Below are 58,701 nucleotides of genomic sequence, written 5' to 3' on the forward strand. Positions count from 1 at the left end.
TCAAACACGATCTTCCCATAACAAATCCATGCTGACTGTCCCTCATTAATCCTTGCCTTTCTAAATGTAGATTTATCCTGTCCTTCAGGATTTTTTCCAATAATTTTCCCACTGAGGTTAGGCTGCCAGGTCTGTAATTACTCGGTCTATCCCTTTCTCCCTTCTTAAATAAGGGTACCACATTAGCAGTCCCCTGGCATCATGCCTGAATCCAAAGAGGACTGGAAAATTATGGTCAAGGCCTCTGCTATTTTCTCTCTTACTTCGCTCAACAGCCTGGGATGCATTTCATCTGGGCCTGGGGACTTATCCACTTTCAAAGCTACTAAACCCCGTAATACCTGCTCTCTGTTTATTTCATCCAGAACATCACACTCCTCCTCGATAGCAGTATCTGCACTGCTCCTTTCCTTTGTTGAAACAGAAGCAAAGTATTCATTAAGAACCATACCCACATCTTCCGCCTCCACACAAAGATTACTCTCGTGGTCTCTAATTGGCCCTACCCTTTCTTTAGTTATCCTCTTGCTCTTAATATATTTTTAGAACATCTTTGGGTTTTCCTTAATTTTACTTGCCAAGAATGTTTCATGCTCTTAGCAGTCCTAGTATCCTTTTTAATTTTAACTTTGAACTTTCTATATTCCTCCAGAGATTCTACAGTATTTAGCTGTCGGTATATGACACAAGTTTCCCTTTTTTTCTTTATTCTCCCCTGTAAGTCCCTAGACATCCAGGGGGCTCTAGAATTGTTATTTCCGCCTTTTTTCTTTAGGGGCACATGTTTGGTCTGAGCCCTCCGAATCTCCTCCTTGAATGCCTCCCACTGTTCCGACACTGATTTACCTTCAAGTAGCTCATTCCAGCCCACTGTGGCCAAATCACTTCTCAACTTAGCAAAGTTAGCTTTTCACAAATTTGGGATGTTTATTCCTGGTCTATCCTTGTCCTTATCCATAACTACCTTGAATCTGACTGAATTATGGTCCCTAGCACCCAAGTGCTCTCCCACTAATACTCCTTCCACCTGCCCAGCTTCAGTCCCCAAAACTGAATCCAGAACCACCCCCTCTCATGGGCTTATTACTGACTCAAAAAGTTCTCTTGAATGCATTTTAGGAATTCCGCACCAATCCTGGAGAAGTCCACAGCCCTGTCACACATTGCCTGGTTTGGTCATGGGGAACTTTATGTAGTCATTCCTCCGGGCATATAGTGCAGGAGTTATCTGCCAAATGCAGGTGTTGCATGTTGAGAAATGGCGCACATCCCCAGTTGTAGCTTGGAACGATCCAGATGCATAGAATGAAAGTGCTACTGTAACCTTCACTTCACCTGACAAAGCAGTCCTTCTAGGTTGCCGGTCTGTTTTTACTAACTCTCAGATCTCAGTTACAACTTTTGTGAAAACGCAGCCTTCTGACTCAGTCTGCATCACTCGGGTGCAGGTACGAACACCTGTCTCGATATACCCAACATGCACATCACCCTACGTGCTCTGAGGTTCCTCATGCGATGATGTCGAATCAATTGTCTCGTCCGCAACACCATCATGCAAAAAGTTTGCACAAAGTATGGCATTGTCAGTATTGCTCCCATGCTTAAATTTTACATTTGCAAGAAGCTCAAAAAGGCAGGCAGGGCAAGGTTCTTTGTTCTCTCTCCCCACAGGTCTGTATGGACCACACCCAGGTCTGAGCAGGCACAGTGATCGGGAATCACCACGCCCCAACCCCCTGGGCTACATTTTGATGTGCAGTCTTGTGATGCCTTCTGATCATCTTCCACAGCCCCCCACCCACCTGGGCTTGATTTGATGGGTAGTGCAGTCAAGAACAGTCAGCATGGATTTGTTAAGGGGAAGGCCGTGTCTGACTAACTTAATTGAATTTTTTGAGGAGGTAACCAGGAGGGTCGATGAAGGCAAAGCGTATGATGTAGTGTATATGAATTTTAGCAAAGTTTTTGATAAGGTCCCACATGGCAGACTGGTCACAAAAGTAAAAGCCCATGGGATCCAGGGCAAAGTGGCAAGTTGGATCTAAAATTAGCTGAGGCAGGAAGCAAAGGGTAATGGTTGCTGGGTATTTTTGTGACTGGAATGCTGTTTCCCAGTGAGTTTCCGCAGGGCTCAGTACTAGGTCCCTTGCTTTTTGTGATATACATCATTGATCTAGACTTGAATACAAGGGGGTATGATTTAAGAAGTTTGCAGATGATACTAAAATCGGCTGTGTGGTTGATAATGAAGAAATCTGCGGGCTGCAGGAAGATATCAATCAACTAGTCAGGTGGGCAGAACAGTGGCAAATGGAATTTAATCCGGGGAAGTGTGAGGTAATGCATTTGGGGAGGGCTAACAAGGAAAGGGAATACACATTAAATGGTAGGACACTGAAGTGTAGAGGAACAAAGGGACCTTGGAGTAAATGACCACAGTCCCTGAAAGTAGCAGCCAGTTTGATAAGGTGGTTAAGAAGGCATATGGAATGCTTGCCTTTATTAGCCGAGGCATAGAATACAAGAGCAGAGGGGACATGCTTGAACTGTATAAAAGACTGGTTAGGTCACAGCTGGAGTACTGTGCGGTTCTGCTCACCGCATTACAGGAAGAATATGATTGCACTGGAGAGGATACAGAGGAGATTCATGAGGATGTTGCCGGGAGTGGAGAATCTAAGCTATGATTACAGATTGGATAGGCTGGATTTGTTTTCATTGGAACAGAGGAGTCTGAGGTGAGACCTCATTGAGGTGTATGAAATTATGAGGGGCCTAGATAGAGTGGATAGAAAGGGCCTATTTCCCTTAGCAGAGGGGTCAACAACCAGGGGGGCATAAATTTAAAGTAATTGGTAGAAGGTTTAGAGGGGATTTGAGGGGAAATTTCTTCACCCAGAGGGTGGTGGGGGTCTGGAACTCTGCCTGAAAGGGTGGTAGAGGCAGAAACCCTCACCACATTTAAAAAGTACTTGGATATGCACCAGAAGTGCCATAATATGCAGGGCTACGGACGTAGAGCTGGAAAGTGGGATTAGGCTGGATAGCCTCTTGTTGGCCGGTATGGACTCAATGGTCTGAAATGGCCTCCTTCTGTGCTGTAAACTTCTATGATTCGATACCCTTCACACTATATTTGTCCCAATCAATATTAGGATAGTTGAAATGTCCTATGGTTTTTGGACTTCACAGAAATTTGCCTACATATTTGCTCTTCTATCTCCCTCCCACTGTTTGGGATCCTATAATATACACCCAGCAATGTGATCGCCCCATTTTTATTTTCAACCCATATGGGTTCATTTGATCCCTCCAACTTGGGACATTGAATAAATTTAAGACCGAAATAGACAGTTTCTTAAACAATAAGGAAATAAGGGGTTAATGGGGAGCGGGCAGGAAAGTGGACCTGCGTCCATGATCGGATCAGATTAAATGGCGGACCAGGCTCGAGGGGCCGTATGGCCTATTCCTCTTATGTTCTATATCATCCCTCCTCACAACTGTAATATTTCTTTAATCAATACCGCGAATACCACCAACAACCCCGCCCCCCCCACCCACTCCTCCTGGTCTCTGTCCTATATCAAAATCCTGTAATCAGAAAAGAAATATTGAGCTGTCAAACCTGCCCCTCTTTCAGCCATGTCTCTGTAATGGCTATAATGTCATACTCCCAAGTGTCTACCTGTGCTCTTAGCTCATCCGCCTGATTTGTTATACTCCTTGCATTGAAGTATATACCATTTAGCACAGGAAGACCTCCTTGATTATTACTTACTAACCCTTGTTTCCTCTGTCTTGCAGATTCACTTTCTACATTCTTGCTTTCCAATTTCAGCTTTGCTTCCCTTTTGAATTTGTTTTCAGGTTCCCATCCCTCTGCAAAGCTAGTTTAAATTCTCCCCAACATCACTAGCAAAACTCCCCACGAGGATATTGGTCCCGGCGTTGTTGAGGTGCAACCTGTCTGGTTTGTACAGGTCCCATCTCCCCAGAAGCGGTCCCAATGCCTCAGAAATTTAAAGCCCTACCTCCTACACCAATTCTCCAGCCACGCGTTCACCCTCTCTATCCTTGTACTCACTAGCACGTGGCACCGGTAGTAACCCGGCGGTTACTACCTTTTGAGGTCCTACCCTTTAAATATTTTTTCTAGCTCCCTAACTTCTGCCTGCAGGAACTCATCCATCTTTCTACCTATGTCACTGGTCCCGATATGGACCGCAACCTCTAGCTGTTCACCCTTTCCCCCCAGAATGCCCTGTGTCTGCTTTGTAACATCCTTGACCCACATCTATGACATCAGTGCATAAGACCAGGCTGAAGCATTGCAACCATCTTCAGCCAGAAGGGCCGAGTGGATGATCCATTTTGGCCTTCTCCTGAGGTCCCCATCACAGAAGCCAGTCTTCAGCCAATTCGATTCACTCCACGTGATATCAAGAAACAACTGAGTGCACTGGATACAGCAAAGGGTATGGGCCCTGACAACATCCCTGCTGTCGTGCTGAAGACTTGTGCTCCAGAACTAGCCGCACCTCTAGCCAAGCTGTTCCAGTACAGCTACAACACTGGCATCTACCTGACAATGTGGAAAACTGCCCAGGTATGTCCTGTCCACAAAAAGCAGGACAAATCCAATCCGGCCAATTACCGCCCCATCGGCTTACTCTCAATCATCAGCAATTGGTATAGGAAGGTCCTTCAACTTTAATTCCAGGGATCCGCCTGTGGTACTGGTAGAGGGAGGCACTTTGGGCTGGATTTTCGATTTGTTGCCACCTCTCTTTTTGCCCTGGACGGACAGAAATGGCGACAGGAAGCATTTTCGGATGGGCGGTCAGCTCCCAGCGCCCTGCCGGGACATTCAGTACCGGATTTGCGGGAGCGCGGAGCATTACCACCCGGGAAAGGTGAGCCAGGGTGTAACGCCCCCTGATTGCGACATCGGCTCGATATTTGGTTCGCGCCCGATTTGTAGAATCCCGTTGGGATGGCCTGTGAAAGCGGGCGGTTCCAGTTGTCACGGCCGCAGTGAGGGAAGGAACGTTTGCCTGAGGCAAGTGTGGATGTGACGTCAGCCAAGTATTTGGGAATGTTTTTGCAGTTTTTTTTCCCCAGTTTCTCGGAAGCTTCCCTTTGGGTCACTCCAAGGCTGGCTGTTTACCTGGGGATTTTCAGTTGCTCAGCCGGCCTTGCACCGTAAGGGAGGTGTGGAACGCTTTGCTCAGCGCTCTACTCCACACTCGGGGCCCAGCTGCTGAATTCGGCGCAAAATTTACCGCTCTGCCCGGGTTAACGGCGCGACAGAGGCGTGAGTGAATTTCCAGCCCTTAACTTTAATTCCAGGGATCTTGCCTATGTTACTGGTAGAGGGAGGTGGATTGGGCGGGATTTTAGACTCTCTTGCCCCTCTGTTAGTGCCCCGGAGGGGCGGTAAAGGGTGTTTCTAGGCGTTACGGCAGGCGTCCAGCTTTTACCGCCGGCCGGCAAATTCAGCTCGTGACACAAAAACTTACCGCCCCGCCCTCTAGTTTCACTAAGATCATGATGTCAATCATCGTGCAATGCTCCACTAGCGCCATGGATGCAAAATTCGGCCCTAACGCCTCATTCAACGCCCACTCCAGGAAACGTCTGAAAAAGCGGGCGTTCCTAGGGTGCACCAGGTAGTAGTGGCAGCGTATTTAAATGGTGGGAGGAGGTTCCTACATCGCCGGTCACATTGACTGCAACGGTTGCGCACAGCACGCAGCATGATGCTCCGACTTACAAAGGGCACTTTTATCTGCCATTACTGTGTCCTTACACCTTCAGTGAGAGAATGTAATGGGGGCATTACTAGTTCGCCAGCGTATCATGCTGCATGCTATTACCAGGCAACATCAAGCTAGAAGAAGGGCTCTTGGCCATGTCGGCCCACGGATGAGGAGAGTTTACCCCCCCACGGGTTTACAGGCACAAACGCTCAGACCTCCAGCTCTCTGTGGAACAGTGTGAGAGAAGGCTGCGCTTCCAAAAGGAAGTGCTGACAGAGATATGCCGTCTCCCACAGGCAGACCGATGCCTGGCCCGCTCTGAGGCAGCCTTCTATATTCCCCTCGACAGGTTTCCGAATTCATTGTGGTGTGCTGCATGTTACACAACTTGGCAATCATGAGGGACCAGGCATTGCCAGGAGGAGGAGGAGGAGGAAACTGAGGGATGGAGCTAATACTGGACACGCTGTGTGCTCCCATAAATGTACATCTCCGGTGAATGTTGGAATGATGCACAAAACACCAATGGCAAAGGATGAAAAATTTTACTGCGACAAAGTAACAAAAGCTCCCCCCCCCCCCCCACGGAACAACAATGAAGACCCTTAAATCAACAAAACTTTTTTAACACCGTGATTTTTGGCCAGGGTGCAAAAACTTCCTTCTGTAATGTCTGATTTTCCACCCCGCATCATGAACCTCATTTTTTTGCTGACTCTTGCAGACAAGGGCGGTATCAGGACTACCCCACCGCCATTACTGCCCCGAAATCTCAAAAGCCGAAAATCCAATAATTTTAATTGCAGGAATCTTGCCTGTGTTACTGAAGAACACAGCTGGGGTCCTGGAGAAATACCACCAACCATGCCTCTGCAAGATCCTACAAATCCCCTGGGAGGACAGACACACCAACGTTGGCGTCCTCGTCCAGGCCAGCATTGAAGCACTGACCATACTTGATCAGCTCCGCTAGGTAGGCTTCATTGTCTGCATGCCAGACACGAGACTCCCAAAGCAAGCGCTTTACTCGGAACTCCTTCATGGCAAACGAGCCAAAGCTGGATAGAGGAAATGTTACAGGGACACCCTCAAAGCCTCCCTGATAAAGTGCAACATCCCCACCGACACCTGGGAGTCCCTGGCCAAAGACTGCCCTAAGTGGAGGAAGTGCATCAAGGAGGGCGCTGAGCACCTTGAGTCTCATCGCCGAGAGCATGCAGAAATCAAGTGCAGGCAGCGGAAAGAACGTGCGGCAAACCAGTCCCACCCACCCTTACCCTCAACGACTCTGGCAGGGACTGTGGTTCTCATATTGGACTGTTCAGTCACCTAAGGACTCATTCTAAGAGTGGAAGCAAGTCTTCCTCGATTCCGAGGGACTGCCGATGATGATGATGGCTTAAGAACAGGATAAATCTTCACTTAGACACGGATTAATCAAGGACAGTCAGCACGGATTTGTTAAGGGAAGGTAGTGTCTGACTAACTATTGAATTTTTCGAGGTAACCAGGAAGATCGATGAAAGCAAAAGCGTTTGATGTAGTGTATATGGATTTCAGCAAAGCTTTCGAAAAGTCCCACATGGCAGACTGGTCACAAAAGTAAAAGCTCATGGGATCCAGGGATCCAGGGCAAAGTGTCAAGTTGGATTCAAAATTGGCTGAGGCAGGAAGCAAAGGGTAATGGTTGATGGATGTTTTTGGACTGGAAGGATGTTTCCAGTGGGGTTCTGCAGGGCTCAGTACTGAGTCCCTTGCTTTTTGTGATGTACATCAATGATCGACACATGAATATAGGGGGTTTGATTAAGAAATTTGCAGATGATACAAAAATCGGCTGTGTGGTTGATTAAAGAAGAAGAAAGCTGTGGACTGCAGGAAGATATCAATCAACTGGTCAGGTGGGCAGAACAGTGACAAATGGAATTCAATCTGGAGACGTGGGGTAACGCATTTGGGGAGGGCTTGCAAGACAAGGGAATACACATTAAATGGTAGGATACTGAGAAGTGTAGAGGAACAAAGGGACTATGGAGTGCATGTCCACAGATCCCACTAGTAAATGCTTAGAATGATGTATTTCCTGATGTTTTGCTGAAATTGCAGCTTCATCAGAGGGAAAAGAAACAACTTTCTGTGGGAGGTCTCTGAGCCAAAGGTTGCCCCCTCCCACAAGCAGGCCAGGCTGCTCTGGAGTTCACAACTGTGGTTTTGACAGGTTTCAGGTGTTTACATTTTTTAAGGGCAGCGTGTCTTTTGAATTGTGATCCTGCAGCACCGTCTACTGGTTACACGAGATACTGCAGGTTTGTACGGGACACTTTCCCAATCTGGAAGGTGGGGGCGTTTTATAATTCACTTGACTGAGTTATCTAACTATGCTGTTACTGTTAATATGTTTCGCTTAAAATTTTATTGATCATTTTTGAAATTTTAAAAAAAATTTTAGTAAATTTTTGAACATGGGAAATGGACAAATACTAGAGAATAAGGAACTTGTGTGGTTACACAAAGTATAGAAATAGACCTAAGCAGGGATGTGAGCATAAACATGACTGCTCCCCCAAGGAGTCAGCGCAGGCACCATGGGCTGAATGGCCTCTTTCTGTGCTGTAAGCTTTCACCCACAAAAGGTTTGTCACCATCCTCCGCCTGCTCCACGATGACATGCAGGCCGTGATCCGTACCAGTGGATCCATTACAGACCCAATCCACGTCCGGACCGGGGTCAAACAGGGCTGCGTCATCACCCCAACCCTCTTCTCAATCTTCCTCGCCGCCATGCTCCACCTCAGTCAATAAGCTCCCGGCTGGAGTGGAACTAAACTACAGAACCAGTGGGAACCTGTTCAACCTTCGTCGTCTCCAGGCCAAGTCCAAGACCACCCCAACCTCTGTCGTCGCGCTACAGAGGCTGAACTCCAAGTCATAGTCAACGTATTTACTGAGGCGTACGAAAGCATGGGTCTTGCGCTAAACATCTGTAAGACAAAGATCCTCCACCAGCCTGTCCTTGCCGCTCAGCACTGCCCCCCCAGTCATCAAGATCTGCGGCCCTCGACAACGTGGACCATTTTCCATACCTCGGGAGCCCCTTATCAACAAGAGCAGACATTGATGAGATTCAACACAGCCTCCAGTGTGCCAGTGCAGCCTTCGACCGCCTCAGGAAAAGTGTTTGAAGACCAGGCCCTTAAAACTGCCACCAAGCTCATGGTCTACAGGGCTGTAGTAATACCCACTCTCCTGTATGGTTCAGAGACATAGACCATGTACAGTAGACACCTCGAATCACTAGAGAAATACCACTGCAAGATCCTACAAATTCTCTGGGAGGACAGATGCACCAACGCTAGCGTCCTCGATCAGGCCAACATCCCCCAGCATTGAAGCACTGACCACACTTGATCAGCTCCGCTGGGCAGGCCACATTGTTCGCATTGCCAGACACTAGACTCCCAAAACAAGCGCTCTACTCTGAACTCCTTTACGGCAAGCAAGCCCCAGGTGGGCAGAGGAAACGTTACAATGACACCCTCAAAGCCTCCCTGATAAAGTGCAACATCCCCACCGACACCTGGGAGTCCTTGGCCAAAGACCGCCCAAAGTGGAGGAAATGCATTCGGGAGGGCGCTGAGCACCGAGAGTCTCATCGCCGAGAGCATGCAGAAATCAAGCGCAGGCAGCGGAAAGAGCGTGCGGCAAACCTGTCCCACCCACCCCTTCCCACCTGTGGTTCCCGTATTGGACTGTTAAGGACCCATTAAGAGTGGAAGCAAGTCTTCCTCGATTCCGAGGGACTGCCTATGATGATGATTGTTCTTTGTTTATCTAAGAACATAAGAAATAGAAGCTGGAGTCGGCCCCTCATGCCTGTTCCGCCCTTCAATCAGATCATAGCTGATCTTCTACCTCAACTCCACCTTCCCCCTTATCTCTCAATTCCCTTAGTTCCCAAAAATCTATTGATCTCTGTCTTGAATATACTCAATGACTGAGCATCCACAGCCCTCTGGGGAAGAGAATTCCAAAGATTCACCACCCTCTGAGTGAAGAAGTTTCTCCTCAGCTCAGTCCTAAATGGCCAACCCTTTATTCTGAGACTGTGACCCCAGGCTCTAGACTCCCCAGCCAGAGGAAACATCCTCCCTACATCTACCCTGTCAAGCGCCTCTCATTCTACTAAACTCTAGGGAATATAGGCCTAGTCTATTTATTTAATCTCTCCTGATAGGACAATCCCCCCATCCCAGGAACCAGTCTGGTGAACCTTTGTTGCACTCCCTCTGTCTTTCCTTGGGTGAAGAGATCAGAACTGTACACAGTACTCCAGGTGTGGCCTCACCAATACCCTGAATAGTTGTAGACTTCTCTACTCTTGTACTCTTAATCCTTTTGTAACAAAAGCTAACATCATTTGCCTTTCTCGTTGCTTGCTGTACCTGCATGTTAACTTTCTGTTATTCATGTACAAGGTCACTCGGGTCTCTGAATGCAAACATTTCTCAGTCGCTCACCATTCAACAAATATTCTGTTCTTTGGTGGGGAGCAATGTGGCTAACTTCACACTTCCCCACATTGTATTCCATTTGCCATGTTCTTGCCCACTCAAATAACCTGTCTCTATCTCTCTGCAGCCTCTTTGCGTCCTCCTCACAGGTTACAAAGTTAGGTGGGAAAGTAAGATCAGTGAACCTGGAATACGTTGTACTCAGTCCCTTCATCTAAGTCATTGATAAAGATTGTGAATCCCTGCGGCACCCCACTAGTTACAGCCTGCCAACCTGAAAAAGTCCTGTTATTCCTGCTCTCTGTTTTCTGTACTTTAACCAATCAATTCATGCCAATATATTACCCTCAATCCCATGAGTCTGAATTTTGTGTAATAACCTCGTGTGGCACCTTATTGAATGCTTTTTGAAAATCCAAATACATCACATCTACTCGTTTCCCCCTTATCCAGTCATCATAATCGAGGAAGACTTGCTTCCACTCTGAGTGAGTTCTCAGCTGACTGTACAGTCCAATAGAAAATAGGTGCAGAAGTAGGCCTTTTGAGCCTGCCTGCCATTCAATAGGATCATGGCTGATCATGCAACTTCAGTACCCCATTCCTGCTTTCTCTCCATACTCCTTGATCCCTTTAGCCATAAGGCTCATATCTAACTCCCCTTTGAATATATCTAACGAACTGGTCTCAACATTTTTCTGTGGTAGAGAATTACACAGGTTCATAATTCTCAGTGAAGAACTTTCTCCTCATCTCGGTCCTTATCCTTAGACTGTGACCCCTGGTTCTGGACTTCCCCCAACATCGGGAACATTCTTACAGCCTCTAACCTGTCCGATCCTGTTAAAATTTTGTGTGTTTGAGATTTCCCCCCCCCCCTCATTCTTCTAAATTCCAGTGAATATAAGCCAAGTTCATGCAGTTTTTCTTCATGTTAGTCCTGCCATCCCGGGAATCAGTCTGGTGAACCTTTGCTGCACTCCTTCAATAGCAAGAATATCCTTCCTCAGGATTAGGAGACCAAAACTGAACACAATATTCAAGGTGTGGCCTCAACAAGGCCCTGTACAACTGCAGTAAGACCTCCCTGCTCCTATACTCAAATCCTTTTACTATGAAGGCCAACATGCCATTTGCTGCCTTCACCACCTGCTATATCTCCATGCCAACTTTCAATGACTGATGTACCATAACACCCAGGTCTCGTTGCACCTTCCCTTTTCCTAATCCGTCACCATTCAGATAATATTCTGCCTTCCTGTTTTTGTCACCAAAGTGGATAACCTCACATTTATCCACATTATACTGCGTCGGCCATGCATTTGCCCACTCACCTAACATGAATTACAGTCTCTGTCCCACCTGTGACAGACAGTGGTGGGAGGAAAGGGTGGGTGGGGGAATCTGGTTTGCGGCATGCTTCTTCCGCTGCCTGCGTTTGTTTTCTGCATGCTCTCTGTGACGAGATGCAAGGTACTCAGCGTCCTCCCGGATGCTCTTCCTCCACTGAGGGCGGTCTTTGGCCAGGGACTCCCAGGCGTCGGTGGGGACGAGGTGTTGAGCCTCGTCTATGTCTGATAATTGTTGATAGTAGGCTCCCGAAGTATGGAAAGTGGTTCACATTGTCCAGGGCTGCGCCGTAGATCTTGATGGGGGGGGGGGGGCATGTGTGGTGGGGTCAGGTTGGTGGAGGACCTTTGTCTTACATATGTTTAATGTAAGGCCCCTGCTTTTGGCTGCCTCGGTGAAGATATTGACTGACTTGGAGTTCAGCCTTTGTACGTGCACAGACAAAGCGTCGTCCGTGTACTGTAGCTCGACGACAGAGAATGGGAAGATCTTGGATCTGGCCTGGAGACGACGAAAGTTGAACAGATTCCCACTGGTTCTGTAGTTTAGTTCCACTCCAGCGGGGAGCTTGTTGAGTGTGAGGTGGAGCATTGCAGCGAGGAAGATCGAGAAGAGAGTTGGCGCGATGAATCAGCCCTGCTTGATCCCGGTCTGCACGTGGATTGGGTCTGTTGGTCAGGATCACAGCTTGCATGTCATCGCAGAGGATGGCGACAAACTTCTGGGGGCAGCCGAAACAGAGGAGGACTCCCTAGCCCGAGGGAAACATCCTCCCTGCATCTACCCTGTCACTACCTAATAAGAATTTTGTATGTTTCAATGAGATCCTATCTCATTCTAAACTCTAGAGAATATAGGCCCAGTCTACTCAATCTCTCCTCCGGACAATCCCTCGCCTCCTTCCCAAAACCATCCCTGGATCAGTCTGGTGAACTTTCGTTGCACTCCCTCTATGGCAAGTATATCCTTCCTTGCGTAAGGAGACCATACTGTGCAGTCTCACGAGGGCCCTATATAGTTGCAGTAAGACACTTTTATTCTGATACTCAAATTCTCTTGTAATAAAGGCCAACATACCATTTTCTCACTTAATTGCTTGCTGTACCGGCATGTTAACTTTCAGTGATTTGTGTACAAGGACACCCAGGTCGTTTTAAAGCAGCTCGCTTAGATTACCCCTCAACATTCTGAACTCAAATGGATGCCAGACGGTTTGTACAATGTGTGTTGGGAATGTACACCTTTTTAGTCCTTGTATCTCTCTTGTTTCTACGTTGCGCTCCCTCCAAGGCCTCCCTGAGCTGAACGCTGTTAATGCAGATGGAGCGGGTTCTGGCTGAGGCTTTGTACATCAAGAATGGAGTTCCTCATTCCTGGCATAACCTGTTTTGAAACTTTTCCTGAATTACTGAAAACAACACTGAACAAATTCAGCCTCAAATTAGAACGGAAAAAACACATGATTTTTTCAATTCTTATTGGCAACACTCATGGGTGGAGAATTTCTGTTGCGTTCTGTTTGGGGGGGCAGTAATATCTTCGAAACAGGACCTTTAGCACCGGGCACGCTGTAGCACCCCGCTCTCGAAAGTAGGGTTACCGCCCGCGCAATAAAGTACGGCGCTTCAAAACACGCTCCACTTTCTGGGGCGCTACTGAGGCGGCTGGGTCAGGGGTGAATACAGGGCTGCGCACTGGGGTGTAGGAGTGGGACACAGTGCTATACACTGGGGCATGGGGGGCACAGCTCTATGCACTGGGGCACAGGAGGGGGGCATGAGGGGGCACAGGACGCACCCAATGCTAACGGCGCCATCTTTAAAAATGGTGCAGAAGTTCAATGCATAAAAAAGGATTGAGGGAAGGCTGCGTTTTATACAGAGCTTTGTGAATTTATAGTTAGTTTTTAAGGACATCTAAGAGAATGGGGCTATGTCAACCATTATTATTGGCTGCTTTCTCTATGTAGCTGCAAGAAGGCTTATTGATGAGCATGTTGAACGTGATCAAAGAGGTCGCAGATGTATGGCGAGGAGGCCACACACACACACAACAACCCCCCCCCAGGGACCAGCGTTCATACCTGCAGCTCTCAGAAGCGCAGCCTTCTAATGCCGACGTGGTCAGAGATATGGAACCCTCAGACAGAAGCCGAGCATCATTATAACGAGAGCCATGCAGCCACACGCAACGTCGAACAGATAATTGGAGTGCTCAAGCAGCACTGCCGATGCCTGGACCACTCTGGAGGCTGCCTGCAGTACACTCCTCAGCAGGTCTGTGTTCATCGTGATGTGCTGCATGCTACACAACTTAGCCATCACGAGGGGACAGGATATACCAATGGGGATTGCAGGACCATCTCAGGAGAGAGGGGTGGGGGGAGGAGCTGGGCAGGGCACCCATGCCACCCCCACCGCGGAGGCCTCGTGCAACATTTGCCGCTGGAAATGCCTTACGTCAGCAGCTCATAATTCAACGCTTTGCTTGAAGGCTGAACGACACGTTTTACCGTTGCCTGGACACTATCCCAGCATGTTGACTATTCCCCCTCAAATTCTGCAAATCAGGCACAGGAATGGTGATGGTGAACAAAATAATATATTAAACATATATTAACTTGAAGATTTATTAAACAAACTTGAAAATGAATTGGGGAATTTTAAAAACTTTTTTATAAAATAAAACAACAGCAGCCCCTTCACCGAACGTGTTTTACCTGTGGCCCCCTCCCTCCCGTCATCACCCTGAGTTAGAACCAAGAGTTGGTGCAGCATGGCGGACAAAGTCCTGCTGTATTTTGGCAGGGGGGGGGGGGAAAACGAGGACACCATGTGTAGATCCCCTGGAGAAGCTCGGGGTATGGAAGGCCCGGCTTCCGAGTGGCTAGCCTCTGGCGCGGCGACAGGCGGTGGGGGTCTGGGTGTGACACTGGAGACTGTAGGTCAAAGGTCGAGACCATCGATTGTCCGTGGGCAGTGACAGCCTCGATGGTTCCGCGACTCGCACTGACAATCTGACATGCCCTCCCTCATGTTCGCAGATAATGCTTACAGGAATCCTACCCAAGACCTCCAGGAGCTGTCAGCTGACCTGGATGCTCTCCCTGGACAGTCCCACCATGTCCAGATGTGCGTTTGCCCATCTAGCAGCAGACCGGCTTTGCTGCCTCACTCTCCGGAGAGAAGGCATTCAGGATTCAACCGCGGGATTGCGCTGCTGCACGCCACTTGTACCGGAGGCTTCGGCTGGCTGAAAGCCCGGGAATGTTTATGTTTCTTCCTTGGATGAGCTAATGGTCACAGCCAAAAGAGGTGTCGACAGCATCACCCCCCCCCTCACCACCCCACCCCTCCATCACTTCACCCTCTGGGAATAGGGTGCTGGTGATCACTTTGCTCCTCCTGTGGAGGTTCCTCAACATCGCCCTTGTCCGTCCTGCCCACATACCCGCCTGAGGGGGAGGCTTATATTGGAGGCTGTGGCGCATGCGACGACTCATCTGGAAATAGAAAACAACAGACGAGTGGTTAGCAGCAGGGCAGGGGCCAGGGTGATAGGTGGTCGCATAGCACAAGGTCATTTGAAGGACCGCAGCTACTGCATTATACGTAGTCGAGACAATGCATCACATTGTTCCAACCCTAGTCCAGACACTGCCCCATCCCGAGGGCCTGATTCTTTTTTTCTCCTTGTCTCTAATGGCAGTTGGTCCTGCCATCACCATAGGCAGTCCCTTGGAGCTTCCAGTCTTAAAAATGAGTCCTTAGGTGGCTGAACAGTCCAATATGAGAACGATAGTCCCGGTCACAGGTGGGACAGATAGTCGTTGAGGGAAGGGGAGGGTGGGACAGGTTTGCCGCACGCTCCATGCTCTTGGTTTCTGCATGCTCTCGGCGATGAGACTCTAGGTGCTCAGCGCCCGCCCGGATGCACTTCCTCCACTTAGGGCGGTCTTGGGCCAGGGACTTCCAGGTGTCAGTGGGGATGTTGCACTATCAGGGAGGCTTTGAGGGTGTCCTTGTAATGTTTCCTCTGCCCACCTTTGGCTCGTTTGCCAGGAAGGAGTTCAGAGTAGAGCGCTTGCTTTGGGAATCTCGTGTCGGGCATGTGAACTATGTGGCCTGCCCAGCGGAGCTGATCAAGTGCGGTCACAGTGCTTCAATGCTGGGGATGTTAGCCTGGACGAGGACGCTGATGTTGGTGCGCCCATCCTCCCAGGGGATTTGTAGGACCTTGCAGAGACATTATTGGTGGTATCTCTCCAACATCTTGAGGTGTCTACTGTACATGGTCCATGTCTCTGAACCACACAGGGGGGGCGGGTATTACTACAGCCCTGTAGACCATGATCTTACTGGTGGATTTGAGGGCCTGGTCTTCAAACACTCTTTCCTCAGGCAGCCGAAGGCTGCACTGGAGGCAGTGTTGAATCTCGTCGTCAATAGGAGGCTCTCAAGGTATGGGAAATGGTCCACATTGTCGAGGGCCACGCCATGGATCTTGATGACTTGGGGGGGGGGGGGGGGGGGGGGCGGAGGGGGAGGATAGGTGGGAGCAGTGATCTGCGCCGAGGACAGGCTGGTGGAGGACTTTTGTCTTACGGATGTTTAGCATAAGACCTATGCTTTCGTACGCCTCGATACATCTATTATGACCTGGCGTTCAGCCTCTGCATGTACGCAAACGCAGGCATCGTCTGCGTACTGTAGCTCGATGACAGAGGTTGGGGAGGTCTTGGAGCTGGCCTGGAGACGGCAAAGGTTGAACAGCTTCTGTAATTTAGTTCCATTCTAGTGGGGAGCTTGTTGACTGAGGTGGAGCATGGCAGCAAGGAAGATTGAGATGTCGATGTATTTTTTTTTAAACCTGTCTATAACCAGGTGTGTCTCAATTAATAATCTTGCAGCGCCAGCTGATGGTTCAATCAGGTGCATGCAGGTTTGTATGGATAAAAGAGTTTCCTTAATTTATAATCCTACACCATCTAGTGGTTAAATCAGAAAATGCTGGAAATCTCAGCAGGTGAGGAAGCAGAGTTGGTCATTATCCCATCATTCACACCCTATTTTGACGAGGGTGTGAATGATGTTCCCTCGCAGGTCGGGGGCCCCCATCAGCGGTAGGTCAGGGCCATAAAAGGAGCTGCAAGCGGTGGCCTGGGAGCAGCGTGGAGGCATACCACTGAAAGGTAGTGCGAGCTGGTGCAGCAGGGCAACGGCAGCAAAGAGTGACATCAGCAAGGTCCAGGTTGGTGATTGGAGCGTGGGCAGACGCAGCAGGAGTGGCGAGAGATTGTGGAGGGAAGTGATCAGGGCCTAGTGGAGGTGCGAGTTCGGGGCCAGGGGCAACATGGGCCAGCTCACACTGCAGTGTGTGCACACTAGGTCTGTGCAACACAGCAGATCTCCAGTTGTCTTGGGTAATCCTTGCCAAGACCTAGATATGTCAAGCCTGTGTGCTGGCTGGCATTGAAGCAAGTCATCCTCATTGTGAGGGACTGCCTATGATGATGATCTTGACTAATGTTTTTCTAAGTCCTGCCATTACCATTTGAATTGGGGCCATCATCCCTTTCTTGTCTCTAATCTCTCCTGTCTTCCAACCTATCAGACCTTCCCTTTTTGTTCTTTCCTCCCCTCCCCCTTTCAGTGCTCGTTACCAATCTGTTCTTTCCGAACACGTTCCAGTTCTGATGAAGGGTCATCGACCCGAAATGTTAACTGTTTCTCTCTGCTGAGATTTCCAGCATTTTCTGATTTAACCACTAGATGGTGCTGCATTAGTTGAGACATACCTGGTTATATACACAGGTAAAAAAAACTAGACATCGCTGTCGCCCTACGTACACTAATTGTGGGAGGAGACAAAATTCTCTGACATTAACATATGGGAGGAGTCAACCTTGACTGACACCTCCCAAAATTCCCTTTTCCTGTCTCTTGTGCCCTAAGTGAGACTTGGCAGGAAGGTGAAGGCCAGCTCAAGGAACAAAGTAGTGGTTACACCTTCTTCTGGAAAGGTAAACCAAAGGAAGAACGCCTCCTCCATTAAAAAAAATGACCTAGTTGACCTTCTCCGAGACTCCCATTGCGGGATAAACAAACGCCTCTGGACTCTTCGGCTCACCCTAGCGCTAGTCTTCAGCGTGTACACCCCAACCCTGTAAACTACAGATGAGATAAAGAGGAATTCTACTCCAGCCTTGAACAATCCCTATCCTGAGTACCAACGGGCGACAAACTGAACCTCCTTGGCGACTTTAACGCCAGAGTTGGAAAGGACACTGACTTCTGGGGAGATGTGATTGGCAGAGAGGTTAGGGAAAACCAACTCCAACGGTACCCTCCTCCTGACAAAATGCTTAGAACATGGCCTTGTGGTAACCAATACCTTTCTCCGTCAAAGACAAATATAAGGCTTCATGGCAACACCCTCCCTCCAAGCACTGGCATCTGCTCGACTACGCCATAGTCCGAGCAAGGGACGTCCGCATCACCCGTGCCATGACAGGAGTCGATGACTGCTGGATGGACCATTGCCTAATCCGCTCGGTCATCTCCATCAACATAGTCCCCAAAACAGCAACGGCAACAGAAACAATGCTGCAAGAGAGGCAACGCTGCAGCACTCCAACCCGGCTAAGAAAGCCCTATACAGCCAGCGCCTCACTACCAACCTGACAACTCCCAGTGACCGAGTGTCAATGGTGCCTGGTCTGCCCTCAAGACCTCCATAAATTAGCATCTGTGAAGAGAAGCTCGGTCACTTGACCAGGAAACACCAAGACTGGTTCGACGGGAACATCCAGGAGCTAATAAGCTGCAAGCGCAAGGCATTCTTAAACTGGAAACAGTAACACAACTCGAAAGCAAGAAAGCAACTCTACAGATGTCTGAAGGCCGAAGTCCAACACAAAACCTGCGACCTAAAGAACAGATGGTGGATGGAAAAAGTGCAGGAGATCCAGCAGCTAGCCAACAACCATGACATGCGAGGATTTTTCAGCGCAGTCAAGACCACCTACAGTCCAAGCACACAAGGCCCTACTCCACTGCTGGCCAAGAATGGAGAGGTGTTCATCAAGGAAAGAGAGGCAGTCAGTGTCCACTGGAAGGAGCACTTTGAAGATCTCCTTAACTGAGACACTGGTATTCAATGCAAGTATCCTCGACTCCATCCCACAGCATGCTACTCCTCCCCCACCTCACTCCTTCCCTGCCCTCCTCCCTCCCCCTCCTACAGTTCTGCAGATCCCAACCGCCCTCAATCTGTGTCCTGTAATTCTCAAACCATTATAGCCTCGTGATCCTCCAAGGTCTTGCTACACTACCCTTTCAAGGCTCTATTGTTTAGCTATAAATAAATACAATTAGAACTTATCGCTCTTGTTTCTCATTAACCATAAAACTCTTCCTTCTCCCAGCATGGTGTTGAAAACCAAGTTTAATTTCACTGTTTTTCAACTCTAGTTATCTGAAGTTTGAGAAACATATGGAGGGAGAAATCAAGCTGTATCACTGGCATAAACCAAATGCAGAGTAGCCCAGGGAACAGCTATCATGTTACACCATTAAGTCACAGCAATGAATAGCCCCCTGCTGAAACAGGTACGATCCACCCAGGGACTGTTTGTTGCAAGACATATTATATGATGAAATACCCATTTTTGTGGTTCTTACTTTCTGGCAAGACACCTTTCTTGTAACAAGGCTAGAACTAGAGCCCAGATGATTATAAATCCAATGATCGGAACAAGCATCCATTGGTTTTTTGTAACATCAGTATCAATTTCTGTAAAAAAGTTATAGCAATGCTTTCAGTGCTAGTTTGAATTTCTTTATCAATACATTTTAAATTAACAATTTACTTTAAAAATGCTAATTGTACAATGCATAAAATGTGATATTGAATAAGCCAGTACTAAAATTAGAAGATACAGATGTGGCTGAAAAGGATCAAATATATTTTATGTAACTACATTAGAACTTCATTTGTACATCAAATGGGAGGTTAAGTGGCAAACATTAGGGGAGGTTTTAGCTCCCTCTGCTGTGTAGTGGAATTAAAAGAGGTGATGAACTGCACAGGATCCAAATCAATTAACTTACCCAAAGAAAGACTAAATGTCCTGGAAACGGATTGCTGCAGAACATCATTCCTTAATCTAAATGTGTAGTTTGAACTCCTACTGGTATCATTGGTTCGCAGAATACTCCACAGTGAGTACAGTCCATCGTCATTAAGTTGGTACAAGGTCTCTGAAAGTGCAGAAATATCCTGGTGTTTTTCATTGTACCAGAAAAGAGAAGCCCTGGGGAAACCTCGAGATTCATAGGCGAAAGTGGTTCCATTTAGTGTTTGTTTGATTATTAGGCTGGGTTCCGTGTAGTATGCTGAGGAATTGAAAAAGTGGTCAACAGAGAGAAATAAAATTCATAAAAGTACAAGCTAAGGTTTTAATTCCTGCTACTATGGTGGGGGAGATATTAATTCCTGCTACCATTGGAGTGGGGAGTGGGGGGGGGGGGGGGGGGCAGGAATTGAAAAGCAACAACTTTCTCCCAAGGACAGTAACTAATGCCAGAGCATGGTTCCACAAACACCAGCATTCCTCCAGTACATCACGCAAATTGTCAATCTTCATTTGTCATCTTCGATGGAGTATTTGCAGGCAAATCAACCATGTAGGTCATCACATCAGAGCCCAATCTTGTCCTCAAGACATCCACTTCATGTAGCTTCCAGCAGCAATCAATGGATAGCAATCAAAAGCAGGGACCCTACTAGAGTTTTCTCTTCCTAGTTCATGGGCCGAGGCCAAATGAAGTGTTGCCCTGGCTACGGGCAGGTAACCTGGCAACAAACCAGATACTCCCAGCTCTGTATATTGTACAAATATAGTCACTACCCCAGCTAATTTAACCAGAAGGTCCATGTGTCTTCTTTCTTTGACTTTTTAATACTTCAAGAAATACAAGATTTAGCTTCTGCCTTATCTTACAATGATACATCAATCATAGTAAGCATACAGGTGGCACATGTCAGTGTACTTAAGTGAGTCAGCTTGTTGGATGGAACCTTGATGTTGTTTCCAGTGTCTTACACACACCACACACCAGAGTTTTTTTGGATACCAAGGGACTCGAGGGACATGGAGATAGGGAAGGTGGAGTTGAAGTAGATCAGCCATGATCGTATTGAATGGCGGAGCAGGCTTGAAGGGATTGTCTTGTTTTCTACAGTTGCTCCACTATACTATTGATGCAATAAAATCCTCAAACAAACAATTTCAATTGCATGAAAAGGATTTGTACCAGTTATAGCTTCTTGTATTGGGAAACAAAACAGATATTGGAAACAACTTTTAAAATGTACAATACTGGAAGAACAAAAAATTCAAAATATAAATTAGAATATACCTGCAAATGTTAGAGAGATAATGCCTGTACTATTTTCCATGCGAGTGCTGGTAAAGCACATGTACTGTCCGGCATCCTTTGGTCCGACTCCTTCTAATTTTAGGGAAGCATTTCCCAATTTAAGCTCCTCTGGGAATAGGCTTGCTCTCCCCGAATACTGCCGATGTTTTCTGCAGTTAGAACTGAAGACCACCTCTTTGGTCTCAACACGCTGCCAGAAGATGATGGTCTGGTCTAATAAGTATTCACCGAGGAACTCACAGGGCAGGACTGTGTTTTGACCGTGGATGGCCAGTACACCTTCTTCCCAAACACTTACTTGTAGTTGATCTGTAAAATTGCAGATGGATTAACTACTCTGCTCATATACAAAACAGATACACCGTTGAGTACTGTTGAGGGGGATGACAGCAGCAGCCAAGTTCATGGCACCGTGACTGGCTCTGCTGCACAGGAGGGCAGGAAAAAGAGTGGGAGAGCGAGTGATGGGGGATTCGATTGTAAGGGGATAGATAGGCGTTTCTGCGGCCGCAACCGAGACTCCAGGATGGTATGTTGCCTCCCTGGTGCAAGGGTCAAGATGTCTCGGAGCAGGTGCAGGACATTCTGAAAAGGGAGGGTGAACAGCCAGTTGTCGTGGTGCACATTGGTACCAACGATATACGTAAGAAAAGAGGATGAGGTCCTACGAGACGAATTTAAGGAGCTAGGAGCTAAATTAAAACGTAGGACCTCAAAAGTAGTAATCTCAGGATTGCTACCAGTGCCACGTGCTAGTCAGAGTAGGAATCACAGGATAGCTCAGATGAATACATGGCTTGAGCAGTGGTGTAGCAGGGAGGGATTCAAATTCCTGGGGCATTGGGACCGGTTCTGGGGGAGATTGGACCAGTACAAACTGGACGGTCTGCACCTGGGCAGGACCGGAACCAATGTCCTCGGGGGAGTGTTTGCTAGTGCTGTTTGGGGGATGGGGGGGGGGGGGGGGGGGGAGGAGGAGTTAAACTAATATGGCAGGGGGACAGAGGGAAACAAAAAGGACACAAAAGCAAAAGACAGAAAGGAGATGAGTAAAAGTGGAGGGCAGAGAAACCCAAGGCAAAAAACAAAAAGGGCCACATAATATAAAGGAGCTGCAGGAGGGGTCAAAACTAAAAATCATGGTTTAAAAACTATTAAAACACGCTACCTAAACACACGCAGCATTCGAAATAAAGTAAATGAGTTGATGGTACAAATCATTACAAATGGGTGTGATTTGGTGGCCATTACAGAAACGTGGTTACAGGGTGGCCAAGACTGGGAACTAAACATACAGGGGTATCTGACGATTCGGAGAGATAGACAAGAAGGGAAAGGAGGTGGGGTAGCTCTGTTAATAAATGATATCAGGGCAGTTGTGAGGGATGATATTGGCTCTAAATGAACAAAATGTTGAATCATTGTTGGTGGAGATTAGAGATAGTAAGGGGCAAAAGTCACTGGTGGGTGTAGTTTATAGGCCTCCAAATAATAACTTCACGGTGGGGCAGACAATAATCAAGGGAATAATGGAGGCATGTGAAAAAGGAACGGCAGTAATCATGGGGGATTTTAACCTACATATCGATTGGTCAAATCAAATCGCACGGGGTAGCCTGGAGGAGGAATTCATAGAATGCATACGGGATTGTTTCTTAGAAAAGTATATTGCAGAACCTACAAGGGAGCAAGCTATCTTAGATCTGGTCCTGTGTAATGAGACAGGAATAATAAACGATCTCTTAGTAAAAGATCCTCTCGGAATGAGTGATCACAGTATGGTTGAATTTGTAATACAGATTGAGGGTGAGGAAGTAGTGCCTCAAATGAGCGTACTATGCTTAAACAAAGGGGACTATAGTGGGAGGAGGGCAGAGTTGGTGAAAGTAGTCTGGAAACACAGACTAAACAGTGGCACAATTGAGGAACAGTGGAGGACTTTTAAGGAGCTTTTCATAGTGCTCAACAAATATATTCCAGTGAAAAAGAAGGGCGGTAAGAGAAGGGATAACCAGCCGTGGATAACCAAAGAGATAAAGGAGTATATCAAATTAAAAACCAATGCGTATAAGGTGGCCAAGGTTAGTGGGAAAATAGAAGATTGGGAAAATTTTAAACAACAGCAAAGAATGACTAAGAAAGCAATAAAGAAAGGAAAGATAGATTACGAAGGTAAACTTGCGCAAAACATAAAAATGGATAGTAAAAGCTTTTACAGATATATAAAACGGAAAAGAGTGACTAAAGTAAATGTTGGTCCCTTAGAAGATGCGAAGGGGGATTTAATAATGGGAAATGTGGAAATGGCAGTGACCTTAAACAATTATTTTGCTTCGGTCTTCACAGTGGAAGACACAAAAACCATGCCAAAAATTGCTGGTCATAGGAATGTGGGAAGGGAGGACCTTGAGACAATCACTAGGGGGGGGGTAGTGCTGGACAGACTAATGGGACTCAAGGTAGACAAGTCCCCTGGTCCTGATGAAATGCATCCCAGGGTATTAAAAGAGATGGCGGAAGTTATAGCAGATGCATTTGTTATAATCTACCAAAATTCTCTGGACTCTGGGGAGGTACCAGCGGATTGGAAAGCAGCTAATGTAACACCTCTGTTTAAAAAAGGGGCAGACAAAAAGGCAGGTAACTATAGGCCAGTTAGTTTAACATCTGTAGTGGGGAAAATGCTTGAAGCTATCATTAAGAAATAGCTGGACATCTAGATAGGAATAGTGCAATCAAGCAGACAAAGCATGGATTCATGAAAGGGAAATCATGTTTAACTAATTTACTGGAATTCTTTGATATAACGAGTATGGTGGATCAAAGTGTACCGATGGATGTGGCGTATTTAGATTTTCAAAAGGCATTCAATAAGGTGCCACACAAAAGGTTACTGCAGAAGATAAAGGTACGCGGAGTCAGTGGAAATGTATTAGCATGGATAGAGAATTGGCTGGCGAACAGAAAGCAGAGAGTCAGGATAAATGGGTCCTTTTCAGGTTGGAAATCAGTGGTTAGTGGTGTGCCACAGGGATCGGTGCTGGGACCACAACTGTTTACAATATACATAGATGACCTGGAAGAGGGGACAGAGTGTAGTGTAACAAAATTTGCAGATGACAAAGATTAGTGGGAAAGCGGGTTGTGTAGAGGACACAGAAAGGCTGCAAAGAGATTTAGATAGGTTAAGCAAATGGGCTAAGGTTTGGCAGATGGAATACAATGTCGGAAAGTGAGATCATCCACCTTGGGGGGGAAAAAAAAAACAAAACAGTAAAATATTATTTGAATGGGGAGAAATTACAACATGCTGCAGTGCAGAGGGACCTTGGGGTCCTTGTGCACGAATCCCAAAAAGTTAGTTTGCAGGTAATCAGGAAGGAGAATGGAATGTTGGCCTTCATTGCAAGAGGGATGGAGTACAAAAGCAGGGAGATCCTTCTGCAACTGTATAGGGTATTGGTGAGGCCGCACCTGGAGTACTGAGTGCGGTTTTGGTCACCTTACTTAAGGAAGGATATACTAGCTTTGGAGGGGGTACAGAGACGATTCACTAGGCTGATTCCGGAGATGAGGGAGTTACCTTATGATAAGATTGAGTAGACTGGGTCTTTTGTTGGAGTTCAGAAGGATGAGGGGTGATCTTATAGAAACATTTAAAATAATGAAAGGGATAGACAAGATAGAGACAGAGAAGTTGTTTCCACTGGTCGGGGAGACTAGAACTAGGGGGCACAGCCTCAAAATACGGGGGGGCCAATTTAAAACTGAGTTGAGAAGGAATTTCTTTTCCCAGAGGGTTGTGAATCTGTGGAATTCTCTGCCCAAGGAAGCAGTTGAGGCTAGCTCACTGAATGTATTCAAGTCACAGATAGATAGATTTTTAACCAATAAGGGAATTAAGGGTTACGGGGAGCGGGCGGGTAAGTGGAGCTGAGTCCACGGCCAGATCAGCCATGATCTTGTTGAATGGCGGAGCAGGCTCGAGGGGCTAGATGGCCTAATCCTGTTCCTAATTCTTATGTTCTTGTTAGTTTCATTCGTCCATCAAGTTGTTTTCCACTAATTTACTTATTTTCATGCTAGCCCATCCCATAGGCCGGGAGGGGGAGGAAGGGGCTGAACGGGAGGGAGGCTGACCGCGGGGGACGGAGGAGAGGCTGGGCTGGGCAGAAACGCGGCAAAGTATCGGGAGCCCGATCCTACTGCGCATGTCTAGCGTCCCGGCACTGTTTCCAGCGCAGGACGCTGGCTCCACCCACAGACCCAGTCACCACGCCATGCCAGCAGCTAGAAGGCCCTGGACAGCGGCCAAAATCCGCCCGAAGATTTTTGGCGCACTTCTGGCAAGTACGGCAGAAATCTCTCGTGGCCAAAATTGAGCCTCATGGGGGTAATCTCTGTGTGGAGGCGGAAGATATTGATATGGTTCTTGATGAATACTTTGCGTCTGTTTTCACAAAGGAAAGAGGAAATGCAGATACTGCTATTCAGGAGTGTGAAATTCTGGATGAAATAAACATAGTGAGATAGGAGGTATTAAGTGGTTTAGCAGCTTTGAAAGTAGGTAAGTCCCCAGGCCCGGATGAAATGCATCCCAGACTGTTGAGCGAAGTAAAAGAGGGAATAGCAGAGGCCTTGACCATCATTTTCCAGTCTCTTTGGATTTGGGCTTGGTACTGGAGGACTGCTAATGTGGTACCCTTGTGTAAGAAGGGAGAAGTGTATTGGCTGAGTAATTACAGGCCTGTCAGCCCAACCTCAGTGGTGGGAAAATTATTGGAAAAAATCCTGAAAGACAGGATAAATCTACATTTAGAAAGGCAAGGATTAATTAGAGACAGTCAGCATGGATATGTTAAGGGAAGATCATGTTTGAATTTTTTGAGGAGGTAATCAGGTTAGTCAATCAGGAGGATCGATAAGGGCAATGAGTACGATGTAGTTTATGTGGAATTTAGCAAAGTTTTTGATAAGGTCCCACATGGCAGACTGGTCACAAAGGTAAAAGCCCATGGAATCTAGGGCGAAGTGGCAAGTTGGATCCAAAATTGGTTTGGACGTAGGAAGCAAAGGTTGATGGATGTTTTTGTGACTGGAAGGATGTTTCCAGTGGGGTTCCGCAGGGCTTAGTACTGGGTCCCTTGCTTTTTGTGGTATATATCAATAATCTAGATTTGAATATAGGGACTATGATTAAGAAGTTTGCTGATGATACTAAAATTGGCTGTGTGGTTGATAATGAAGATGGAAGTCATGGACTGCAGGAGGATATCAATCCACTGGTCAGGTGGGCAGAGCAGTGGCAAATGGAATTTAATTCGGAGAAGTGGGAGGGCTAATAAGGAAAGAGTATACACATTAAATGGTAGGCCACTTAAAAGTGCAGCTGAACAAAGGGACCTTGGAGTGCTTGTCCACAGATCCCTGAAAGTAGCAGGCCAGGTAGATAAGGTGGTTAAGAAGGCATACGGGATGCTTGCCTTTATTGGCCGAGGCATAGAATATAAGAGCAGGGAGGTTCTGCTTAAACTGTATAATACTGTTTAGGCCACAGCTGGAGCATTGCGTACAGTTCTGGTGGCCGTATTATAGGAAGGACGTGATTGCACTAGAGAGGTTGAAGAGGAGATTTCCGAGGATGCTGCCTGGAATGGAGAATCTTAGCTATGATGACAGATTGGATAGGCTGGGTTTGTTCTCATTGGAACAGAGGAGGCTGAGAGGAAACCTCATTAAGGTGTATAAGATTTTGAAGGGCCTGGATATAGTGGATAGCAGGGGCCTATTTCCCTTGGTGGTGGGGCCAGTTGCAACGGGGTATAGTTTTAAGGTGGTTGGTGGAAGGTTGAGGGGATTTGAGGGGAGGCTTCTTCACGCTGGGGGTTGTGGGGGTCTGGAACTTACTGCCTGGAAGAGTGGTGGATGCAGACACCCTCACCACATTTAAAAGGTGCTCGGATGGGCACTTGAAGTTGGACCAGTTTCTGTAGCTATTGATGCTGGTCATAGTTCATTCCAATTCTACCAATCTGGTCCTAGAGCTGGTATGTGGGATTAGACTGGCTAACCTCTTGTTGGCTGGCACAGATACAATGGTAAGTACTGCAGGGAATCAAATATGGCCAGGGTGAACTCCTGGACTAGTTTCAATCACCTGGTCGACAAGGAGAGGAATTTTCCCAGATTTTTTCTCTCCAGTTGGCCTGGTTTTTTTTGCCTCTCCCAGGAGATCGCATGGCTCCGGTTGGGGTGGATGGTCGAATGTTGCGGTGCAGTGGGTGATGCAGTTGTGTGGGGCGGACTGGTTGGGCAGGATGCTCTTTACCTTTCTGTCATTGTTCATGGGTTTATAAGTAACCTTCAGGGCTGCTGACTGAGGGCTGTGTGGCTCTTTGTCGGCTGGTACGGACACGATGGGCAGAAATGACGGCCTCCTGCGCTGTAAATTTCTATGTTACTGTAATGTTGAGTTTTTGATGGCTTTTAATTTGTGTTGTACACAGCAGCTCTGTACAGAGAAGCTAATGTTTCTTCATGTACACAGGACAGCTGAGATAATTAAAGTAACTGATTCTAGTATTCTAAAAAGTGCTCCTTCCACAGATCATTTTGAAACTCTGCTTTTATACCAGCAAAACAGAAGACTCACTATAGAAACCATAACCCAATTTCTTTGAGTACTTCAGTGCCTGTACTTGTGTCAATTGTCAGGTGTTTGCACTTAGCCACTTGCAGACAAATGGAAACCAACGCCAAAGCATTAAATGTGGTGAGGTTAGATCTTTGGAAATGATGTGTCAAGAGTCAAATACCTGTGTACAGAGAAGTAAATGTGTGTGAGAAACATGCAAAATGTTGAATTCTTGTTGAATGGCGGAGCAGGCTCGAGGGGCTAGATGGCCTACTCCTGTTCCTAATTCTTATGTTCTTATGTATTTTATTACATCACACATTAAAATACCATGGGCCAGAGATTCCTGCGGTATATGCTCCATCAAAGCACGTGTTAGAGTGGAATATCCGCCTGCCTTTGCAGAAGGTAACAGGCCAGTGTAAACAGGGCAGAATTCCAATGTATAGATTCTGCTCAAGGGTAGAAAAATCCAGCTTCCTGGCCTCCAGGTCCCAGGAATTTCAGGGCCTTGCTCTTGCAGAAAGATCATGCCTCACTTTTGCAATTTGGAAAATGAGCAGCATCAATGGGAAACATTTGGCAGATACTATCAGCCATATTACTAAGACAGGTCTTGAATTTATTCTCTATTCCATGCTCAGCACCAACATTAACCATTGCAAAGCAAACATGTTTATACCGTGCTGGTAAACCAGGGCATCCTGGTTTGTATTTGTTAGTGCAGTATTTTTTCTTCCCATCAGATGAACCTAGTATTTAAAGTGCAGCAATTGCAAAAGTTACTAACAAGTGAATGACATTGCAAGAGTTACTAACAATAGTGGCCCGGAATTTGTGGTCGGTGGCAAAGGAGCAGCGCTCGTTGTTCAATGTGCTTACAGCTACCCCCACAGACTTGTTGTGGGCTCATCAACGGCAATTTACAGCATTGAGACATTATTTTCAGCATGGACTTACCACGGCATTAAAACTACACTTGCACATGAAAGCATCAGCCCCAACTTTTGCTACCACGTTCAGTGGACAAGAACTGCAACTTCCACTGATTCCAATGCAGAGTCTCTCGGAGAGGTGCCAGTGGAGGAGCAGGAGCAGGAGCAGCATGTGGAGGAGCAGGACAACTCCGGCAGCAGCATTTCTGCATTTAATTGTACAAGTGCAGAATCGGAAAGTTGATGCCCGATTTACTCCACAATAACAGTGAGTGCGCTTTGCCCCACATTATTTCTACCGCAAAATCCGGGCCAACGTCTATGGATCAAAAATCCAAGAGATCACAACTAGGTCTTCGTAATGTTAAAAGTAAATCAAGTTTATACTAAAGATTTTAAACTTACCAGAATTAATCATCATCATCATCATCATCAGAAAAGCAGAACTCAGAATGTTGCTGCATCTCATTCTGATTCTGTGAATAAAGTAATGAATTCAAAGTTATCATAGTTTACAATTTGCATTTTCCCTTCCTCTCCTGAAGGTGGTGACTCTCCTTACAGTACATTCTCCCAGCTGTGGTTGCCCCGATACCTTACCCAAATTCCCAACATTCATAAGTGAGCCTTGACAGTCGATATCAGCAGACTATCAATCACAGCCAAGTACAATTTCCTCCTCATCCAGCATCCATCCACACAGGAATCACTAGTTAGCAGTCAGGAGAGGGAAGCCCTAACTCAATTATACTGCCCTTACTGTTAGCCAAGCTGAGATTAGCAAGATCTGTACACCAGCAATTACATCGGATATACACAATAGAAACTGGCCATTCAGCCAATCAGTCCATGCTCCACTCGAGTCTCCTCTTGTTTTCCTTCATCTAAATCTATCAGCATAGCCCTCTATTTCCTTCTCTCCAACTATTTACAATCTATATTGACGACTTTGGAGGAAGGGACCGAGTGTAACGTAGCCAAGTTTGCTGACGATACAAAGATGGGAGTAAAAGCAATGAGAGGAGAATTTTTAAAAATCTGCAAAAGGACAGGCAGTCTAAGTGAGTGGGCAAAAATTTGGCAGATGGAGTATAATGTTGGAAAGTGTGAGGTCATGCACTTTGGCAGAAGAAAAATCAAAGAGCAAGTTATTATTTAAATGGAGAAAGATTGCAAAGTGCTGCAGTACAACAGGACCTGGGAGTACTTGTGCATGAAACACAAAAGGTTAGTATGCAGGTACAAGTGATCAGGAAGGCCAATGGTATCTTAGCCTTTACTGCAAAGGGGATGGAGTATAAAAGCAGGGAAGTATTGCTACAGTTGTACAGGGTATTGGTGACGCTACATCTGGAATACTGCGTGCAATTTTATTTTCCACATTTACAAAAGGATATACTTGCTTTCAAGACAGTTCAGAGAAGGTTCACAAGGTTTGTTGATTTCTGGATTCTTTTACCTCAATCTGGTTCAGCAAAATTACTGAAACGAATACCGTTTGTGCTTTAAACAAAGCAAGCTTTTATTTAAAAAGCAAATCCCGATCGGGGACTTTATCAGACAGAAGGAATGCAAGTCTGTTCGAACGCACCCACTTCCTACGGACAAAGTGACGTTACATTGTAAAGGGACGACGGTTATACATTTTCGGCAAAAGATAACAAGATAGGGCTAGAGTGACATCCTAGTTCAGCCTATCCTCTTAGATCCCTCTTTCCCTTTGTCCACTCATAAGCCAACCTAAGTATGGTCTGATTTTAAACAAAGACCTTCTGTTAATGTTTCAGGTTAATAACATGATTTAATAAGACCTTGAGGTTTTTCTGCAAGCTGTGGGTTTTGTTTCAATACGTGTTAGTGTTGTAACATTTCGCAGTCTTGAGTCTGAGATGTCATGGCTATTCGTCCATGAATTCTTTGTTAGCTTATACTGTCCCTATACAATTCCCACATTCTCAACTTCAATGTCTCTATACATTTTTAAACATTCACATTCCCCCCTTTTATCATTCCATGATAACACTTAGGATCATTCTAGGAGTATCGCATTCATCCGTTCACACTCTATTTCCTGAATCATATTGTTGTTAGTGTCGAGTAGTTCTTTAGTTCGTTGGATCATAACTCGGGAGCCCTTGACCACAAGAGGGTTTGCTAACCTTGCCATCATTACTTTACAACAAAGGTTAAGGCAACCAACAATTAGAAAGGATCTCAAAGATCCATCTGATAGCCAATCAAACCAGCTAGATCCTTCTGCTGGTGTGGATAACTTCTTCACCTCTCTTCTTATGTGATCAGCGAGATTGGTTATGTTTTCTGAACTATCAGGAATGTAAGTGCAACATTCAGATCTTATCAGGGCACACGTTCCCCCTTTCTCAGCTAACAGGTAATTGAGGGCCATTCAGTTTTGTAATGCTACGGTCCTTATTGCTACCATTTCAGCTGTGATGCCCTCCAGAGCTTCAGCAGTATTGTATTGGCCCCCCTCCTCTCGTGATAGTTTGGCTCTGAATCCATCTGACAGTCTCAGTTAGGGTTAGTGGAACGGGGCGCAAAGGAATTCCCCCTTTGGAATGTGAACACACCCAACATCTAGAAAAGTTCCCATTTTGCGCATAAACATAAGACATGTACAAAAAGGTGCTTACATGGAGCTCTCGTCTCTGTCTCCCCTCCCATGCGCCAAAACTGTCATATATCAACACTATTATACAGACAGTTTCATCTTATGGCTCAGGATTCAGATAAATAGTCCAATTATTTTGCTGATTAAAAGAGTTCAGTTTTCCCGTCTCTCTTCTCAGGTCACCGTCGGTGTAGCTGGCTGTCTATCACTACGGGTAAAAGTTCAAACTGGTCCACGTTCCATTTAGGATGTCAACTGCCTTATTCAGCTATGGAGAAGAGGAAATCTGGAACAGAAACAGGAATTAGAATAACCAGCAAAATAGATTTGTTAAAGGGTGATGAGCTTGCAGTGGTGCAGGTGAACCCAGGCATTTTTCCCCTCAACCTTAGCTGCAGTAGGGGTAGTGAGTAACACCTGAAAAGGCCCCTCCCATCACGGCTCCAATCCCTTTCAAATCCATTTCTTAATCAAGACATACTTCCCTGGGACCACAAGGGATGATTCGGGTAAGGCTGGGAGGTCAAGGTGAGCCCTCTAACCTGGTTGTGGGCTACTCGCAGAGCCTGAGTTAAGGAAAGAATGTATGTGGTCATCTCCTCAGCCATGTGGTGGAACTGGACAGTGGAGGGGACATTGATTCCAAGGGGTTCTCAGGGGTTTATCATAAATGACTTCAGCGGGGGTCAGCCTAGTCTTACCAGTTGGAGAAGTGCGTATCTGGAATAAGGCTATGGGAAGGAGTTTAAGCCAATTTAGTCCAGTTGATGCTACCAGTTTTGCAAGTTTGGTTTTAAGAGTTTGATTAGTACATTCAACTAATCCCGCAGCTTGGGGTCGGTAGGCGCAATGCAGCTGCTGGTTAATGTGCATCTAGGAGCAGAATTCTTTAACTTGGCCAATAAATTGAGGGCCATTATCAGAACTCAGTCGAGCAGGGATACCATATCTAGGAACAATTTCCCTCATTAACACTTTAACAACAGTTTGAGCTTTATTGTCCAGGGTAGGATAAGCTTCGATCCATTTGCTGAATAAATCCACTAATACTAGCACATATTTGTAACTGAACCCTTTGCAACTCAATGTAGTCCAACTGTAAGATCTCAAAGGGACCTTCTGGTAGAGGCGTCTTACCCCAATCACAGGGGACTCCCTTCCCTGGATTATGCTGTTGGCAAACAAGGCAACGACTACTAGTGTTCTGGGCCAACGCCTGAAGTCTTGGGTGCCACCAAGTAGCCAAAAGCGTATCACTTGTCGCCCTCGCTCCACAATGAGTAGCAAAATGTAGACATTCTATAACCCATGAGGCCAACTCGTCAGACATGCAAGTCTGTTCCGCGGGAGTGGTCCAGAGTTTAGAGACATTGTCATAGGTACATCAATAATCTTTCCACAACAGTTTATTTTTTCAGGAGCGTCCTCCTGTGCTTTAACAACATCTTGGATGGTTGGCATTGGTTTTTCCGAGGCTAACTTATCCTTCGCAGGATTTTTAGTCTGACTCATCATTTTGGGCACTACCATCTGTTGGTCACGAGAGGCCTGTTTAGCCTCTGTCAGCACAGTGATTCCCTATATCAACCGGGGATTTTCCGGTGGTGTGGGCGGTACATTCAACAACGGCAATGTGCTTGGAGAGCATGAGGGATTGCAACAAATCAGATCATGGGCCACCCCAAAGGCATACCTAAAGTCGGTATAGATATTGACTGAGGTCTTTGGCCAAGATACAGGCTCGGGTGAGGGCGAATAGTTCAGCTTGTTGGGCAGAATAGGCGGTTTCAAAAGCGGCAGATTCCAAGACCTGATTCTCCTGTTTTACTATGGCGTATCCTGAGATTCGTGTACCTTCTGGATTAATAGAAGAACTTCCGTCAACATACATAATACAGTCTGGATCTTCCATTGGTACATCAACTAAATCTTCCCTGACTGATGTGGCCTCTTAAATTAAAGATAAACAATCATGACTGGGTTCTTCCTCATCTTGGGGTGGCTCAGTAAGAACAGGCCGGATTAATTTCAGTGGGTTCTGTCAGATAGAGGGCCAGTCCACATTGCCCTGCACTGGGATCTCAATCGGATCAATGGGAGTATAACCCACTTGGGAGGGGTCCTCTGCCCACACATGAGGATCCACATAGTTAGGTATGCCAGAGCCAGTATGATGCTGCAGTCGTTAAGACCTTCTCGGGGTCCCCGTTGAATTGGACTGTTCGGCCAAGTTTTACAATTTGCACATCCCGGCTGGTAGGGTCAGCCTCGTCTATAGCCTGGTGCACCATAACTTCCAAATCTTTAGCATGGTGAGGGGCTAATACTTCACGAGCAATATGCGGTGCCATTGTTAGGGGCTGTTTCCACAGATTCTTATCCATTTCCACAAAATCTTCCTCTCCTTCCGGTCCAGTCACTCTAGCCCTTAATAGAATTCCCTTCACTTCCCCTTCGTGATCCTGATAAAAGTTCTGCAGGTCCTGATTCTTTCCGCTGGAATCGTATGCTAGGGTTACGTGATAGAGTGCCTGCGGCAGGTCCAGAGACCACCACTGAGGGGTTCTAGTGGTATAATACTGCCGCTTAAGGGTTCCCTGTTTTACAATAATCCCATCATCTCCACACTCCAAATGCAACTGGAATTTGCAAAGGAGGTCTCTAGCCATCAAGTTACAGTCCAGATTGGTAGTGATGACAAATCAATGTTCTACCAATTCTTCCTGGTAACCCACTTTAACTGGTTCTGACACCAGGAATGTCGAGATTTGTCCCAGGAATCCTGAAAGTTCCTGTGTTTCAGTAGAGGCAGGGAGTTTAAGCTTTGATTGTACAGAAGACATGAAGGCTCCCGTATCTATCAAAAAGGGTTGCCACTCATTCAGAATTTTTAACAATATAATTGGTTCGTTGTCCAGGGAGGATCCCTGCACAATCAAGCTGCATAGTCAATCGGGGGACAATTGACCAAAGGGGCTGTTCTGGGATAAGTTAGTGTAAGATCCTCCTCTCCCCCATGCACTCCTCCTTTTCTTTTTCCACGCTGACGGTAGGGGCAATTTTTATTCCAATGTCCTTCCTGCCCACAATTAAACATCCATCTCGTCTTTCCCAGCCCCGACCTCTTCCCATACCAGGCCGGGGACAGTAGGGCGGTCCGTAATTAACAGGGCCCGGGCCATTTGGGTGTTTGATATAACCGTATCCCTGTTTATCCACCCAACCCGGCACGCAATACTGCGGTTCCATCTGGTATCCCCGGGTCGGGTTTTGGTCCTTCCACCCGAGGCGGCTCTTCCTTTCTAGTCACGTATTCAGTCTTGACCCGGGTTGGGGGCACACCTCCTCCCTCCCCTTTCTTTTCCTGCCAATAATATCTAACCGCCCTTTCCATCTGGGCTTTACTGTTATCTGCCCAATTCATATTTGTCCGGATAGCGTGAGCAATCGAATAGGGCAAGCACTGAAGTAGGATAGCGCAGAATTGAGGAGAATCCTCTCCTGCCCTGAAGGCATTATCTCCTGATTGACTCCCGTATATTTCAATAAATCTTTCCATAAATTCATCGGGAGTTTCTTCACGCTTGGGTTTAGTTTCTAATACTGTGGCGATACTGATGGGCTTCTGAAGGGTCATGCTGAGAGCATTGAAGATAGCGTTTAGGCGATCCTGGATATCATTAGGGTGAGCAACCAACAATGCATCATGAGTAGCACGTCCTAGGTGAGTTAGAAATCGGGTGTGTTCAGTTGGACTCAAGGTTTGCTTTACCAAGGCCCACAGGTCCCTTGATTCTGCATTATAAACTGAAATAGTTGTTCGAAGATAATCTATAAATTTGATAGGTTTTTTTTTTTCCGATCTGGTATGCTGGCCATAAGGGCCATAATTTTGTTCGGTTTCCAGGGCACATAGACATCTATAGTGGGGTGGTCTGCAGCTTGTTGTGCATCAGGATTTGGCATTGGTCTGACAGGGAATTGGTGTCGGGACTTTGGGATCTTGGAAATTATTTCTAGGTCAGAGGATGTTTCGGAGCTGTCTGACTGCTTGACAGTTCTGCGTCTCGAACGGCAGGGGTGTTTGCTGTGTCTTTCACAACTTGGTCTGGTAGATTGACTCGAAGATTTACGGGACTGTCTGATATAGAGATATAGTTCTGCCCTTTCGTGTGTGAGATCTGGTCCTTTCGGCTATATGGCTTGTGAACTGGGATCCGAATCGCTATCAGAGGATGAGGAGTCAGTTTGGGTTTGTTGCTTTGGTGGTATGGGGTTATTTTTAACTCCTCTCGCCGGAGTGTAAGGTGGAGGGTGTTGGGAAGAGGACTGGAGCAAGGGGCCGGGGGTGCAGGAGGCGCCGTTGGGTGCTGAGTCAGTGACCACTCATCAATTTCATCAGCAGCCTCGGTTAACACAAAGCCAGCCATTTGACTACATAGTCGGTCAATACCTTTCAGAGGTCCCAGAGGATCTTAGTAAGTTTCTCGTGCGCACCTTTTTTTAAAGACGTCTACAGTTTTAACATGTGTTCCCTCTGTCAATGAGTCCTAATTTAATAGCATTTATTTGCCAACTTGACAGAAGTGATGCATCTTTTAATTTTTGACAATAGTGTCACCATGTTGCAATTCAATTTTTGTCCCCTTTTCCAAATTAATCCCTGTGCTTTTTTTTGCTACCTCTGCTTCTAGTGCCACCTAGAGGCCACTGGTCATCTAATAATTTGTTCAGGGCTCCTGATAATTTTCTAAAGTCTTCAGCTCTTTCAGGGAATTCCTCAACTTTTGTAGCGGACTATCCGCATCCGTTGTTTTATCCAACTGATTACCCATTTTCACGCTGCCCCTCGTATTTAAAATGACTAATTACCGTGTCGTTACGCGTTCGCGTCGTTGTGCGATTTGAACAAACTTAAAATAAACACACTTTACTAAAGCCAACACTGATTTCCGCGTCGCCCCGCGGTTCGCGTTGCTGCACGATTTAAAACACTTTAAAACACTTAAAATAAAGAGACTTACTGAAACCAGCACTGACTTTGATATCACCCCGCGGTTCCCGTTGCTGCGCGTTCGCGTCGTCCCACGTTCACTCGGCCGAGCGCTCGCGCCGCCGCACGTCCCGCGCCGCTACGCGTTTTACGCTGCTGCGCGTCTTCGTCAGCCTTCCTTCACTCGGCCGCGCCGCCGCGCGTCCGCGTCCGCGCTACCTTTTGAGTTGCTACATGATTTAAATTCAATCAGTGCCTAGACGGGCCAAGTGATGCAAGAGGTCGACGTCACACCTGACTTGAACACCTATCCTCTATTTAATTCCCCATAAGCCTTACTTAATTCCCTGTGAGCCTAATTTTCCAAATTTGATTTCTTATGAGCCTTATTCCTTTTAGTCTCCAAATTTCCCTATCCTTTCGTGTCACCGCGCAGTTTAAATTCAATCATTGCCTAGACGGGCCAAGTGATAAAGGTCGACGTCACACCTGACTTGAACACTTATTTCTAAATTTAGAAGGTATTCGCCAGATTGTCCTGGATCTCGTTCAGACACTACCCGAGAACCAGCGAGTGGCTAAACTTCAGACTTTTGAAACCAGGAGAAACTGGAACAGTATTGAAATCATACTCACTCCAGTGGCCACTTTCCCCTTGTCTCGTCCAAGGCTAGTCTGGCTCTTAATTCGCAAGTTTTCGGCAGTCGTCCGTTGAGATCCCACTTCTGACACCAAATGTTGATTTCTGGATTCTTTTACCTCAATCTGGTTCAGCAAAATTACTGAAACGAATACCCTTTGTGCTTTAAACAAAGCAAGCTTTTATTTAAAAAGCAAATCCCGATCAGGGACTATCAGACAGAAGGAATGCAAGTCTGTTCGAACGCACCCACTTCCTACGGACAAAGTGACGTTACATTGTAAAGGGACGATGGTTATACATTTTCGGCAAAAGATAAGATAGGGCCAGAGTGACATCCTAGTTCAGCCTATCCTCTTAGATCCCTCTTTCCCTGTGTCCACTCATAAGCTGACCTAAGTATGGTCTTATTTTAAACAAAGACCTTCTGTTAATGTTTCAGGTTAATAACATGATTTAATAAGACCTTGAGGTTTTTCTGCAAACTGTGGGTTTTGTTTCAATACGTGTTAGTGTTGTAACATTTCACAGTCTCAAGTCTGAGATGTCATGGCTATTCCTCCATGAATTCTTTGTTAGCTTATACTGTCCCTATACAATTCCCACATTCTCAACTTCAATGTCTCTATACATTTTTAAACATTCACAGGTTGATGCCAGAGATGAGGGGGTTGACTTAAGAGGAAATGTTGAGTAGGTTGGGCCTCTGCTCATTAGAATTCAGATGAATGAGAGGCGATCTTATCAAAACATACAAGATTATGAGGGGGCTTGACAAAGTGTATGCAAAGAGGATGCTTCCACTGATGGGGGAAACTAGAACTAGAGGGCATAATCTTAGAATAAGGGGCCACCCATTTAAAACTGAGATGAGGAAAAATTTCTTCAGAGGGGTTTGTGGATCTGTGGAATTCACTGCCTCAGTTGTGGAAGCTGGGACATTGAATAAATTTAAGACAGAGATAAGTTTCTTATAAGCGATAAAGGGGTTATGGGGAGCAGTCAGGGAAGTGGACCAGAGTCCATGATCGGATCAGCCATGATCATATTAAATGGCAGAGCAGGCTCGAGGGGCTGTATGGCCAACCATATTTATGTTCTATGTAAATGCATCTATACTATTCGCTTCAACCACTCCATGGTAGCAAGTTCCACATTCACCATTCTTTGGGAAAAAAAACTTCCAAATTCCCTAATGGATTTCTTGGTGACCATCTTAAATTGATGGCCTCTAGCTATGCTCTTCCCCATAAGTGGAAACATTTTCTCTGTATCCACTATCAAAACTTATTTTAAAGACCTCCCCCATCCCACCCACCCCCAACCAGCAATACTACCCCATCTCCTTTTCCTTTCGGTCTATCCTTCCTGAATGTTGAATTCTCAGCCTTGGTCACCCAGGAGCCATGTCTCCGTAATCCCAATTATATCATAATAGCTGCCTGCACAGTTAATTAATCTGCCTTATTACAAATACTCCTCATTGAGGCACAGAGCCTTCAGGCTTGTCTTTTTAAACTCACTTTGATCCTTTAGAATTTTGCTGTAATGTGGCCCTTTTTGATTTTTGCCTTGAGTTTCCCTGCCTTCCACTTTGACTTTTCTTCTTCATCTTTTGCTTCTGCCCCCATTCTACTTCCCTTTGCCTCCCTGCATAGGTTCCCATCCCCCCTTGCCATAATAGTTTAACCTCACCCCAACAGCACTAGCAAACACTCCCCCTAGGACATTGGTTCCAGTCCTGCCCGGGTGCAGAGCGTCCAGTTTGTACTGGTCCTACCTCCCCCACAACTGGTTCCAATGTCCCAGGAATTTGAATCCTTCCCTCCTGCACCATGTATTCATCAAAGCCATCCTGCGCTTCCTACTCTGACTGGCACATAGCACTGGCAGCAATCCTGAGATTACTACCTTTGAGGTCCTACTTTTAAAATTTAACTCCTAGCTCCCTAAATTCAGCTTGTAGGACCTCATCCCATTTTTTAAACTATATCATTGGTACCTATATGCACCCTCCCCCTCCAGAATGCAGTGTGTGGGGGGAGGGGGCAGCACAGGAACAGGGGCAGGGGACTGAAACAGATAAAAGGAAAAATACTCCGGGTGCAGGAATGAGATAAAACCCAAGAACGCTGGAAGTGCTGTGGGTCAGGCGGCCTGTATACCACAGATACTGCCTGCCCGGCTCACAGACTACCCGCCAGGACCACCGGCACCGTGCCCACTGGGCCCCCACCCGCCGGGCAGACACAACCTGGGGCGGGTCCCGGTGGTGAAATCGGTCGATGGGGGGGGGGGGGGGACCCGAGAGGCGGCTGGAAGTTAAATGGACCCCGAAGGATGCCGGAGTGGTGGGGACTGGGCCCAGGCCCAGGAAACAGCCGCAACCTGTGGAGCGGAATGCGCCGGAGCTCCAGGCCCAATTACACCCGCCGCAAGTGTAATCATTCACTTTGGTTAATACAGGTGTGATTCTCTCAGTTTAAATCAAATAAAGATGACAGAATATAAATATTTATTAGTGTTTGAATTAAAAAAAAATCTTACTTCTGGTGATATGCCCCCAGCAGACAGGAGATGCACGGATATCAGACTCCACTGAAGTGTCTCCCGGGAGACCAGTCGCCAGCCCGGGAGAGTTGGGAAGCCGGGAGCCCGCCCGCCTCTCACGGAGATTCCCCCGACCCCGACTACGCGCTCGCTCTCCGCTCGGTATTCCCCCCTCTGACTTACCTCTCTCGCTCGGTATTTCCCCCACTGACTTACCTCTCTCGCTCTCTCCGCTCGGTATTTCCCCCCCTGATTTACCTCTCTCTCTCTCTCTCTCTCTCTCTCTCCGGACTCTCCGCTCGGTATTTCCCCCTGACTTCTCTCACTCTCCGCTGCCCACAAATGATAGCAGCGCCCGTGGCTCGCTCTGTTTATATCCCGGCGTGGTGTACGTCATCACGCATCACGCGCCGCGATTACCGAAGTATCTGGAACGTTCGCGCGACGTTCCGTTACCAGCTGACAATCGTTACCCTGACAACCAAACAGCGTCAGCAAGAGCAAGACGGCAGGTATACCTTCTGTCACAGGCTGTGAGGCAGGAGAGATTGAGAGACAAAAGGTCATGGGACAAGTTAAGAAACAAGAGATGAGTCTAGATAGGGTGTAATTTTTTTTTCAATTTAAATTTAGATTTTCTAATTTTAACTTAATTTATAATGATGCTCTATATTATTTAATTTTGTTTAATTATAAGTAATCTTTATTATACTGATTTTACTATTGTATTATTTACAGTGTAATTTAGATTTCCCCCCCCTGCCTGTCTCTATCTGTGAGCACATTTTGGCTGTTGCTTCGGACCCGAGCCTTTAACCTCTTTTTACAATTCCTTCTCACGCTTTTTCTCCCTTTCCCTCCCTGGTCAATATCTAACGTGTTGTAAAATTGTTGTGAAGCGCCTTGGGTCGTTTTACTACATTAAAAAGCGCTATATAAATAAAAGTTATTATTATTTATTAATATTATTATAAATGGAAATGGCAGAATCATCAACAGCTGTCCTGGGCAAGAGAGAAATCGGGGCAGAGGTTATGGTGTTTAAATTGTCGAACTCGGTGCTGAGTCTAGATGGCTGTAAAGTGTTTATAGAAAAAAAGTCCTGCATTTATATAGCGCCTTTCACAACCACGAGACATAAGAACATTAGCAGGAGTAGGCCATGCGGCCCCTCGAGCCTGCTCCACAATTCAATAAGATCATGGCTGATCTGATCATGGACTCAGCTCCACTTCCCTGCCCGCTCCCCATAACCCTTTACTCCCTTATTGCTCAAAAATCTGTCTATCTCCGCCTTAATTATATTCAATGACCTAGCCTCTACAGCTGTTTGGGGCAGAGAATTCTACAGATTTACAAACCTCCTGAGAGAAGAAATTCCTCCTCATCTCAGTTTTAAATGGGCGACCCCTTATTCTGAAATTGACCCCTAGTTCTAGATTCCTTATGAAGAGATGAGGGGAAACATCCTCTCTGCATCTACCCTGTCGAGCCCCCTCAGAATCTCTTATGTTTCAATAAGTTCACCTCTCATTCTTCTAAACTCCAAGGAGTACAGGCCCAACCTGCTCAACCTTTCTTTATATGACAAACCTTTCATCTCAGGAATCGACCATGTGAGCCTTCTCTAAATTGCCTCCAACGTAAGTATATCCTTCCTTAAATAAAGAGACCAAAACTGTACGTAGTACTCCAGGTGTGGTCTTACCAAAGCCGTGTATAGTTGGAGCAGGACTTCCCTACTTTTATATTCCAACCCCTTTGCAATAAAGGCCAACATTCCATTTGCCTTCCTAATTACTTGCTGTACCTACATGCTAACTTTTTGCATTTTATGCACAAGAACCTCCAGATCCCTCTTGTCCCAAAGCACTTTACAACCAACAAAGTACTTTTAAAGTGTAGTCACTGTTGTAATGTGGGAAACGCAGCAGCCAAGTTCTCACAAACAGCAATGTGATAATGACCAGATAATCTGTTTTTGTTATGTTGGTTGAGGGATAAATATTGGCCCAGGACACCGGGGATAACTCCCCTGCTCTTCTTTGAAATAGAGCCGTGCGATCTTTCACTTCCACCCAAGAGGGCAGATGGGGCCTCGTTGACGGTGGATAGGCAATGGCAAACATTTAAAGATCACATGGATGAACTTCAACAATTTTACATCCCTGTCTGGAGTAAAATTAAAACGGGGAAGGCAGCTCAACCATGGCTAACAAGGGAAATTAAGGATAGTGTTAAATCCAAGGAAGAGGCATATAAGTTGGCCAGAAAAAGCAGCAAACCTGAGGACTGGGAGAATTTTGTGATACAGTAGAGGAGGACAAACGGTAAGGGAGTCAAGGGTTATGGGGAGCGGGCAGGGAGTTGAGGCCAAGATCAGATCGGCCATGATCTTATTAAAGGGCAGAGTAGGCTCGAGGGGCCGTATGGCCCACTCCTGCTCCTATTTCCTATATTCTTAGTCTAGAAATTAGAGTTAGAACTTTCAGGAGTGGAGTTAGGAAACATTTCTACACACAAAGGACCCAAGTTTCCACAAGAAAAAAAACGGGCGCCCCTCCGAGCTGGGCGCCCGTTTTTCGCGCCTAAAACGGCGCCTAAAAAAATCCTCGGTATTCTCCACCTCCCTGCAGGTCCTCTGGCCCTCGGCGCAGCCAGCACGAGCTGTGGGGGAGCAGAGCCAGGTCCCTGCGCTGAAAACAGTGCCGGGATCTCTGCACATGCGCTCTACAGTGGGCACGCAAGTGCAGTAGCTCCAGGCGCCGAACTGTGTGGGAGGGGCCTGAAGCACGCAGCCCCTAGCCCTGGCCGAATGGCCTCACTGGGGCTGCGTGAATAAGGCTCCTCCCACGGCCAGCTCCTGCTTCCCCCCGCCCCCGACCCGACACCCGCTCCCCCCTGTCTCCAGACCAGACCTGACACCCGCTCCCCCCCCCTGCCTCCGGACCAGACCCGACACCCGCTCCCCCCCCCCCCCCCCCGTCACCGACCAGACCCGAGACCCGCTCCCCCCCCCCCCCGACTGACCCGACCCGACCCGCGCTCCTGTTCCCGCTCCCCGCCCACCCCCCCCCCCGACTGGACCCAACCCGACCCGCGCTCCCGCCCCCCCCCCCCACCACTGGACCTCGCTCCCGCTCCCGGACTGGATCTGATCCGACCTGACCTCCCCTCCCTCCCCCCCCCCTCTCTCCCTAACCCCCCTCTCTCCCTCCCCCTCTCTCTCTCTCCCTCCCTCCCCCTCTCTCTCTCTCCCCCTCCCCCCCCTCCCCCTCCCGCTCAGCGGCACGAACGGCTTTCTTCCCCCCTCCCCCCTCCAGCTCAGCGGCACGAACGGCTGCAGAATTCTCCCTGGCTGAAGCACTTTCACACAGGTAGGAAGATGGTTTATTTAATCTTTTCTTGGCTTATAAATGTTTATTCAGGTTGGATTTATTTGTATAATATTTGTAGAAGTATAAATAAGGATTTATTGTAGAATTTAATGACTTCCCTTCCCCCCCCTCCACCCCCCCACCCCCCCCCCCCCCACCTTGTTCTGGACGCCTAATTTGTAACCTGCGCCTGATTTTTTAATTTGTAGAACAGGTTTTTTCAGTTCTACAAAAATCTTCATTGGCTCCATTCTACTTTAGTTTGGAGTACGTTTTCACTGTGGAAACTTTCAAATCAGGCGTCAGTGGCTGGACACGCCCCCTTTTGAAGAAAAAATTCTGTTCCAAAGTAGAACTGTTCTACCTGACTAGAACTGCAGAAAAAAAAATGTGGAGAATTGCGATTTCTAAGATAGTCCGTTCTCCACCAGTTGCTCCTAAAAATCAGGCGCAAATCACGTGGAAACTTGGGCCCAAAGGGTGGGAGAAGCTTGGAAGTCTCTTCCACAAACGGCAATTGATGCTGGATCAGTTGTTAATTTAAAATCTGAGATTGATAGCTTTCTGTTAACCAAAGGTGTTAAGGAATATGGGCCAAAGGCAGGTATATGGAGTTAGATCACAGATCAGCCTTAATCTCATTGAATGGCAGGACAGCTCGAGGGGCTCAATGGTCTCCTCCTGTTCCTATGTTCCAGACAGGAAAGAGGCATTCTGCTCACAGCTCCTGTCAGTGCTGTTCTTTAAATGGCCAGCGGTGGAGCCCAGTCCAGGGTGAGTTGCCCTCCTGCTTTCCATCTGTGCCTGGGTTGCTGCTAACTGTTTGCTCAGTGCATACGCATTCTTCATCAAACAAACAACAGCAAAAAAGCAGGACTTACTCAGCAGGTCAGGCAACAGCAGTCAGTCAGCCGCAAATGTAAGGCTGATACCAGTAATGTGAAGTTATACCTATCAGGAAAGGATGAACAGGCTGGGTCTCTTCTCTCTTGAAAAGACAAGGCTGAGGGGTGACCTAATAGAGGTCTTTAAAATTATGAAAGGTTTTGATTGCGTGGCTTTATTTTCGCCACCATTGGGTGCTGCTTTTTTGGCGTCCGCTGATTTTTTGGAGCAATCTTGATTTTGCAATTTTCCTCAAAGTTTGTATGCTGGCAGCGACTGTCAGTGACGGATTTTTTGTACGCCAGATTTTTTTGCGCAGGTCTGGGTTGAAAACTGATTTCCGCGCCGTTTTTGGCCATTTAACCGATTTTCACCAACGGCAATTCTTTTCAGGACGGCGCTCACTGGCTTTAAGTACCGATCAGAAAAACCCTCCGTTAACTTAAGGAAATCGGCGCTGAGTATATTTCTGAGTTTTTGAAGAGAGGGAAGATGACAATTTAAAACACAGATTCATGATTCTTTGCACAGGGAACTCGGAAAATAACTCGGAAAGTTAATTTTTCCCACAGAAGGTTAGAAATTACATTTTTTCCATGTTATGCGAAAAGACAAATTGCGACTCCACCCACCACTGAATCTCTGCTCACGGGGATCCTGGCACGGATCGGAGGAGTGCCGGCCGACCGACGACAGGATCGCTCCCATGGCCAGACACAAGCACAGGAGCTTGGCGCCTGGATTTCCCCCACCCCCGCCCCGGCGCGGGCTCAGCTCTCCGAACTGTGCATCGGAGATGGCACAACACAGCAGCAAGCATACGCATTTTGGCAAACGCTCTTACTGCCTTAAATCATGGTGCGTTGGGTCACCATAGCGACAGAGCTTAGTGTTGTGCGTGAACACAAACCAGGATGTGGTGTGTTCTTCCAGGGCGTCAGCTATCAATAGTATGTGAGCTGTGCTTCAGAAAGTACTGTTTCACAGTAACAAGAATAACAACATTAAGAAGAAGAATTATGGATGCAAATATTACTATGCCTCATGTAGTAAGGTTGGTTTACATACATGCCATGGTGGTGAAAATGAAGCCTGCTCTCTCTGTATCCACGCAATCAAAACCTTTCATAATTTTAAAGACCTCTATTAGGTCACCCCTCAGCCTTGTCTTTTCAAGAGAGAAGAGACCCAGCCTGTTCATCCTTTCCTGATAGGTATAACTTCACATTACTGGTATCCTTAAATTTGCGACTGACTGACTGCTGTTGCCTGACCCGCTGAGTAAGCCCTGGCTTTTTACTGTTTTTTGTTTGATGAAGAATGTGTAAGCACTGAGCAAACAGTTAGCAGCAACCCAGGCACAAATGGAATGCAGGAGGGCAACTCACCCTGGACTGATCTCCACTGGCCATTCTTTTCAACTGCATTATTCAATTACTTGGACAGGTTGTAGAGTATGCCAGTGGATCATCTATCACTGTCCCTCTCTGCATCTCCCTGCGGAATGTCCGTTCACTTGTCAACAAGGCCCTTGCCATCCAGAAGCTTATTGTGGATGAGTGGGTCAACATCATGGCCTTGACAGAAAGTTGACGGACAATTACACCTTCTCCCTGAATGAAGCCTCCCCCCCCCACCCGGCTATATCTTCCATCACTCGCCCCGCCCAGACTGGCACAGTGGCGGTGTGGCCCTTATCATCAAATCACACCTTGGTCTGACCCCCTACTCCTCTGGAACCTTCTCCTCCTTTGAGCATCTCAAGCTGCTCCACCCCATCGCCTCCCCTTTAAAATACTCATTGTCTTCCGCCCACCCAAGCAGCACACCAAATCTCTCACCGAGGTATCTTCACTTCTTTCTTCCCTCAGCCTCTGCATGGAGCGACTTCTCATCCTCAGTGATTTCAACGTTCTCAGTTCGCCTGCCTTCTCTCCTCTGAGTTCACTGCCCTCCTATCCTCCCTGATAAAGTGCAACATCCCCACTGACACCTGGGAGTCCCTGGCCAAAGACCGCCCTAAATGGAGGAAGAGCATCCGGGAGGGCACTGAGCACCTCGTCGAGAGCATGCAGAAAACAAGCGCAGGCAGCAGAAAGAGCGTGTGGCAAACCAGTCCCACCCACCCCTTCCCTCAACGACTATCTGTCCCACCTGTGACAGGGACTGTGGTTCTCGTATTGGACTGTTCAGCCACCTAAGAACTCATTTTAAGAGTGGAAGCAAGTCTCCCTCGATTACGAGGGACTGCCCATGATGATGATGATGATCCTCCCTTAATCTCTCTCCCCCCATATAAGCTCCCGAACCCATATTCATGGCAACCCCCTTGACCTTGTCATCTCACATAGCCTTGCTATTCCCATTGTATTAATCACAGACCATCTCTGATCACTTTCTTTTATCCCTCTCCATTCACATCCCCCTTCCATCTCCCAAATGCACTCCCTTCTGTGTCTGCCCCTGGTAAAAAAAACACTCCCCCTACTCCCCCCCCCCAATTCATTTAAAACGGCACTTTCAAAATCCCAACTTTCCAGCCTTTGGCCTTCCATTCACCACAGCATTTCTGCAACTATTGATTTTCTCAAAAATACCATCACCTCCACTATTGATGCCCTTGTCCCCATTGAAACCATTACTCTCTCTTGTCCTGGTCATTCCTCCAGATACAGCCCACATCGCCACTGCCATAATTCCAAGGAACGCAAACTTGAACAGACCTGACTGAACCACATAAAGTACTATTTAGTCCGGGTTTCCACTGCCAAAACTGCTCACCCTTCCAGGATCATCTGCTTCTCTTCTCCACTACAAACCGTCTTCTTAAACTCCTCTCCTCTGCCTCCTCCACCCTCACCTCCAACAAGTGCGAGGAGCTTATGGACTTCTTTGTCACGAAGATAGCACTGCCTCTCCCCTCCCTTCCCCTAGTCCACCAAGCCAAACTATCCGCAAGGTTCCCCCCTGCCCTAGCCAGGAACGCACATCTTTCTCTAGGTTCTCTTCGATCTCCCCACCCCATGCCCTCTCCAAGCTCATCTTGTCCATAAGACCCACCTCCTGCTCCCTCGACCCGACTCCCACCAAACTGCTGACCACCCAACTTCCCTTCCTGGTTCCCATGTTAGCTGACATTTCTAACAGTTCCCTCTCCTCAGGTACTGTCCCTCGCCCCTTCTAATCTGCCATCATAAACCCTTCCTCAAATAATCCACCGTGGACCACTTTGCCCTTGCAAACTACCACCCCATCTCAAATCTCTTGCTTCTCTCCAAAGTCCTTAAACATGTGGTCGTCCCCTCAGATCCATGCCCATCTTTCCCGCAACTCCATGTTTGAACCCCTCCAATCAGGTTTCCGCTCCTGCCACAGCACTGAAACCGCCCTTATCAAAGTCACAAATGACATCCTGTGTGACTGCGGTAAACTATCCCTGCTCATCAACCTTCTCGACCTGGTTGACATGGTTGACCACACCACCCTCCGTCATCCAGCTGGGTGGAACTGCCCTTGCCTTTTTCCATTCTTATCTATCTAGTTGTAACCCGAGAATCACCTGCAACGGCTTCTCTTCCTGCTCCCGCACCATTACCTCTGGTGTCCCCCATGGATCTATCCTTGGCCCCCCCTCCAATTTTCAGCTACATGCTCCCCCTCGGAGACATCATCTGAGAACACATCAGGTTCCACGTGTACGCTGACAACACCCAACTCTACCTCACCATCACCCTCCACTGCCTCTGATTTGTCACACTGCTTGTCCGCCGTCCAGTCCTCAAATTTCCTCCAACTAAATATTGGGAGGACTGAAGCCATTGTCATCTTTCCCTGCCATTAACTCTGTTCCCCAGCCACCGACTCCATCTCCTCGGCGACTGTCTGAGACTCAACAAAACCATTCGCAACCTTGCCGTCCTATTTGACCCCGAGAGGAGCTTCCGACCACAGATCCGTTCCGTCAACAAGTCAGCTTACTCCATCTCCATAACACCACCCAACTCCGCCCCTGCCTCAGCTCAACTGCTGCTGAAACCCTCATCTGGGCCTTTGCTACCTCTAGACTTGACTATTCCAATGCTCTCCTAGCCGGCCTATCATATTCCACCCTCTATAAATTTGAATTGAACCAAAACACTGCTGCCCATGTCCTAACTCGCACCAAGTCCCGCTCATCCATCACCCCCTCTTGCTCGCTGACCTACATTGGCTCCCGGTCCAGCAACTCCCTGATTTCAAAATGCTCATCTTTGTTTTCAAATCCATCTGGCCTCGCCCCTCCCTATCTCTATAATTACCTCTGGCCCTACAACTCTCTGAGATCTCTGCACTTTTCCAATTCTACCCTCTTGAGCATCCATGATTATAATTGCTCCACCATTGGTGGCTGTGCCTTCAGCTGCCTGGGCCCCAAGCTCTGGAATGCCCTCTCTAAACCTCTCCATCTTTCTCTCTCCTCCTTGAGGATGCTCCTTAAAACCTACCTCTTTGACCAAGTTCCTGTCGTAATATCTCCTTATGTGGCTCGGTGTCACATTTTATTTGATAATGCTCCTGTGAAGTGCTTTGGGGCGTTTTACTACGTTGACGGCACTATACAAGTTGTTGCTGGTGTTGTTTATGTAAGCGTGTTAAAATGGAAAAACAAATGCACTATACACAAAAGGTACAGTTACTTTTCTTTTATATTACAACAGTGACCACACTCCAAAAGTAGTTCATTGGCTGTAAAGCACTTTGAGACGTTCAGTGGTCGTGAAAGGTGCTATATAAATCCAAGTCTCTCTTTCTTAATCATTGCGTTAACTTGAAGTCCAGCTTCTCACAGAGGGCCAGATTTTCCATAAAGGCCCTCAGCGCCCGATTGCCCGCTGAGAAGGATCGCTAATGCTCGGCGAAAAAAACGGGCGGGAATTTCCATTTTGAGGGTAAAGGTGCGTGGAACCGATCGCACGGCGGAAAAAGGCGGTGTTGCACACTCATACTCGTCCTGTCTTTCGGCGGGTTAGTGGAAAGTTAGCCAAATGGGCGGTCGTTACCGGAATGGACGGTAAGTTCAAAAATTTAGGCCAAGGCTGCAATTGGGCCTACGGAGGGGGAAAACCTAAAGAAAAAATTATCATTATAAAAAAACACATACAAAGCATGCCAGACTGTTTTAAGCCATATCGCCATGGTAAAATTTTAAACAAATAACTAAAGAACCTTTAACTTACCTTTCTTTGCAAGGTCCCCCTTACCGCCCTGTTTAAGCAGCATTTTCAGGGCAGGTCCCTCGGCGACCTGGACGTCGGCGGTTGAGGCCAATCTTACGCCCTGGCGGTTCTCGGCATTGCACGTGGACGGTTTGGTCCTGGCGGGCGGCTTCTGATGTGGGCGATACCAAGGCAAAAACTTGCGTGCTAGCTCTCGCCGGGCGAAAAACCAGCTGTAACGCCGAGAAAATCGCCCACAATGAAGCCGAAAGTCGGGCCATAAGTGCCTTCAGTGAATTTCCCTCAAATTACCCATCTCTATTTTTTTTTACAGTTTTACTCAGCTACTGTGATTTTCTTTTACATTTTAAGGATGTGCAGGGATTCCCCCTGCCCCCACCCCACCACAGAAAGACGGGTCAGTCTGTTGCCAGGATTACTCTGTGGCATCTCTAGATGCTGTTTCACATTTAGCCAGCAATGAGTGCTGTTTTAGAGTGGGAGGGCACAGAAACATACACACTTCTTACAGAGGCTTGACAGGGTCGATGCAGGAAGGATGTTTCCTCGGGCTGGGGAGTCTAGAACCAGGGGTCACAGTCTCAGGACTGAGATGAGGAGAAACTTCTTCACTCAGAGGGTGGTGAATCTTTGGAATTTTCTGCCCCAGAGGGCTGTGGAGGCTCAGTCTTTGAGTATATTCAAGACAGAGATCGATAGAGTTTTGGATATTAAGGGAATTCAAGGGATATGGGGATAGTGCAGGAAAGTGGAGATGAGGTTGAAGATCAGCCATGATCTCATTGAAGGGCGGCGCAGGCTCGAGGGGCCGAATGGCTGACTCCTGATCCTATTTATGTTCTTATTGGGCAGGCACGACAAAAAATGCAAGTTGTTGTGAAATTTACTAGTTTCAGTGAGTTACTGTTAGTCACTTGTGCAAACAAAATCCTTCCCATTTCGGTTTCCCCTCTTGCCGTCACCCCTGCCCCTTCCATCAGTTTTATCTCGTCAGCTGCTTGTGGGAGGCCAACTGCTTCCCGGAAGTTCTCACGCAACAGCTGCTGATACGAAACCACAAGCAAAGATGCTGAGCTACACGGTATCGCAGCATCTACAAGTTACGGATCATGCTGCCAATTGAAAAGTTTGTGTTTTTTTCAATTACAAGATTTGCATTTATATAGCGCCATTCACGACCACCGGGCATCCCACAGTGCTTTACAGCCAATGACATAACTTATGGAGTGTAGTCAATGTTGTAATGTAGGAATCGCGGCAGCCAGTTTGCGCACAGCAAGCTCCCATATACAGCAGTGTGATAATGACCAGATAATCTGTTTTTGTGATGTTGATTGAGGGATAAATATTGGCCCCAGGACACCGGGGATAACTCCCCTGCTCTTCTTCGAAATAGCAACATGGGATCTTTTATGTCCACACTGAGAGAGCAAACGGGGCCTCGGTTTAACGTCTCATCCAAAAGACGGCACCTCCGACAGTGCGGCACTCCCTCAGCACTGCACTGGATCACTGGCTGCGTGGGGCCCCTGGAGCGCTGCTTTAAAGGGAACATTGATCGTGTGACTATGCCTCTGGAATACCTCCAACCTGAGCTGGCAAACCCTGTCAGACTCCTGCAACAGCGTGGCCTTTCCCATTGTCACCCCTCACCTTCCCCCGAGGACTATTCAACTGTGGGCCGTTGCTGTGCGTGAATGAATTGCTGCACTTACCTACAGAACAGTGACTGTAATTAATTGGGTTTTGAAGCACTTTGAGATGTCCCGGGGATGTGCTGTACACACGAAGCTGTTTCCTTTATCCCCCCGCTCCTTTCCTTTTGAAGAAGTGCTTTGTGTCCATTCTCTGTCTTGTGCTTCACTTCTGATGAGGTGCAGCATATGTGCTAACCTTGCAAGAGGCCTCTCTTTGTAAGTTCTGGAGCCTTTCCCATTTGCAGGTTACGATGTTCACACGATACGACATTCCACCCATTAAATTATCTGATTGACTGTTGACATGCTGTAAGACAGGAATTATTTGGCATTTCTATAACAGAATTATAAAGGGATTAAAAGCCGAGTGTGTGTCGTGACTAAGTTAAGATAATTTGCCCAACCAAACTATTTAACTTAAGCTGAGTCCAAAGGATTTGCCCCGGCGGGGTCAACACCAGGTCACTCAGGTAGGCAGAAGTCATGCCTCACCGCACTTCTACTGGCGATGGTGCTAGAGGAAACAATTCTAGGCCACTGTGATTCTATTTAGTGACGGAAAACTGACAAAACTTGTTAATTAGAGGAAAGCAATCTGAAACGATGGGTTCAAAGTTGTGCCGGTAATATGAAGAATGACAAGTTCAGCAAAGGTTCCACATGAGTTAGTTAAACTCAAAGCTGTGGAGATTTAGGATAAACCTTGAGATTGGATAGGAAATTGAACAGAAAACAATTAGATGAGTTATGTTAAGACTGGGTGAGTAGCCCAAACACTCGGTGTTGGTACAACTACTGTTTCTAATTTACTTAAATGACAAAAAAAAAACTGGCTGGCGGTGATGCCCCATGCAGATGAATAGTCCGCTGACACTTACTTTCCAGATTCACAGATACACAATGACCGTCCTGACTTGGAAATATATCGGCCATTCCTCCATCGTCGCTGGGTCACAATCCTGGAACTCCCTTCCTAACAGCACTGTGGGAGCACCTTCACCACACGGACTGCAGCGGTTCAAGAAGGTGGCTCACCACCACCTTCTCAAGGGGCAATTAGGGATGGGCAATAAATGCCGGCCTTACCAGCGATGCCCACATCCCAGGAACGAATAAAAAAAAACATTTGGGTGAAAGATCGCTGGGTCCCCATTGCCTATGAAACCAGATCCCAGAATAGATTCCAAACTTTGAAGAAAGGAAAGGTGGGAGATAATGGCAAGAGGAAGAAAAGCTATTGGTAAGTTGTAAAAAGCACATCGTGGAAAGGCTGCCCCTTTAGAATTTGCAGATATTTAGGTTGTGTTCATCAGGCATTTATAGTTCTTCAACATTGAGAATTAAAGGGCATTGTTTTATGAAAACTGTCTGTAATAAATGGTTATTTTCACTGTAGTAACACAGCACACAATTCTTACTATATATTTCAATGCAATTTGTACCATGGCATTGTGCAATCACCTATAACCTCTTCTCCTCGGAACAATGACCTACTTATGTCCTGCACACGCCCATCTGTCCCTCTCTATGGATAGAGCACGCTCAACACAAGATATCCCACTGGGTTTTGGCATTGGGAGACTTTATCACCACTCCAAGAATTATCCAGCACTAATCTAAATCAGAGGCCATACACAATTGAGAACTGAAGACCCAAACTCTCATCTCTTGGCTGGATTACTTTCCAAGTTTCACCATGATAGTCTTAATATGCATGATGGTTCTTTATAAGCAACTGCAGCACTCAACATTGAACCTTCCAAGAGTTTTTTTTGCCAGCTCAAGTGCTACTGGACAGTGAACAACAACTTGTATTTATATAGCGCCTTTGAAGTAGTGAAACGTCCCAAGGCACTTCACAGGAGTATTAGGGGATTAAAAATTTGACACCAAGCCGCATAAGTAGCAATTAGGGCAGGTGACCAAATGTTTGGTCAAAGAGGTAGGTTTTAAGGAGCGTCTTGAAGGAGGAAAGAGAGACGGAGAGGTTTAGGGAGGGAGTTCCAGAGCTTGGGGCCCAGGCAACAGAAGGCACGGCCACCAATGGTATTATAATCAGGGATGCTCAAGAGGCCAGAATTAGAGGAGCACAGACATCTCGGGGCTGAGATTATAGAGATAGGGAGGGGTGAGGCCCTGGAGGGATTTGTAAACAAGGATTCCTTTGTGTAACTAACTTAAAACTGAATTTATATGTCAAATGGGAGGATAGCAGTGGAAATGGGAGATGGTAACAATTTCTCTCAATCGAAACACGTTCCCTCCCCTACAACGAAACGCGGTGCTAAACAGTGGATACAGTATAATAATTGAATCTAGATAGTGATGTTGATTTCCGAGCCCCACTCAGTAATTCTTCCGACAATATCCCACTCTCCGTGCGCACAGAGTTACATCACTATTCCGTGCGCACAGGGTTACATCAATATTGAAAGTGCGTCACCCTGCGATTTCTAAATTCGGCAAACATTGTAACTGGAGAAGGGAGTGTTCCCGGGACAGGCATCATGTTATGGAATATTATGTTACCTGGAAAGTTGTTGAATATCCCAGAAACCTCCTGGGGAGAATATAATCTACAACCTTTCAATCCACTTTCTTGTGCCTTCCCACTGCCTTCGCTATTCACACGTTCTTTGTTTCTCTGATGTCTTTAATTTATTTTAATTGTTCGTTGTAAACGATATCTCCGTTACTTTACCTTGTCTTGCTTTTCTGGTTCCAGATTATTCAACTGACATCCTCTTTTTCCCTTCTCTCCTTAGTTCAGATTCCGTGAAAATACGTGTTTGTCTTTCATTACGGGCTGTATGGCCAACATGTTAACTTATCTGCGAATTAACTGCGCAGATAGCAGTTAACGGGTATGATGTGATTGGCATCACGGAGACATGGCTCCAGGGTGACCAAGGCTGGGAACTTAACATCCAGGGGTATTCAGCATTTAGGAAGGATAGACAGAAAGGAAAAGGAGGTGGGGTGGCGTTGCTGGTTAAAAAGGAAATTAATGCAGATGTAAGGAAGGACATTAGCTTGGATGATGTGGAATCGGTATGGGTGGAGCTACGGAATACCAAAGGGCAGAAAACACTAGTGGGAGTTGTGTACAGGCCACCAAATAGTAGTAGTGAGGTTGGGGACAGCATCAAACAACAAATACGGGATGTGTGCAATAAAGGTGCAGCAGTAATCATGGGTGACTTTAATCTAAATATTGATTGGGCTAACCTAACTGGTAGCAATGCGGTGGAGGAGGATTTCCTGGAGTGTATTAGGGATGGATTTCTGGACCAATATGTCGAGGTACCAACCAGAGAGCTGGCCATCCTAGACTGGGTGATGTGTAATGAGAAGGGACTAATTAGCAATCTTGTTGTGCGAGGCCCCTTGGCGAAGAGTGACCATAATATGGCAGAATTCCTTATTAAGATGGAGAGTGACAAAGTTAATTCAGAAACTAGGGTCCTGAACTTAAGGAAAGGTAACGCTGATGGTATGAGACGCGAATTGGCTAGATTAGACTGGCAAATGATACTTAAAGGGTTGACGGTGGATAGGCAATGGCAGACCTTTAAAGGTCATATGGACAAACCTCAACAATTGTACATCCCTGTCTGGAGTAAAAATAAAACGGGGAAGGTGGCTCAACCATGGCTAACAAGGGAAATTAAGGATAGTGTTAAATCCAAGGAAGAGGCAAACAAATTTGCCAGAAAAAGTAGCAAACCTGAGGACTGGGAGAAATTTAGAATACAGCAGAGGAGGACAAAGGGTTTAATTAAGAGGGGGAAAATAGAGTACAAGAGGAAGCTTGCCGGAAATATAAAAAATGGCTGAAGAGAAAAAGACTGATGAAGACCAGCGTTGGTCCCTTGCAGTCGGATTCGGGTGAATTTATAATGGGGAACAAAGAAATGGCAGACCAATTGAACAAGTTCTTTGGTTCTGTCTTCACAAAGGAAGACACAAATAACCTTCCCGATGTACTAGGGGTCCGAAGGACTGGTGAGAAGGAGGAACTGAAGGATATCCTTATTAGGCGGGAAATTGTGTTAGGGAAATTGACGGGGTTGAAGGCCGATAAATCCCCAGGGCCTGATAGTCTACATCCCAGAGTACTTAAGGAAGTGGCCCTAGAAATAGTGGATGCATTGGTGATAATTTTCCAACAGTCTATCGACTCTGGATCAGTTCCTATGGACTGGAGGGTTGCTAATGTAACACCACTTTTTAAAAAAGGAGGGAGAGAGAAGACGGGTAATTACAGACCAGTTAGCCTGACATTGGTGGTGGGGAAAATGTTGGAATCGATCATTAAGGATGAAATAGCAATGCATTTGGAGAGCAGTGATAGGATTGGTCCAAGTCAGCATGGATTTATGAAAGGGAAATCATGCTTGACAAATCTTCTGGAATTTTTTGAGGATGTAACTAGTAGGGTGAACAAGAGAGAACCAGTGGATGTGGTGTATTTGGACATTCAAAAGGCTTTTGACAAGGTCCCACACAAGAGATCGGTGTGCAAAATCAAAGCACATGGTATTGGGGGTAATATACTGATGTGGATAGAGAACTGGTTGGCAGACAGGAAGCAGAGAGTCGGGATTAACGGGTCCTTTTCAGAATGGCAGGCAGTGACTAGTGGAGTGCCGCAGGGCTCAGTGCTGGGACCCCAGCTCTTTACAATATATATTAATGATTTAGATGATGGAATTGAGTGTAATATCGCCAAGTTTGCAGATGACACTAAACTTGGTGGCGGTGTGATCTGTGAGGAGGACACTAAGAGGCTGCAGGGTGACTTGGACAGGTTAGGCGAGTGGGCAAATACAGGGCAGATGCAGTATAATGTGGATAAATGTGAGGTTATCCACTTTGGGGGCAAAAACACAAAGGCAGAATATTATCTGAATGGCGGAAGATTAGGAAAAGGGGAGGTGCAGCGAGACCTGGGTGTCATGGTTCATCAGTCTTTGAAAGTTGGCATGCAGGTACAGCAGGCGGTGAAGAAGGCAAATGGTATGTTGGCTTCGTAGCAAGGGGACTTGAGTATAGGAGCAGGAAGGTCGCTGCAGTTGTACAGGGCCTTGGTGAGGCCCCACCTGGAATATTGTGATCAGTTTTGGTCTCCTAATCTGAGGAAGGACATTCTGGCTATTGAGGGAATGCAGCGAAGGTTCACCAGACTGATTCCAGGGATGGCTGGGCTGTCATATGAGGAGAGACTGGATCAACTGGGCCTTTATTCACTGGAGTTTAGAAGGATGAGAGGGGATCTCATAGAAACATATAAGATTCTGACTGGACTAGACAGGCTAGATGCAGGAAGAATGTTCCCGATGTTGGGGAAGTCCAGAACCAGGGGACACAGTCTTAGGATAAGGGGCAGGCCATTTAGGACTGAGATGATGAAAAACTTCTTCACTCAGAGAGTTGTTAACCTGTGGAATTCCCTGCCGCAGAGAGTTGTTGATGCCAGTTCATTGGGTATATTCAAGAGGGAGTTAGATATGGCCCTGACGGTTAAGGGGATCAAGGGGTATGGAGAGAAAGCAGTACTGAAGGAATGATCAGCCATGATCTTATTGAATGGCGGTGCAGGCTCGAAGGGCCGAATGGCCTACTCCTGCACCTATTTTCTATGTTTCTATGTCTATGTTTCTATGTTCTCTCCACAGAGGCTAAGTGACCTGCTTAGTGTTTTCAGCATTTTTGTTTATTGTTTCATTTCCTGATAGAGGGACTTGGATCTTTTTTTAAAAATCAAATGTTACTCTTCCCGTTGTGTTAAAGAAAGACTTACATTTCTATAGCGCCTTTCAGAACCACTTGTAAGAATTCCGCTAAAACATCGACAGCAAAAGCATATACTTTCGGAATTAAAGTTCTGGACATTGTTTTTAACTCAGAGGTGAATGTGTTGCTCACTGAGCCACAGCTGACACTTAATAATTGAATTAATAGTCTGCCATAAAAATTTCCGTACAAAGCAGGAACAAAATGCAGGAAAAGAAAGGTGTTTTTTTCACACAAATATCACTTTAATTTTAATCACGGTGCCAGTAAAAAAAAAGGTTTACTTTATTAAAACATTGACTTTTCTACCCCTGGAGTGGGTTCCTTGTGTTGTTCGAAGACAGTTGGTGCTGTCTGTGAGATGGCAGTAACAGAGGGGGTTACCCAGCTTCAGGTGCTGATGTTTTCAAGGTTAGCTGTTCACCTTGTAAGGGGTTCTGGGGAGTGTTGTGCCTTGGGTGTCTCTCTCTGGGCTTCTGCCCTCACAGCTTATGCCTGGCCTGTGAGGTACCCTGAGTGCTGCAAGAGCACTCCTGGAGAGATTGTGTCCACAGCTTATGAAGGGGGTTTTGAGACTCGTGCGTCCCCACAGCTTATGACTAGTCTGTGAGGCACCTGTGAGTGTCAAACACTCCTAACCCCTTTCTTCCCTAGCCTGTGGCACACAGTTGAGCATTTTCGAGGCGCTCCTGGCTTCCCTTACACTGTTCTGACACAAGACTCATGATCAGGAGATGTAATACAACAGAACTGAGACAAGGCGATTCCAAGAGGAACTTTAAGCTTCCAATTTATTTGACAAGGTGTATCTCAACAAACAGCAATACCCCATCAAAACAATCCCCCTAAATCCCACTAAACGGACACAATGAAAATTTTTACACAAGTATTAGCAGTACAATGCCCAATCTCCCACCTTTCCTGGCCTAACTGAGTTGGGAATTCTGGGGACCAGCGGTAGTACTCACTACTGTGCCTTTTGCAGTCTGGTGGTTTGTTTCTTCTGTCTTCAGTGTCTTCGGACACTGGTCTTCCTTCTGTGTCGAGAGGCTTGCTGGTTGCTGGATCACGAGAGCAGAGCACACACACTGGGTCAGAACCCCCTTCTTATAGCCAGATATCCAGTCCGCCTCTCGTGCTGAAATCGATCCTTCCCATTGGTGGGCTTTGTGATTTTGAAAAATGCAACAGTTAGATTTCGTGTTTTTTTTCCACTGACCATTCAGATATTAACCTACTCAAGGGTTGAGTAGGTGTTGATTGAGTTGGCAGGGTGTGGGCCTCCTGTAGCCATTGTGTAGGCTCTTGGTTTGTTTTGGGTTCCCTAGTTTTCTGAAGGTCTGCATAATTTCCCGATAATGATGTAAACATGGGGAAGACAATAGCCCGATAATGGTGATGAGTCAGTTCCACAGTTTTCGAGCAAGTGCTCTCCCATTGGCTTGAAGCCCCTTGCTTTGGGCTAACTCTGTCCCACCATTGGCCCTCCGGTGTCCTCTCCCATCCAATCACTGCTCTGCCAAGGCCACATCGTCTCGGTCGCAACCCACGCCTGGATCTGGGTTCTCTGTTCCTTCCAGGACACTGGCCTTCTGTTTTATTGCAGCACAGGCAGATCCCACAGCTCCTTTTCTTCTGGGTAAAATGAGGGCTTTCGTCCTCCCCTACATAATCCCCCATCTGACACAGTCAGACACCACTCGAGTGTGTCAAAGTTCAGGGTGGTGAGAAAACCCTTGGTCTCCCAAATTGCCTAACTTTCCCCAGTTTAACTCTAAACTGATCCCATCGATATATATATCGTAATTCCTTTTAATGCGGTGCAAAACACAGAATCCAACAGGTTATAATATACAACAGCAATATACATATATGTACTTAAGGTTACGGCAGTAATTGTACATTGAGTCTCATTTCAGTCTTAACCGCAAAACAAACAAACCTGCCCTGTAAACTCTCCAGGGGCCATGTATGAAAACGCGGTCATCCCTGGAAATAACAAAACCGCCTGAGTGTTGCGGTCAAGCTTTATTTACACGCCTTGAGGGTTTAGCATCGGCTCTCCTGTCTGTGTAGTAGCCTGAGGAACTGCTTTCTTTTCCTTTTTCTCCTGAGCTTACGGCTTGTAGCTAGCAGATATGCTACAATCAAGAGTTGGCCGATTACCAAGACATGTGATGCCACTCAGATCCACGCAGGTATGTCTGCCTGTATCACCAAATCCCACCATGCTGGGGGTTTAATCTGGGCAATCTCCCCTGCTAGAACTTCAGTTTTCTG

The 58,701-nt window shown here is 46.7% G+C and overlaps 1 protein-coding gene across 11 annotated transcripts; it reads right to left on the minus strand.

Annotated features, from left to right (window-relative positions):
- Positions 1–12,274: 12,274 nt before the first annotated feature.
- LOC139279706 (CD276 antigen-like) lies at positions 12,275–39,822 on the minus strand. 11 transcript variants are annotated; one of them, XM_070898849.1, is made up of 8 exons: positions 39,709–39,822; positions 36,897–37,156; positions 31,290–31,553; positions 29,041–29,111; positions 21,046–21,375; positions 19,735–20,019; positions 19,306–19,417; positions 12,275–15,125 (listed from the first exon to the last, which is right to left on the minus strand). In XM_070898849.1, exons 3-8 carry the CDS (start codon positions 31,334–31,336, stop codon positions 15,122–15,124), a joined length of 849 nt encoding a protein of 282 aa, XP_070754950.1. In that variant the 5' UTR covers positions 31,337–31,553; positions 36,897–37,156; positions 39,709–39,822; the 3' UTR covers positions 12,275–15,121. The 11 variants fall into 11 exon arrangements, with proteins under 11 accessions (XP_070754950.1, XP_070754952.1, XP_070754951.1 ...); XM_070898851.1 differs by lacking the exon at positions 39,709–39,822 and adding an exon at positions 39,667–39,685; XM_070898850.1 differs by lacking the exon at positions 39,709–39,822 and adding an exon at positions 39,448–39,643.
- Between the last annotated feature and the right edge of the window lie 18,879 nt (positions 39,823–58,701).

The sequence above is a fragment of the Pristiophorus japonicus genome, chromosome 14 (assembly GCF_044704955.1).
Source record: "Pristiophorus japonicus isolate sPriJap1 chromosome 14, sPriJap1.hap1, whole genome shotgun sequence".
Lineage (NCBI taxonomy): Eukaryota > Metazoa > Chordata > Chondrichthyes > Pristiophoridae > Pristiophorus > Pristiophorus japonicus.

What these genes read in the sequence shown, in the direction of transcription:
- LOC139279706 (XM_070898852.1), bottom strand. Translation starts at nt 31,336, where the DNA reads ATGACAGTTTTGGCGCATGGGAGGGGAGACAGAGACGAGAGCTCCAT. An exon ending in GACAGAGACGAGAGCTCCAT is followed by an intron (nt 29,112 to 31,289) that starts GTAAGCACCTTT and finishes CTTTATTCACAG; the next exon opens with AATCAGAATGAGATGCAGCA. An exon ending in GATGATGATGATTAATTCTG is followed by an intron (nt 21,376 to 29,040) that starts GTAAGTTTAAAA and finishes GCAATTTTACAG; the next exon opens with ATCAACTACAAGTAAGTGTT.